The sequence below is a fragment of the Pinus tabuliformis genome, chromosome 4_1, assembly GCF_031772625.1.
Source record: "Pinus tabuliformis cultivar Carrire ecotype Pingquan chromosome 4_1, CPIR1, whole genome shotgun sequence".
In the NCBI taxonomy this organism is placed as follows: Eukaryota; Viridiplantae; Streptophyta; class Pinopsida; order Pinales; family Pinaceae; genus Pinus; species Pinus tabuliformis.
The window spans coordinates 60,186,714-60,258,802 of NC_142303.1; positions in this window are offsets into that span (position 1 = coordinate 60,186,714).

Here is a 72,089-nt window from a genome sequence, read left to right on the forward strand (position 1 = left end):
CCAAAGTAAAAGTGAAAAACATTTAAAAGAGATTTGAGGTTAAAAGATGAAATCAGAGCAGAAATGGTACATTCTTAAGAAATTTCCTGTTTAAGTCATAGTTTTGCAGAAACTATTGTGGCCAATCCAAGAAGTATCTTGCAAAACTGGAGGAGGTTTTTGTTCCTAACGGGACAATATACAAAAACCTATCTCATGTTTTACACAGGTATTACAAAAAGTGAGATAAGTGCATGTCTTCACAACCTATTTTTCAGTTTGTGCAAAGTCCTATTTTTTGACATCATTTTGCAGAGAATATTGTGAACATCTGGAACTAAATTTTAGGAAACTGAGAGAGGTTTATCTCAAAAAAATTCTTATCTACAATAATGTTTTTTACTTTTTACATATCCAGCTCGGTTTGAGATATAGAAGTGTATCATTGAATGCTAAGTTTGCAGAATTTCTGGGGCAAAATGCACAAAGGAAGGAGGCAGTTAGTGACTTGGAAGCCTCATCATCACTTAAGAGTTGCTATCAAATTCAAATTTCTCTTCTTTGTCACCACAAATCCATAAAAATAGTGCCAAATAGATTCATTAGTTTTGAGTGTCCTTTATTTAAGTTCTATTAATGTAAAACAACTTGAGATATTTGTAAACCCAATCTTGAAATGTCTTCAAGATATTTCAATTTAGAATTAGTATAAATACTTTTTCATTTGAAGTATTTTGGGTGGATTAAAATACATTTCTGTAGACATTTTATATCGAGCCAAGGAGCTATTGTATTCAAGACTAGACTGGTTTTGCTGGATTATGAAATAAAGCTAAGGACATTTCATTGGATTCTTGTGCACAGTTAGAACAAATAAGTATTATCTCTTCATGTTTAAATATTGTTTTCTCTTCATGTTATAAATATTGACATGTGTCTCTTATAAAATCTGAAAAGTAAATAAGGAATGATATCTCAGAATTAGCTTAAATGCTCTCTGTATTAACTATTTTCTTTCTATATGTTTTCTACTAAACTATCTTGATCTGGGAATTCTTAATTGCTCCCTTACTTCCATAGTTTTCCCTCCTTTGGTCCATAGTAAAGGATTCTTCATTGCTCTTTGCTACTGATCATCCTTATTTTCTTCATCTTAATCCCAGTTAAGGATTCTTCATTGCCCTTTTCCCTAGTTAGGACTACCTCATCCATTTGAACCTGCAAATTTGATTTTTGTTGTGCTAGCCTGCCCTGTGAACTCTTACTTTAGTGATTGATCTGATCTATTTAAGCCACTCTTTAATTGAATCCATAGCCCAATGGCCTGAATACTTGCTCTGACCATCTGTTCTCTTAATTCCACCACCCAATCAAAACAAAATATCATGAGCACTAATAACTAGCCTAAAATCCCATAAAAACAAAGTTAAATTATAAAGAGAGAGCCCTCTCTAGACTTAGGTTGGCTAGAACCTGAGTCTAAAAGATTAGGTTTGTGGTTACCTCAGAAATTTCTTTCTTTAACCTTGAGAAAATTCTGAGTGATAACATAGTGGCGACTCTGCTGGGGAGAACTAACATTTTCTTCAGAATTGTTTTACAGGTTTAGATCTGATCTATAATGGTGGAAAGTGACCAGAAACACAAAGGTTAAAATCATCCACCTGGTGACTCCAAATCAATTTCACAATCAAGAATCCACTGGAGAAATGAACCTGAAAGAACTGTGTGAAAAGATCATGCTTTTAACTTGGATTGTTATCCAAGACATTATGTTCTTTCTCATTGATAAAGTTTTTTAATGTATATTGTATTTTAGAGAATATTTTAGATCAATTTTTTATTATTTTCCTTTAAAAGTTGTAGATATAAAGTCTCCTTACATATTTGAACAACTTTCTTCTGAATCTAATGATGATCATATTCCAATCAAAGAATCTGAAACAATCAAGACTAATCATACAATCCTTGTACATGTTCCTATACCTTGTAAAGTTCCTGATAGATATAAGCCCCTCATGTTACCTACTACACCCCATGCTTTTCCTAACGATTATCACAAGTATCTCCCTAGGTTTGATGGAGAGAATGGTATCACTACCCAAAAACATATTCAAGCTTTTGAGAATTATCTTAACTTATTTGAAGTAGATGAAGAGGATGTCAGTATTAGGCTTTTTGCTCTTTCTTTGCAAGACAAAGTCAAGAGTTGGTTCAAAACCCTGCCTGAGGCAAGCATCTCAAATCTCCAGCAGTTTCTCAAATTCTTCCTTGATAAATGGATAATCAAAGTTAATCTGTTTGTGATCATAGAACAATATAATCAGTTAAAAAGACATCCAGATGAAACAATACAACAATTTTCAGACATATTTAATCAAATCTATTATTCAATGCCATCAAATATAAGACCTCCCCCTGGTTCAGCTCTTTTGCATTACCCAAGAGCATTTGATCCAGAGCTAGAATTTTAGCTAAGAGAAAGAAACCCCTCAACACTGGAATAGATGTAGAACATGGTAGTAGATGTAGAAGTTAATCTGCAAATTAGAAGAGAAAAGTTGAAAGCAGAAGCAGAGGTAAAACTCAGCATTTTGGTAAAGAAGATAGAGGAGAGGACACAAAAGAGCACCATGAAAGATGAACCTCTTTTTCAAAAACACCATGACACACTTGTTTCACAAAAAGAAGAGGTTGATAGCCATGAAAAAATTCCTGTTAATCCCAACTACCATAAATCTGAAGATAGAGTTATGGAACCATATGTGGAGAAGCAATCTGCTGATCTAATATGTACATTTGGTGACATTACTTCTTATGATGATGTGCCTAATCTTGATCACTATAATAATGATTATGTTCCTCAAATCCAAATTAACCTTGCAAAGGAATCATAAGCTAATTTGAGGAATAAGGAAGTTCAGCTTCAGCAGCTTGAAAATAGTGATTAATTTGTTCATTTCAGCTGTGAGAATGAGGAGGAAAGTGCAAAATATTTTGAAATCAGTGAAGGAACTTTGCGATTGTGTTTTGCTTCATTTCAGTTTATTAGAGACTTTCATGCAATTAGAAATCAAATGTCAACAAGTTTGGATATTAACCATCTAGAGGGAAAAAAAATCCTTGTTCTAGACTTTTCATATCTAGATTTGCAGCCCCAAAATGCTATTGAATGTCAAACTGCAAAAGAAGACTTGGAACTTGGAACATATGGTCAAACTATCCAAGATGATTCCTTACCATTTTGTTCTGAGCCAGTTCAGTTTTTGAAAGGAAATTTGCATAATCTATATGTAAAAAAGGATGAGAAGTTTTTAGAAAATCATGCAGCTTCATTGGAACCAATAAAAAATAGATGGCAACAGTCTTTTCAAGTCTTCCATGATGCAATAGCTGATGTGTTGGATGGCATTTGTAGTCAAATTCCTTCTCCACTAGCCAACTATGACTTTGAAAAAGGTATTGATATAGACTTGGCTAGGCAACTAGTTTTCTTGCCATTTTCAGAAGAAACATCATCACAAAGCTCATTTGAAAACATGCAGGGTGATAAAGATGAAGGTATTATTTCAGTTTCATGGCATGTAGGCCATAAAAAACAGATGTACAATTGTTTGAATTAGTTCAAGGATAGTGTATATATTTTACAAGATCCTTTTGTACAGTTTCTAGATTCAACAAAGGAAATCAGGAATTTCCTTATCTTCTCAAAGGTTAACAAAGTTATATTTGATTTCAAGATCTCAATTTTAACCACCAATAAGCACAAGCAAAAAAAGTCACCAGTGTATATGATGCTTGAGTGGTTGCATTGGTTGTTTCATTTTACCTAACCAGCAATCAGAAAGCTGATTAGAGTAAGTAGGTAGGATTTCAGTTTGAATAAATTCAGTTTTCAACAACAAGTTTATGTTACATCAGATTTCAGTTTGCAGAAAAGGGTGTAGTTTTAGTTCAAAAGTTTTAGTCACAAAGATTATACAACAGGGAATATACATGTGTTGGATTGGCCCAATGGATCAGGCTACTAGTCGAACGTGTTCTTGACATTTCACAAGGAAATTCCATCCCTAAGTGGAGCCACTTTTAGGTTCCTATACCAATAGGAGTCATAATTTTTGAATGGCTGAGGTCAAATCTGTAATATGTACATACCTTTGCTTTCTACAAATGTTTTCCATATTCAAAAAATAAAAAATTTTAAGAAATGTAAAGAGGGTATGTCCTAAAAGAAAAATCAAAGGACAAAAACAATAAAAAGGTAAAAAAAAAGATGAAAAAATGAACCCCAATGAAAAAACAAAAAGACCATGAAAGTGTGCAAGTCCAAATGCCACTACTATTTACTTTTCTGCATAATAATGATTGTGTGCAACTTGTTATTCATGCCACAATCCATGGTAAAAAAACAATTTAATCTTGGTTATTCCATGTTTTCAATTTCATGCTTAGAGATAGAGAATAAAATCTAACCAAACTGTTTAATCTTGGCATATAAGTAGATAGGTAGAGTAAATAAAAGGAGCTCAACTGTTTTATCTGAGCCCTTTGATGTAATAAGGATAGACTTAGATAGATTTCTATTGTAAAAGAAAAGAATTTTTTTTTGATAAGGGTTTTCTAGCTTAAGTGCACCCTAATAAAGAGTAGAAAAAATGGTAGGATGAGTAGATGGGTAAGTAGTTAGATGGTTGCAGAATTATGGTGATTGATTGGATAAAGTCATATCATTTACTTTCATCAACAAGTTTCTAAAGTATGGATGATAATTGAACATTTACACAAAGTCAAGTGATCAATTTCCCCATTCATTTTACCTTTAATTTTATTAATTTCCCATAAATAAAGTCAAAAGTACCTAAAACCTTAAGTTAAAGGGTCCCAGAGCATTTCTCTGACTTCTGGAGGGACCGGACCCTCGGCCCAATAACTTATAGGGTCTAAGTAGTAAAACGCCCTCACCAACACTCACCCCCTCCATAATTCACTCATTTCCTCTAAAAAATCCCTTTTCCTAAGTTAAAATCACCATTTGCCTAGAGAAAGTAATCACCCCCAAGAAAATCCCTTTTTTCACAAAAACACACAAATGCACATTTGGCCTAATTATAATGTTTGATGTGAAAACTAAATAAAATTCAACCCACATTATACTTAGCGCACTTCGTTTTCCGCTTTCATTTCATATTGACTTCTAACTTTATTTATTAAAATCCCAAAAAAATACCCCTTTCCTGTATGTTTTATTAAAAACCCATATGTTAATATCCCGCCCAAAGTTTGAAACATAAATTTATTAATAAACTAATTAATGGGATTAATTAAGTCGATCAACGACTAATTAATAACCATGACCCACCGCTGAAACAAAGAAATTAATTAATCAATCAATGGTTAATTAATAATCAACCCCGCCAATGAAATCGCTCCGGACGTCATTAAACATTCCTAATCCACAATTAATTAATCCCTCCGCTCATAGATACCTCGTCGGGCCCCTCCATAAACTCCTTGATCAAATCACACCCCTGACCACCATGTGATCTGACCCCTTCAGATCCAACGGCTGACGCTCATATCAGGCGGCCTTCGAAGGCCGACCTTTACCCGTCCGATGTGAGCAGTTTCACTGTTCACCCCGCCGGTATGTGGCACCCGATGAATGGCATCGAGCGACCTCCCCCCAATACCGCAAAACGCCCAAAAGTTGTGCGAAACAAACCAATTACCACCCACCCGCTATGCGACAAACTGTCTATTGTTCAGTTCACGCCATACTTTAAAATTTTGCCCGTTAAAGTTCAAACCCTAAGAACTCAGGTTTTCTCGCCCTTCGCCCATTCTACTGTGTAAACTTATGAAACCCTTCTGCTCCACCTGAATCCTATGATAACCAATTCAAGCATGGTTTTCCTCTCGAAATCATTTTGAACTCCCTCCATAGACCTATAAATCTCAATAAAGCCATTAATGACCCTCCCTGTCAACCCAACGTTTTCCTAACAGTTTGTTTTGTTTTATAGGCGATCAAAAGACCACAACCTTGAATAAACAGTCTTAATACTAGTCATAAGACCTATTTACTCTGAGATTGTTATCATGTCTATTCAAATAGAGATGGAAAATAAAACATTCAGTTAAAAGACGAGCAGAAGGAACATGGAATTAAAATATTTACTGTTGAAATAGACAATAAAAACCTAAAATATACAGTGAAGGTAAAAGGACACAGTAAAGAATAGTCAAAGTGTATCAGGGTTAAAGAGTATCAAATTGAATACCAAGTCAAGTAAATCAGCTAGCATGAAGATAAACAGCAGGGAACACAGTTACAAAGCATAGCATACAAATTCATGTCAAAGTGAAAGACAGAGCGGATAAAAGTAAAACAATAAAAGTAAACAATAAAAGTAAACGTGGAGGCAGTAGGGGTTAAACAAATATGAAAACACTTCCACCAGTAACAATGAATTTTATCCAAAGTAAAAGTGAAAAACATGTAAAAGAAATTTGAGGTTAAAAGATGAAATCAGAGCAGAAATGGTACATTCTTTAGAAATTTCCTGTTTAAGTCATAGTTTTGCAGAAAATATTGTGGCCAATCCAAGAATTATTTTGTGAAACTATATGAGGTTTTTGTTCCTAACGGGACAATATACAAAAACCTATCTCATGTTTTACACAGGTATTACAAAAAGTGAGATAAGTGCATGTCTTCACAACCTATTTTTCAGTTTGTGCAAAGTCCTATTTTTTGACATCATTTTGTAGAGAATATTGTGAACATCTGGAACTAAATTTTAGGAAACTGAGAGAGGTTTATCTCAAAGAAATTCTTATCTACAATAATGTTTTTTACTTTTTACATATCCAGCTCGGTTTGAGATATAGAAGTGTATCATTGAATGCTAAGTTTGCAGAATTTCTGGGGCAAAATGCACAAAGGAAGGAGGCAGTTAGTGACTTGGAAGCCTCATCATCACTTAAGAGTTGCTATCAAATTCGAATTTCTCTTCTTTGTCACCACAAATCCATAAAAATAGTGCCAAATAGATTCATTAGTTTTGAGTGTCCTTTATTTAAGTTCTATTAATGTAAAACAACTTGAGATATTTGTAAACCCAATCTTGAAATGTCTTTAAGATATTTCAATTTAGAATTAGTATAAATACTTTTTCATTTGAAGTATTTTGGGTGGATTAAAATACATTTCTGTAGACATTTTATATCGAGCCAAGGAGCTATTGTATTCAAGACTAGACTGGTTTTGCTGGATTATGAAATAAAGCTAAGGACATTTCATTGGATTCTTGTGCACAATTAGAACAAATAAGTATTATCTCTTCATGTTTAAATATTGTTTTCTCTTCATGTTATAAATATTGACACGTGTCTCTTATAAAATCTGAAAAGTAAATAAGGAATGATATCTCAGAATTAGCTTAAATGCTCTCTGTATTAACTATTTTCTTTCTATATGTTTTCTTCTAAACTATCTTGATCTGGGAATTCTTAATTGCTCCCTTACTTCCATAGTTTTCCCTCCTTTGGTCCATAGTAAAGGATTCTTCATTGCTCTTTGCTACTGATCATCCTTATTTTCTTCATCTTAATCCCAGTTAAGGATTCTTCATTGCCCTTTTCCCTAGTTAGGACTACCTCATCCATTTGAACATGCAAATTTGATTTTTGTTGTGCTAGCCTGCCCTATGAACTCTTACTTTAGTGATTGATCTGATCTATTTAAGCCACTCTTTAATTGAATCCATAGCCCAATGGCCTGAATACTTGCTCTGACCATCTGTTCTCTTAATTCCACCACCCAATCAAAACAAAATATCATGAGCACTAATAACTAGCCTAAAATCCCATAAAAACAAAGTTAAATTATAAAGAGAGAGCCCTCTCTAGACTTAGGTTGGCTAGAACCTGAGTCTAAAAGATTAGGTTTGTGGTTACCTCAGAAATTTCTTTCTTTAACCTTGAGAAAATTCCGAGTGATAACATAGTGGCGACTCTGCTGGGGAGAACTAACATTTTCTTCAGAATTGTTTTACAGGTTTAGATCTGATCTATGATGGTGGAAAGTGACCAGAAACACAAAGGTTAAAATCATCCACCTGGTGACTCCAAATCAATTTCACAATCAAGAATCCACTGGAGAAATGAACCTGAAAGAACTGTGTGAAAAGATCAGGCTTTTAACTTGGATTGTTATCCAAGACATTATGTTCTTTCTCATTGATAAAGTTTTTTAATGTATATTGTATTTTAGAGAATATTTTAGATCAATTTTTTATTATTTTCCTTTAAAAGTTTTAGATATAAAGTCTCCTTACATATTTGAAAAACTTTCTTCTGAATCTAATGATGATCGTATTCCAATCAAAGAATCTGAAACAATCAAGACTAATCATACAATCCTTGTACATGTTCCTATACCTTGTAAAGTTCCGGATAGATATAAGCCCCTCATGTTACCTACTACACCCCATGCTTTTCCTAACGATTATCACAAGTATCTCCCTAGGTTTGATGGAGAGAATGGTATCACTACCCAAAAACATATTCAAGCTTTTGAGAATTATCTTAACTTATTTGAAGTAGATGAAGAGGATGTCAGTATTAGGCTTTTTGCTCTTTCTTTGCAACACAAAGTCAAGAGTTGGTTCAAAATCCTGCCTGAGGCAAGCATCTCAAATCTCCAGCAGTTTCTCAAATTCTTCCTTGATAAATGGATAATCAAATTTAATCTGTTTGTGATCATAGAACAATATAATCAGTTAAAAAGACATCCAGATGAAACAGTACAACAATTTTCATACATATTTAATCAAATCTATTATTCAACGCCATCAAATATAAGACGTCCCCCTGGTTCAGCTCTTTTGCATAACCCAAGAGCATTTGATCCAGAGCTAGAATTTTAGTTAAGAGAAAGAAACCCCTCAACACTGGAATAGATGTAGAACATGGTAGTAGATGTAGAAGTTAATCTGCAAATTAGAAGAGAAAAGTTGAAAGCAGAAGCAGAGGTAAAACTCAACATTTTGGTAAAGAAGATAGAGGAGAGGACACAAAAGAGCACCATGAAAGATGAACCTCTTTTTCAAAAACACCATGACACACTTGTTTCACAAAAAGAAGAGGTTGATAGCCATGAAAAAATTCCTGTTAATCCCAACTACCATAAATCTAAAGATAGAGTTATGGAACCATATGTGGAGAAGCAATCTGCTGATCTAATATGTACATTTGGTGACATTACTTCTTATGATGATGTGCCTAATCTTGATCACTATAATAATGATTATGTTCCTCAAATCCAAATTAACCTTGCAAAGGAATCATAAGCTAATTTGAGGAATAAGGAAGTTCAGCTTCAGCAGCTTGAAAATAGTGATTAATTTGTTCATTTCAGCTGTGAGAATGAGGAGGAAAGTGCAAAAAATTTTGAAATCAGTGAAGGAAATTTGCGATTGTGTTTTGCTTCATTTCAGTTTATTAGAGACTTTCATGCAATTAGAAATCAAATGTCAACAAGTTTGGATATTAACCATCTAGAGGGAAAAAAAATCCTTGTTCTAGACTTTTCATATCTAGATTTGCAGCCCCAAAATGCTATTGAATGTCAAACTGCAAAAGAAGACTTGGAACTTGGAACATATGGTCAAACTATCCAAGATGATTCCTTACCATTTTGTTCTGAGCCAGTTCAGTTTTTGAAAGGAAATTTGCATAATCTATATGTAAAAAAGGATGAGAAGTTTTTAGAAAATCATGCAGCTTCATTGGAACCAATAAAAAATAGATGGCAACAGTCTTTTCAAGTCTTCCATGATGCAATAGCTGATGTGTTGGATGGCATTTGTAGTCAAATTCCTTCTCCACTAGCTAACTATGACTTTGAAAAAGGTATTGATATAGACTTGGCTAGGCAACTAGTTTTCTTGCCATTTTCAGAAGAAACATCATCACAAAGCTCATTTGAAAACATGCAGGGTGATAAAGATGAAGGTATTATTTCAGTTTCATGGCATGTAGGCCATACAAAACAGATGTACAATTGTTTGAATTAGTTCAAGAATAGTGTATATATTTTACAAGATCCTTTTGTACAGTTTCTAGATTCAACAAAGGAAATTAGGAATTTCCTTATCTTCTCAAAGGTTAACAAAGTTATATTTGATTTCAAGATCTCAATTTTAACCACCAACAAGCACAAGCAAAAAAAGTCACCAATGTATATGATGCTTGAGTGGTTGCATTGGTTGTTTCATTTTACCTAACCAGCAATCAGAAAGCTGATTAGAGTAAGTAGGTAGGATTTCAGTTTGAATAAATTCAGTTTTCAACAACAAGTTTATGTTAGATCAGATTTCAGTTTGCAGAAAAGGGTGTAGTTTTAGTTCAAAAGTTTTAGTCACAAAGATTATACAACAGGGAATATACATGTGTTGGATTGGCCCAATGGATCAGGCTACTAGTCGAACGTGTTCTTGACATTTCACAAGGAAATGCCATCCCTAAGTGGAGCCACTTTTAGGTTCCTATACCAATAGGAGTCATAATTTCTGAATGGCTGAGGTCAAATCTGTAATATGTACATACCTTTGCTTTCTACAAATGTTTTCCATATTCAAAAAATAAAAAATTTTAAGAAATGTAAAGAGGGTATGTCCTAAAAGAAAAATCAAAGGACAAAAACAATAAAAAGGTAAAAAAAAAGATGAAAAAATGAACCCCAATGAAAAAACAAAAAGACCATGAAAGTGTGCAAGTCCAAATGCCACTACTATTTACTTTTCTGCATAATAATGATTGTGTGCAACTTGTTATTCATGCCACAATCCATGGTAAAAAAACAATTTAATCTTGGTTATTCCATGTTTTCAATTTCATGCTTAGAGATAGAGAATAAAATCTAACCAAACTGTTTAATCTTGGCATATAAGTAGATAGGTAGAGTAAATAAAAGGAGCTCAACTGTTTTATCTGAGCCCTTTGATGTAATAAGGATAGACTTAGATAGATTTCTATTGTAAAAGAAAAGAAATTTTTTTTGATAAGGGTTTTCTAGCTTAAGTGCACCCTAATAAAGAGTAGAAAAAATGGTAGGATGAGTAGATGGGTAAGTAGTTGGATGGTTGCAGAATTATGGTGATTGATTGGATAAAGTCATATCATTTACTTTCATCAACAAGTTGCTAAAGTATGGATGATAATTGAACATTTACACAAAGTCAAGTGATTAATTTCCCCATTCATTTTACCTTTAATTTTACTAATTTCCCATAAGTAAAGTCAAAAGTACCTAAAACCTTAAGTTAAAGGGTCCCAGAGCATTTCTCTGACTTCTGGAGGGACCGGACCCTCGGCCCAATAACTTATAGGGTCTAAGTACTAAAACCCCCTCACCAACATTCACCCCCTCCATAATTCACTCATTTCCTCTAAAAAATCCCTTTTCCTAAGGTAAAATCACCATTTGCCTAGAGAAAGTAATCACCCCCAAGAAAATCCCTTTTTTCACAAAAACCCACAAATGCACATTTGGCCTAAGTTATAATGTTTGATGTGAAAAGTAAATAAAATTCAACCCACATTATACTTAGCGCACTTCGTTTTCCGCTTTCATTTCATATTGACTTCTAACTTTATTTATTAAAATCCCAAAAAAATACCCCTTTCCCGTATGTTTTATTAAAAACCCATATGTTAATATCCCGCCCAAAGTTTGAAACATAAACTTATTAATAAACTAATTAATGGGATTAATTAAGTCGATCAACGACTAATTAATAACCATGACCCACCGCTGAAACAAAGAAATTAATTAATCAATCAGTGGTTAATTAATAATCAACCCCGCCAATGAAATCGCTCCTGACGTCATTAAACCTCCCTAATCCACAATTAATTAATCCCTCCGCTCATAAATACCCCGTCGGGCCCCTCCATAAACTCCCTGATCAAATCACACCCCTGACCACCATGCGATCTGACCCCTTCAGATCCAACGGCTGACGCTCATATCAGGCGGCCTCCGAAGGCCGACCTTTACCCGTCCGATGTGAGCAGTTTCACTGTTCACCCCGCCGGTATGTGGCACCCGATGAATGGCATCGAGCGACCTCCCCCCAATACCGCAAAACGCCCAAAAGTTGTGCGAAACAAACCACTTACCACCCACCCGCTATGCGACAAACTGTCTATTGTTCAGTTCACGCCATACTTTAAAATTTTGCCCGTTAAAGTTCAAACCCTAAGAACTCAGGTTTTCTCGCCCTTCGCCCATTCTACTGTGTAAACTTATGAAACCCTTCTGCTCCACCTGAATCCTATGATAACCAATTCAAGCATGGTTTTCCTCTCGAAATCATTTTGAACTCCCTCCATAGACCTATAAATCTCAATAAAGCCATTAATGACCCTCCCTGTCAACCCAACGTTTTCCTAACAGTTTGTTTTGTTTTATAGGCGATCAAAAGACCACAGCCTTGAATAAACAGTCTTAATACTAGTCATAAGACCTATTTACTCTGAGATTGTTATCATGTCTATTCAAATAGAGATGGAAAATAAAACATTCAGTTAAAAGACGAGCAGAAGGAACATGGAATTAAAATATTTACTGTTGAAATAGACAATAAAAACCTAAAATATACAGTGAAGGTAAAAGGACACAGTAAAGAATAGTCAAAGTGTATCAGGGTTAAAGAGTATCAAATTGAATACCAAGTCAAGTAAATCATCTAGCATGAAGATAAACAGCAGGGAACACAGTTACAAAGCATAGCATACAAATTCATGTCAAAGTGAAAGACAGAGCGGATAAAAGTAAAACAATAAAAGTAAACGTGGAGGCAGTAGGGGTTAAACAAATATGAAAACACTTCCACCAGTAACAATGAATTTTATCCAAAGTAAAAGTGAAAAACATGTAAAAGAAATTTGAGGTTAAAAGATGAAATCAAAGCAGAAATGGTACATTCTTTAGAAATTTCCTGTTTAAGTCATAGTTTTGCAGAAAATATTGTGGCCAATCCAAGAATTATTTTGTGAAACTATATGAGGTTTTTGTTCCTAACGGGACAATATACAAAAACCTATCTCATGTTTTACACAGGTATTACAAAAAGTGAGATAAGTGCATGTCTTCACAACCTATTTTTCAATTTGTGCAAAGTCCTATTTTTTGACATCATTTTGTAGAGAATATTGTGAACATCTGGAACTAAATTTTAGGAAACTGAGAGAGGTTTATCTCAAAAAAATTCTTATCTACAATAATATTTTTTACTTTTTACATATCCAGCTCGGTTTGAGATATAGAAGTGTATCATTGAATGCTAAGTTTGCAGAATTTCTGGGGCAAAATGCACAAAGGAAGGAGGCAGTTAGTGACTTGGAAGCCTCATCATCACTTAAGAGTTGCTATCAAATTCGAATTTCTCTTCTTTGTCACCACAAATCCATAAAAATAGTGCCAAATAGATTCATTAGTTTTGAGTGTCCTTTATTTAAGTTCTATTAATGTAAAACAACTTGAGATATTTGTAAACCCAATCTTGAAATGTCTTCAAGATATTTCAATTTAGAATTAGTATAAATACTTTTTCATTTGAAGTATTTTGGGTGGATTAAAATACATTTCTGTAGACATTTTATATCGAGCCAAGGAGCTATTGTATTCAAGACTAGACTGGTTTTGCTGGATTATGAAATAAAGCTAAGGACATTTCATTGGATTCTTGTGCACAGTTAGAACAAATAAGTATTATCTCTTCATGTTTAAATATTGTTTTCTCTTCATGTTATAAATATTGACATGTGTCTCTTATAAAATCTGAAAAGTAAATAAGGAATGATATCTCAGAATTAGCTTAAATGCTCTCTGTATTAACTATTTTCTTTCTATATGTTTTCTACTAAACTATCTTGATCTGGGAATTCTTAATTGCTCCCTTACTTCCATAGTTTTCCCTCCTTTGGTCCATAGTAAAGGATTCTTCATTGCTCTTTGCTACTGATCATCCTTATTTTCTTCATCTTAATCCCAGTTAAGGATTCTTCATTGCCCTTTTCCCTAGTTAGGACTACCTCATCCATTTGAACCTGCAAATTTGATTTTTGTTGTGCTAGCCTGCCTTGTGAACTCTTACTTTAGTGATTGATCTGATCTATTTAAGCCACTCTTTAATTGAATCCATAGCCCAATGGCCTGAATACTTGCTCTGACCATCTGTTCTCTTAATTCCACCACCCAATCAAAACAAAATATCATGAGCACTAATAACTAGCCTAAAATCCCATAAAAACAAAGTTAAATTATAAAGAGAGAGCCCTCTCTAGACTTAGGTTGGCTAGAACCTGAGTCTAAAAGATTAGGTTTGTGGTTACCTCAGAAATTTCTTTCTTTAACCTTGAGAAAATTCTGAGTGATAACATAGTGGCGACTCTGCTGGGGAGAACTAACATTTTCTTCAGAATTGTTTTACAGGTTTAGATCTGATCTATGATGGTGGAAAGTGACCAGAAACACAAAGGTTAAAATCATCCACCTGGTGACTCCAAATCAATTTCACAATCAAGAATCCACTGGAGAAATGAACCTGAAAGAACTGTGTGAAAAGATAAGGCTTTTAACTTGGATTGTTATCCAAGACATTATGTTCTTTCTCATTGATAAAGTTTTTTAATGTATATTGTATTTTAGAGAATATTTTAGATCAATTTTTTATTATTTTCCTTTAAGAGTTTTAGATATAAAGTCTCCTTACATATTTGAAAAACTTTCTTCTGAATCTAATGATGATCGTATTCCAATCAAAGAATCTGAAACAATCAAGACTAATCATACAATCCTTGTACATGTTCCTATACCTTGTAAAGTTCCGGATAGATATAAGCCCCTCATGTTACCTACTACACCCCATGCTTTTCCTAACGATTATCACAAGTATCTCCCTAGGTTTGATGGAGAGAATGGTATCACTACCCAAAAACATATTCAAGCTTTTGAGAATTATCTTAACTTATTTGAAGTAGATGAAGAGGATGTCAGTATTAGGCTTTTTGCTCTTTCTTTGCAAGACAAAGTCAAGAGTTGGTTCAAAACCCTGCCTGAGGCAAGCATCTCAAATCTCCAACAGTTTCTCAAATTCTTCCTTGATAAATGGATAATCAAATTTAATCTGTTTGTGATCATAGAACAATATAATCAGTTAAAAAGACATCCAGATGAAACAATACAACAATTTTCATACAGATTTAATCAAATCTATTATTCAACGCCATCAAATATAAGACGCCCCCCTGGTTCAGCTCTTTTGCATAACCCAAGAGCATTTGATCCAGAGCTAGAATTTTAGTTAAGAGAAAGAAACCCCTCAACACTGGAATAGATGTAGAACATGGTAGTAGATGTAGAAGTTAATCTGCAAAATACAAGAGAAAAGTTGAAAGCAGAAGCAGAAGTAAAACTCAACATTTTGGTAAAGAAGATAGAGGAGAGGACACAAAAGAGCACCATGAAAGATGAACCTCTTTTTCAAAAACACCATGACACACTTGTTTCACAAAAAGAAGAGGTTGATAGCCATGAAAAAATTCCTGTTAATCCCAACTACCATAAATCTGAAGATAGAGTTATGGAACCATATGTGGAGAAGCAATCTGCTGATCTAATATGTACATTTGGTGACATTACTTCTTATGATGATGTGCCTAATCTTGATCACTATAATAATGATTATGTTCCTCAAATCCAAATTAACCTTGCAAAGGAATCATAAGCTAATTTGAGGAATAAGGAAGTTCAGCTTCAGCAGCTTGAAAATAGTGATTAATTTGTTCATTTCAGCTGTGAGAATGAGGAGGAAAGTGCAAAAAATTTTGAAATCAGTGAAGGAACTTTGCGATTGTGTTTTGCTTCATTTCAGTTTATTAGAGACTTTCATGCAATTAGAAATCAAATGTCAACAAGTTTGGATATTAACCATCTAGAGGGAAAAAAAATCCTTGTTCTAGACTTTTCATATCTAGATTTGCAGCCCCAAAATGCTATTGAATGTCAAACTGCAAAAGAAGACTTGGAACTTGGAACATATGGTCAAACTATCCAAGATGATTCCTTACCATTTTGTTCTGAGCCAGTTCAGTTTTTGAAAGGAAATTTGCATAATCTATATGTAAAAAAGGATGAGAAGTTTTTAGAAAATCATGCAGCTTCATTGGAACCAATAAAAAATAGATGGCAACAGTCTTTTCAAGTCTTCCATGATGCAATAGCTGATGTGTTGGATGGCATTTGTAGTCAAATTCCTTCTCCACTAGCCAACTATGACTTTGAAAAAGGTATTGATATAGACTTGGCTAGGCAACTAGTTTTCTTGCCATTTTCAGACGAAAACACATCACAAAGCTCATTTGAAAACATGCAGGGTGATAAAGATGAAGGTATTATTTCAGTTTCATGGCATGTAGGCCATACAAAACAGATGTACAATTGTTTGAATTAGTTCAAGGATAGTGTATATATTTTACAAGATCCTTTTGTACAGTTTCTAGATTCAACAAAGGAAATCAGGAATTTCCTTATCTTCTCAAAGGTTAACAAAGTTATATTTGATTTCAAGATCTCAATTTTAACCACCAATAAGCACAAGCAAAAAAAGTCACCAATGTATATGATGCTTGAGTGGTTGCATTGGTTGTTTCATTTTACCTAACCAGCAATCAGAAAGCTGATTAGAGTAAGTAGGTAGGATTTCAGTTTGAATAAATTCAGTTTTCAACAACAAGTTTATGTTAGATCAGATTTCAGTTTGCAGAAAAGGGTGTAGTTTTAGTTCAAAAGTTTTAGTCACAAAGATTATACAACAGGGAATATACATGTGTTGGATTGGCCCAATGGATCAGGCTACTAGTCGAACGTGTTCTTGACATTTCACAAGGAAATGCCATCCCTAAGTGGAGCCACTTTTAGGTTCCTATACCAATAGGAGTCATAATTTTTGAATGGCTGAGGTCAAATCTGTAATATGTACATACTTTTGCTTTCTACAAATGTTTTCCATATTCAAAAAATAAAAATTTTTAAGAAATGTAAAGAGGGTATGTCCTAAAAGAAAAATCAAAGGACAAAAACAATAAAAAGGTAAAAAAAAAGATGAAAAAATGAACCCCAATGAAAAAACAAAAAGACCATGAAAGTGTGCAAGTCCAAATGCCACTACTATTTACTTTTCTGCATAATAATGATTGTGTGCAACTTGTTATTCATGCCACAATCCATGGTAAAAAAACAATTTAATCTTGGTTATTCCATGTTTTCAATTTCATGCTTAGAGATAGAGAATAAAATCTAACCAAACTGTTTAATCTTGGCAGATAAGTAGATAGGTAGAGTAAATAAAAGGAGCTCAACTGTTTAATCTGAGCCCTTGGATGTAATAAGGATAGACTTAGATAGATTTCTATTGTAAAAGAAAAGAAATTTTTTTTGATAAGGGTTTTCTAGCTTAAGTGCACCCTAATAAAGAGTAGAAAAAATGGTAGGATGAGTAGATGGGTAAGTAGTTAGATGGTTGCAGAATTATGGTGATTGATTGGATAAAGTCATATCATTTACTTTCATCAACAAGTTTCTAAAGTATGGATGATAATTGAACATTTACACAAAGTCAAGTGATCAATTTCCCCATTCATTTTACCTTTAATTTTATTAATTTCCCATAAATAAAGTCAAAAGTACCTAAAACCTTAAGTTAAAGGGTCCCAGAGCATTTCTCTGACTTTTGGAGGGACCGGACCCTCGGCCCAATAACTTATAGGGTCTAAGTAGTAAAACGCCCTCACCAACACTCACCCCCTCCATAATTCACTCATTTCCTCTAAAAAATCCCTTTTCCTAAGTTAAAATCACCATTTGCCTAGAGAAAGTAATCACCCCCAAGAAAATCCCTTTTTTCACAAAAACACACAAATGCACATTTGGCCTAATTATAATGTTTGATGTGAAAACTAAATAAAATTCAACCCACATTATACTTAGCGCACTTCGTTTTCCGCTTTCATTTCATATTGACTTCTAACTTTATTTATTAAAATCCCAAAAAAATACCCCTTTCCTGTATGTTTTATTAAAAACCCATATGTTAATATCCCGCCCAAAGTTTGAAACATAAATTTATTAATAAACTAATTAATGGGATTAATTAAGTCGATCAACGACTAATTAATAACCATGACCCACCGCTGAGACAAAGAAATTAATTAATCAATCAATGGTTAATTAATAATCAACCCCGCCAATGAAATCGCTCCGGACGTCATTAAACATTCCTAATCCACAATTAATTAATCCCTCCGCTCATAGATACCTCGTCGGGCCCCTCCATAAACTCCTTGATCAAATCACACCCCTGACCACCATGCGATCTGACCCATTCAGATCCAACGGCTGACGCTCATATCAGGCGGCCTTCGAAGGCCGACCTTTACCCGTCTGATGTGAGCAGTTTCACTGTTCACCCCGCCGGTATGTGGCACCCGATGAATGGCATCGAGCGACCTCCCCCCAATACCGCAAAACGCCCAAAAGTTGTGCGAAACAAACCACTTACCACCCACCCGCTATGCGACAAACTGTCTATTGTTCAGTTCACGCCATACTTTAAAATTTTGCCCGTTAAAGTTCAAACCCTAAGAACTCAGGTTTTCTCGCCCTTCGCCCATTCTACTGTGTAAACTTATGAAACCCTTCTGCTCCACCTGAATCCTATGATAACCAATTCAAGCATGGTTTTCCTCTCGAAATCATTTTGAACTCCCTCCATAGACCTATAAATCTCAATAAAGCCATTAATGACCCTCCCTGTCAACCCAACGTTTTCCTAACAGTTTGTTTTATTTTATAGGCGATCAAAAGACCACAGCCTTGAATAAACAGTCTTAATACTAGTCATAAGACCTATTTACTCTGAGATTGTTATCATGTCTATTCAAATAGAGATGGAAAATAAAACATTCAGTTAAAAGACGAGCAGAAGGAACATGGAATTAAAATATTTACTGTTGAAATAGACAATAAAAACCTAAAATATACAGTGAAGGTAAAAGGACACAGTAAAGAATAGTCAAAGTGTATCAGGGTTAAATAGTATCAAATTGAATACCAAGTCAAGTAAATCAGCTAGCATGAAGATAAACAGCAGGGAACACAGTTACAAAGCATAGCATACAAATTCATGTCAAAGTGAAAGACAGAGCGGATAAAAGTAAAACAATAAAAGTAAACGTGGAGGCAGTAGGGGTTAAACAAATATGAAAACACTTCCACCAGTAACAATGAATTTTATCCAAAGTAAAAGTGAAAAACATGTAAAAGAAATTTGAGGTTAAAAGATGAAATCAGAGCAGAAATGGTACATTCTTTAGAAATTTCCTGTTTAAGTCATAGTTTTGCAGAAAATATTGTGGCCAATCCAAGAATTATTTTGTGAAACTATATGAGGTTTTTGTTCCTAACAGGCCAACAAACAAAAATCTATCTTACTTTGTACACAGGTATTACAAAATGTGAGATAAGTGCATGTCTTGACAGTCTATTTTTCAGTTTGTGCAAAGTCCTGTTTTTTGACATCTTTTTGGAGAGAATATTGTGAACAGCTGGAGCTCAATTTTGGAAACCTGAGAGAATTTTATCTCAAACACATTCTTATCTATAATAACCTTTTTCACTTTTTACATATCTAGCTCGGATTGAGATATACAAGCGTATCATTGGACCCTAAGTTTGCATAATTTCTGGGGCAGAATGCACAAAGGAAGGAGGCAGTTAGTGACTTGGAAGCCTCATCATCACTTAAGAGTTGCTATCAAATTCGAATTTATCTTCTTTGTCACCATAAATCCATAAAAATAGTGCCAAATAGATTCATTAGTTTTGAGTGTCCTTTATTTAAGTTCTATTAATGTAAAACAATTTGAGATATTTGTAAAACCAATCTTGATATTTCTTCAAGATATTTTAGTTTAGAATTAGTATAAATACTTCTTCATTTGAAGTATTTTGGGTGGATTAAAATACATTTCTGTAGACATTTTATATTGAGCCAAGGAGCTATTGTATTCAAGACTAGACTGGTTTTGCTGGATTATGAAATAAAGCTAAGGACATTTCATTGGATTCTTGTGCACAGTTGGAACAAATAAGTATTATCTCTTCATGTTTAAATATTGTTTTCTCTTCATGTTATAAATATTCACATGTGTCTCTTATAAAATCTGAAAAGTAAATAAGGAATGATATCTCAGAATTAGCTTAAATGCTCTCTGTATTAACTATTTTCTTTCTATATGTTTTCTACTAAACTATCTTGATCTGGGAATTCTTAATTGCTCCCTTACTTCCATAGTTTTCCCTCCTTTGGTCCATAGTAAAGGATTCTTCATTGCTCTTTGCTACTGATCATCCTTATTTTCTTCATCTTAATCCCAGTTAAGGATTCTTCATTGCCCTTTTCCCTAGTTAGGACTACCTCATCCATTTGAACCTGCAAATTTGATTTTTGTTGTGCTAGCCTGCCCTGTGAACTCTTACTTTAGTGATTGATCTGATCTATTTAAGCCACTCTTTAATTGAATCCATAGCCCAATGGCCTGAATACTTTCTCTGACCATCTGTTCTCTTAATTCCACCACCCAGTCAAAACAAAATATCATGAGCACTAATAACTAGCCTAAAATCCCATAAAAACAAAGTTAAATTATAAAGAGAGAGCCCTCTCTAGACTTAGGTTGGCTAGAACCTGAGTCTAAAAGATTAGGTTTGTGGTTACCTCAGAAATTTCTTTCTTTAACCTTGAGAAAATTCTGAGTGATAACATAGTGGCGACTCTGCTGGGGAGAACTAACATTTTCTTCAGAATTGTTTTACAGGTTTAGATCTGATCTATGATGGTGGAAAGTGACCAGAAACACAAAGGTTAAAATCATCCACCTGGTGACTCCAAATCAATTTCACAATCAAGAATCCACTGGAGAAATGAACCTGAAAGAACTGTGTGAAAAGATCAGGCTTTTAACTTGGATTGTTATCCAAGACATTATGTTCTTTCTCATTGATAAAGTTTTTTAATGTATATTGTATTTTAGAGAATATTTTAGATCAATTTTTTATTATTTTCCTTTAAAAGTTTTAGATATAAAGTCTCCTTACATATTTGAAAAACTTTCTTCTGAATCTAGTGATGATCGTATTCCAATCAAAGAATCTGAAACAATCAAGACTAATCATACAATCCTTGTACATGTTCCTATACCTTGTAAAGTTCCGGATAGATATAAGCCCCTCATGTTACCTACTACACCCCATGCTTTTCCTAACAATTATCACAAGTATCTCCCTAGGTTTGATGGAGAGAATGGTATCACTACCCAAAAACATATTCAAGCTTTTGAGAATTATCTTAACTTATTTGAAGTAGATGAAGAGGATGTCAGTATTAGGCTTTTTGCTCTTTCTTTGCAACACAAAGTCAAGAGTTGGTTCAAAACCCTGCCTGAGGCAAGCATCTCAAATCTCCAGCAGTTTCTCAAATTCTTCCTTGATAAATGGATAATCAAATTTAATCTCTTTGTGATCATAGAACAATATAATCAGTTAAAAAGACATCCAGATGAAACAGTACAACAATTTTCATACATATTTAATCAAATCTATTATTCAACGCCATCAAATATAAGACGCCCCCCTGGTTCAGCTCTTTTGCATAACCCAAGAGCATTTGATCCAGAGCTAGAATTTTAGTTAAGAGAAAGAAACCCCTCAACACTGGAATAGATGTAGAACATGGTAGTAGATGTAGAAGTTAATCTGCAAATTAGAAGAGAAAAGTTGAAAGCAGAAGCAGAGGTAAAACTCAACATTTTGGTAAAGAAGATAGAGGAGAGGACACAAAAGAGCACCATGAAAGATGAACCTCTTTTTCAAAAACACCATGACACACTTGTTTCACAAAAAGAAGAGGTTGATAGCCATGAAAAAATTCCTGTTAATCCCAACTACCATAAATCTGAAGATAGAGTTATGGAACCATATGTGGAGAAGCAATCTGCTGATCTAATATGTACATTTGGTGACATTACTTCTTATGATGATGTGCCTAATCTTGATCACTATAATAATGATTATGTTCCTCAAATCCAAATTAACCTTGCAAAGGAATCATAAGCTAATTTGAGGAATAAGGAAGTTCAGCTTCAGCAGCTTGAAAATAGTGATTAATTTGTTCATTTCAGCTGTGAGAATGAGGAGGAAAGTGCAAAAAATTTTGAAATCAGTGAAGGAACTTTGCGATTGTGTTTTGCTTCATTTCAGTTTATTAGAGACTTTCATGCAATTAGAAATCAAATGTCAACAAGTTTGGATATTAACCATCTAGAGGGAAAAAAAATCCTTGTTCTAGACTTTTCATATCTAGATTTGCAGCCCTAAAATGCTATTGAATGTCAAACTGCAAAAGAAGACTTGGAACTTGGAACATATGGTCAAACTATCCAAGATGATTCCTTACCATTTTGTTCTGAGCCAGTTCAGTTTTTGAAAGGAAATTTGCATAATCTATATGTAAAAAAGGATGAGAAGTTTTTAGAAAATCATGCAGTTTCATTGGAACCAATAAAAAATAGATGGCAACAGTCTTTTCAAGTCTTCCATGATGCAATAGCTGATGTGTTGGATGGCATTTGTAGTCAAATTCCTTCTCCACTAGCCAACTATGACTTTGAAAAAGGTATTGATATAGACTTGGCTAGGCAACTAGTTTTCTTGCCATTTTCAGAAGAAACATCATCACAAAGCTCATTTGAAAACATGCAGGGTGATAAAGATGAAGGTATTATTTCAGTTTCATGTTATGTAGGCCATAAAAAACAGATGTACAATTGTTTGAATTAGTTCAAGGATAGTGTATATATTTTACAAGATCCTTTTGTACAGTTTCTAGATTCAACAAAGGAAATCAGGAATTTCCTTATCTTCTCAAAGGTTAACAAAGTTATATTTGATTTCAAGATCTCAATTTTAACCACCAATAAGCACAAGCAAAAAAAGTCACCAGTGTATATGATGCTTGAGTGGTTGCATTGGTTGTTTCATTTTACCTAACCAGCAATCAGAAAGCTGATTAGAGTAAGTAGGTAGGATTTCAGTTTGAATAAATTCAGTTTTCAACAACAAGTTTATGTTACATCAGATTTCAGTTTGCAGAAAAGGGTGTAGTTTTAGTTCAAAAGTTTTAGTCACAAAGATTATACAACAGGGAATATACATGTGTTGGATTGGCCCAATGGATCAGGCTACTAGTCGAACGTGTTCTTGACATTTCACAAGGAAATGCCATCCCTAAGTGGAGCCACTTTTAGGTTCCTATACCAATAGGAGTCATAATTTTTGAATGGCTGAGGTCAAATCTGTAATATGTACATACCTTTGCTTTCTACAAATGTTTTCCATATTCAAAAAATAATTTTTTTTAAGAAATGTAAAGAGGGTATGTCCTAAAAGAAAAATCAAAGGACAAAAACAATAAAAAGGTAAAAAAAAAGATGAAAAAATGAACCCCAATGAAAAAACAAAAAGACCATGAAAGTGTGCAAGTCCAAATGCCACTACTATTTACTTTTCTGCATAATAATGATTGTGTGCAACTTGTTATTCATGCCACAATCCATGGTAAAAAAACAATTTAATCTTGGTTATTCCATGTTTTCAATTTCATGCTTAGAGATAGAGAATAAAATCTAACCAAACTGTTTAATCTTGGCATATAAGTAGATAGGTAGAGTAAATAAAAGGAGCTCAACTGTTTTATCTGAGCCCTTTGATGTAATAAGGATAGACTTAGATAGATTTCTATTGTAAAAGAAAAGAAATTTTTTTTGATAAGGGTTTTCTAGCTTAAGTGCACCCTAATAAAGAGTAGAAAAAATGGTAGGATGAGTAGATGGGTAAGTAGTTAGATGGTTGCAGAATTATGGTGATTGATTGGATAAAGTCATATCATTTACTTTCATCAACAAGTTTCTAAAGTATGGATGATAATTGAACATTTACACAAAGTCAAGTGATCAATTTCCCCATTCATTTTACCTTTAATTTTATTAATTTCCCATAAATAAAGTCAAAAGTACCTAAAACCTTAAGTTAAAGGGTCCCAGAGCATTTCTCTGACTTCTGGAGGGACCGGACCCTCGGCCCAATAACTTATAGGGTCTAAGTAGTAAAACGTCCTCACCAACACTCACCCCCTCCATAATTCACTCATTTCCTCTAAAAAATCCCTTTTCCTAAGTTAAAATCACCATTTGCCTAGAGAAAGTAATCACCCCCAAGAAAACCCCTTTTTTCACAAAAACACACAAATGCACATTTGGCCTAATTATAATGTTTGATGTGAAAACTAAATAAAATTCAACCCACATTATACTTAGCGCACTTCGTTTTCCGCTTTCATTTCATATTGACTTCTAACTTTATTTATTAAAATCCCAAAAAAATACCCCTTTCCTGTATGTTTTATTAAAAACCCATATGTTAATATCCTGCCCAAAGTTTGAAACATAAATTTATTAATAAACTAATTAATGGGATTAATTAAGTCGATCAACGACTAAATAATAACCATGACCCACCGCTGAGACAAAGAAATTAATTAATCAATTAATGGTTAATTAATAATCAACCCCGCCAATGAAATCGCTCCGGACGTCATTAAACATTCCTAATCCACAATTAACTAATCCCTCCACTCATAGATACCTCGTCGGGCCCCTCCATAAACTCCCTGATCAAATCACACCCCTGACCACCATGCGATCTGACCCCTTCAGATCCAACGGCTGACGCTCATATTAGGCGGCCTTCGAAGGCCGACCTTTACCCGTCCGATATGAGCAGTTTCACTGTTCACCCCGCCGGTATGTGGCACCCGATGAATGGCATCGAGCGACCTCCCCCCAATACCGCAAAATGCCCAAAAGTTGTGTGAAACAAACCACTTACCACCCACCCGCTATGCGACAAACTGTCTATTGTTCAGTTCACGCCATACTTTAAAATTTTGCCCGTTAAAGTTCAAACCCTAAGAACTCAGGTTTTCTCGCCCTTCGCCCATTCTACTGTGTAAACTTATGAAACCCTTCTGCTCCACCTGAATCCTATGATAACCAATTCAAGCATGGTTTTCCTCTCGAAATCATTTTGAACTCCCTCCATAGACCTATAAATCTCAATAATGACCCTCCCTGTCAACCCAACGTTTTCCTAACAGTTTGTTTTGTTTTATAGGCGATCAAAAGACCACAGCCTTGAATAAACAGTCTTAATACTAGTCATAAGACCTATTTACTCTGAGATTGTTATCATGTCTATTCAAATAGAGATGGAAAATAAAACATTCAGTTAAAAGACGAGCAGAAGGAACATGGAATTAAAATATTTACTGTTGAAATAGACAATAAAAACCTAAAATATACAGTGAAGGTAAAAGGACACAGTAAAGAATAGTCAAAGTGTATCAGGGTTAAAGAGTATCAAATTGAAGACCAAGTCAAGTAAATCAGCTAGCATGAAGATAAACAGCAGGGAACACAGTTACAAAGCATAACATACAAATTCATGTCAAAGTGAAAGACAGAGCGGATAAAAGTAAAACAATAAAAGTAAACAATAAAAGTAAACGTGGAGGCAGTAGGGGTTAAACAAATATGAAAACACTTCCACCAGTAACAATGAATTTTATCCAAAGTAAAAGTGAAAAACATGTAAAAGAAATTTGAGGTTAAAAGATGAAATCAGAGCAGAAATGGTACATTCTTTAGAAATTTCCTGTTTAAGTCATAGTTTTGCAGAAAATATTGTGGCCAATCCAAGAATTATTTTGTGAAACTATATGAGGTTTTTGTTCCTAACAGGCCAACAAACAAAAATCTATCTCACTTTGTACACAGGTATTACAAAATGTGAGATAAGTGCATGTCTTGACAGTCTATTTTTCAGTTTGTGCAAAGTCCTGTTTTTTGACATCTTTTTGGAGAGAATATTGTGAACAGCTGGAGCTCAATTTTGGAAACCTGAGAGAATTTTATCTCAAACACATTCTTATCTATAATAACCTTTTTCACTTTTTACATATCTAGCTCGGATTGAGATATACAAGTGTATCATTGGACCCTAAGTTTGCATAATTTCTGGGGCAAAATGCACAAAGGAAGGAGGCAGTTAGTGACTTGGAAGCCTCATCATCACTTAAGAGTTGCTATCAAATTCAAATTTATCTTCTTTGTCACCACAAATCCATAAAAATAGTGCCAAATAGATTCATTAGTTTTGAGTGTCCTTTATTTAAGTTCTATTAATGTAAAACAATTTGAGATATTTGTAAAACCAATCTTGATATTTCTTCAAGATATTTTAGTTTAGAATTAGTATAAATACTTCTTCATTTGAAGTATTTTGGGTGGATTAAAATACATTTCTGTAGACATTTTATATCGAGCTAAGGAGCTATTGTATTCAAGACTAGACTAGTTTTGCTGGATTATGAAATAAAGCTAAGGACATTTCATTGGATTCTTGTGCACAGTTAGAACAAATAAGTATTATCTCTTCATGTTTAAATATTGTTTTCTCTTCATGTTATAAATATTCACATGTGTCTCTTATAAAGTTTGAAAAGTAAACAAGGAATGATATCTTAGAATTAGCTTAAATTCTCTCTGTTTTAACTGTTTTCTTTCTATATGTTTTCTACTAATCTATCTTGGTCTAGGAATTCTTAATTGCTCCCTTACTTCCATAGTTTTCCTCCCTTTGGTCCATAGTAAAGGATTATTCATTGCCCTTTGCTACTGATCATCCTTATTTTCTTCATCTTAATCCCAGTTAAGGATTCTTCATTGCCCTTTTCCCTGGTTAGGATTACCTCATCCATTTGAACTTGCAAATTTAATTTTTGTTGTGCTAGCCTGCCCTGTGAACTCTTACTTTAGTGATTGATATGATCCAGTTAATCCACTCTTTGATTGACTCCATAGCCTAATGGCTTGAATACTTGCTCTGACCATTTGTTCTCTTAATTCCAACACCCAATCAAAACAAAACATCATGAGCACTAATAACTAGCCTAAAATCCCATAAAAAACAAAGTTAAATTATAAAGAGAGAGCCCTCTCTGGACTTAGGTTGAGTAGAACCTGAGTCTAAAAGATTAGGTTTGTGGTTACCTTGGAAATTTCTTTCTTTAACCTTGAGAAAATTTTGAGGGATAACATAGTGGCAACTCCACTGGGGAGAACTAACATTTTCTTTAGAATTGTTTTACAGGTATAGATCTGATCTATGATGGTGGACAGTGACCAGACGCATAAAGGTTAAAATCATCCACTTGGCGACTCCAAATCAATTTCACAATCAAGACTCCACTGGAGAAATGAACCTGAAAGAACTGTGTGAAAAGATCAGGCTTTTAACTTGGATTGTTATCCAAGACATTATGTTCTTTCTCATTGATAAAGTTTTTCAATGTATATTGTATTTTAGAGAAGATTTTAGATCAATTTTTTATTATTTTCCTTTAAAAGTTGTAGATATAAAGTCTCCTTACATATTTGAACAACTTTCTTCTAAATCTAATGATGATCATATTCCAATCAAAGAATCTGAAACAATCAAGACTAATCATACAATCCTTGTACATGTTCCTATACCTTGTAAAGTTCCTGATAGATATAAGCCCCTCATGTTACCTGCTACACTCCATGCTTTCCCTAATGATTATCACAAGTATCTCCCTAGGTTTGATGGAGAGAATGGTATCACTGCCCAAAAACATATTCAAGATTTTGATAATTATCTTATTTGAAGTAGATGAAGAGGATGTCAGGATTAGGCTTTTTGCTCTTTCTTTGCAACACAAATTCAAGATTTGGTTCAAAACCTTGCCTGAGGCAAGCATCTTAAATCTCTAGCAGTTTCTCAAATTATTCCTTGATAAATGGATAATCAAAGTTAATTTGTTTGTGATCATAGAACAATATAATCAATTAAAAAGACATCCAGATGAAACAGTACAACAATTTTCAAACAAATTTAATCAAATCTATTATTCAATGCCATCAAATATAAGACCTACCCCTGGTTCAGCTCTTTTGCATTACCCAAGAGCATTTGATCCAGAGCTAGAATTTCAGTTAAGAGAAAGAAACCCCTCAACACTGGAACAGATGCAGAACATGGTAGTAGATGTAGAAGTCAATCTGCAAATTAGAAGAGAAAAGTTGAAAGCAGAAGCTGTCAGACCAGGAGTAACTCCAGATTAGGCAAAATCTGATTCGTATATTTCATTAGGTAGCTATTGTTTATATACATGAATGTGACTGATCAATTCATCTTCTTGATGACTGTTCACATTCCGGGTTCACCCAACCACAGAGGATTAGGTGTCAACATTCCCCCCCTTAATCTGAAGGGATGTTGGTGAGTCCAAGCATCGTTCTGAATCTTTCAAGCTTTTCTCTTCCAAGCGCTTTGGTGAAGATGTTTGCAATTTGCTCATTTGTGGAACAATGACGAAGATGGATTGTTTTGGCCTCAACATGATGTCGAATCAGATGATATTTAGTATTGATGTGCTTTGTACGATCATGGAACTTTGGGTTCTTGGCCAACTTTATTGCAGAGGTGTTTTCAATCATGAGTGGAGTTGATTGTACTTGTTTTACCTGCAAATCTTCAAGAATTTTCCTGAGCCACACAATTTCTTTCGTTGCTTCAGCTGCTGCCATGTATTCTGCTTCTGTTGTGGAATCTGCTGGAACTGATTGTTTGCGTGATCTCCAAGAGACAGCTCCTGATCCAAGACTCATAGCATATCCTGAAGTAGATACTCTAGTTTCTTTGTCTCCATCGAAGTTTGAATCAGAGTATCCAATCAAGCTGAAGTCGTCCACCTGTGTATACTTGATTCCAAGGTCTTGAGTTCCCTTCAAGTACCTTAGAACTCTTTTTGCAGCAGACCAATGTCCCTCACAAGGCTTTTGCATAAACCTGGAGAGGATTCCAACAGTAAATGAAATGTCTGGTCTGGTAGTAGTGACGTAGATGAGACTTCCTATAAGCTGTCTATACTTTGTTGCATCCTCAAATTCCTTTCCTTCAATAGATGTGAGCTTTAAGTTTTGTTCCATTGGAGTAGAAAAGGGATTGCACTCTGTCATGCCAAATCTGTTTAACAAATCTCCAATGTATTTATTTTGAGAAAGAAATATGGATTTTGGATGTTGGGTTACTTCAATGCCAAGATAGTAATGAACATAGCCCAAATCAGTCATTTCAAAACTTTTTCCTAATTCTTTCTTTATGGATGCAATATAGCTTTCATTGTTCCCTGTCATTAAAAGATCATCTACATATACCACAAGATATACAATTGTTTTGCCAACTTTATTGACAAATAAAGTTGCATCATCAAGAACAAAATGATTGAAGTTGAGTTTCAGAAGATGCTCAGTTAATTTTTCATACCAGGATCGCGGTGCTTGTTTGAGGCCATACAAGGACTTCACAAGTTTGCATACTTTTTGTTCATGTCCTTTCACAGCAAATCCTTCAGGCTGGGACATAAAAACATTCTCTTTTAGATCTCCATTTAAGAATGCAGTCTTTACATCCATTTGATGGACTTTCCAACCGTTCTGAGCTGCTAGTGCAAAGAGTGTCCGAATGGTGGCCCATTTTACTGTGGGGGCAAAGGTTTCCTCATAATCGACCCCTTCCTTTTGTGCAAAACCTTTTGCCACAAGCCTAGCTTTGTGCTTGTCAAGTGAGCCATCAGCTTTGTACTTGTTCTTGTAGACCCACTTGCAGCTAATTGGTTTGGTTCCAAATGGAGGGTCAACCAGCTTCCAAGTGCCATTCTTTATGAGGGCATCATACTCCTTTTTCATCGCTTCTTTCCATTCATCATGAGAAGCAGCTTCTTTGAAGGAAGTTGGTTCAAAATCTGTAGACAAGTTCAATTCACAATCATAAGTAACATCCATATCAACAGGTGAATTAGAGTCATCTACATCACCTCCATTTTGTCGGTTTGAATTTCTGGTTCCTGTTTTTCCAATTTCATCAGGATGAACACTTTCAAGTGTCTTTGTCAGCCACTTTGGGAGACCTTTCTGAGATGGTCCAGGCTGCTCTATTGATTGAGTTGGGACTGAATCAAGATTGAGTCTCCCAATTCTATCAATTACATAACTTAAAGCATCATCCGTTGCTGGAGTTTCATGCAGGGGAGATTGTTCTTCAGAAGAAGATTCCACATGTTGATCAAGTATAGGAATCCCCCCTTCAAGATGTGGAATCTGATTATCAAACTCTTGAAATGATTTCGTTTTTGTGAATCTATCCAAGCGATCAAGTTGCCGCTCAACAACATTGTCAGATTTGGATGATTCAAGAAAAATAACATCTCTAGATACAACAAACTTTTTATTTACTTCATAATAGAGACGGTATGCTTTGGAGGTGTTTGAATACCCCAGGAAGATACACTTACGACTTCTATCGCCAAGTTTGTTTCTATGTACCTTTGGTATTAAAGCATAACAGGTGGAACCAAAGATCCTGAGATGTTTTACCGAAGGAACATGTCCATACCACAATTCATAAGGAGTCTTGTTTCTTATAGCATTAGATGGACATCTATTCTTTATATATGCAGCACATAGAACAGCATCAACCCAAATCATTATCTTTACATTTTTGAAGAAAAGCATGGATCGTACCATATTCAAAATTGTTCTATTCATTCTTTCTACTACACCATTCTGTTGGGGATTATAAGGTACAGTTGTTTGATGTTTGATCCCATGTTGGCGAAGATAGTTGTCAAATTCATTTGATGTATATTCTTTTCCATTATTAGTGCGAATAGACCCAATATGAGATTGTGCATCATTTTCAATCCATTTATGAAAATTCTTGAATGTTTGAAAAGCATCAGATTTGTTCTTCAATAAATAAACCCAACACATTCTGGTGTAATCATCAATAAATGTCATGATATATTTATTTCCATTTGCAGAAGGAACAGGCATTGGACCACATACATCTGAATGAATGAGTTCAAGTTTCCTATGTGCTCTTGAATGTGAATCATGAAAAGACTGTTTGCTATGCTTTCCTAGAATGCAAGCATCACATTGCTTATGTTTCCTAGGAATTGTAGGCAAACCAGCAATACCATTTTTCTTCAATAAGCGGAGACTGTCATAGTTTAAATGTCCAAACCTAGCATGCCATAATAAACTTGATGGAAGTGTACCTTATTCATGATGAGAAATATATGAGAAATGTTGTGCATGAGCAGAGGTTCCTTGCAGTTTGAGAAGCCTTTCTTCTTCTATTCCCCTCATGACAAGTGAGTGGTCAGAAGCTTTTCTTACCTCAGTCTTGCCATCAAGCATATGAATGGAGTGACCTTGCTGGCGGATTTGGACCAAGGACAACAAGTTTCTCTTAAGCTGTGGGAGATATAGAACATGATCCAAAAGAAAGTCTGGAAGACCAGGCAGTTTAAGCCTGATTGTGCCAAGCCCTGATGGCTTGATTTTTGACTGATCTGCAAAGTATACTGCTCCATCAACATTGTCAGTGAAATCTTCAAAAAAATCTTTCCTATGAGTCATATGACAGGTTGCTCCTGAATCAAGCAACCAATCATTTTTCGAAGAAGCAAGTGAAGCATTAAACAAATCTTCATTTACTCCAATATAGTGCCTCAATATAGTGAGCGGATTCAGGTGCTTTACCTTTGTCTGTATCATCAGTTTTACCTTTCTGCTAGTTTCTTTTCTGCTCAATTTTGTCCCATGGTAGCTTGCATGTAGAAGCATCATGTGATCCATTTCGTTTGCAGCGAATGCAATGAAGATCTGCTTTTACTCCTTGAGAATGTCTGCCCCCCCTGCCTCTGAAGTATCTTCCTCTTCCTCTTCGTCCACCTCTTCCTCTTGTAGAATCTTGAGCAGGATGCTTTTCTTTATGAGCAAGGCAAACAATCTCTTCAGAAGATTTAGGGACTGTCTTCTTTCCAAAGGCTTTCTCTCTTTCAACAAACTTTTTCACAAGAGAGTCAAAGGTTATATCTTTAAGATTTCCATTTGCTTGTAAAGACTCAAGATAATTGGAGTAAGTAGGATAGAGTGCCTTGAGAAAAGCAATAAGAGGGATATCCAACTCAACTTTAGTGGATTTGATATCATGCATTATGGATTTAACTTCAGATGCAAGAGCAAGAGGATCATTATTTTTCAGTTCAAGAGTGAAGAGTTTAATCATGAGCTGAACAACTTCAAGTGCAGAATGTGAGTCATAGATTTCTTTGAGCTTTTGTAAAGCCTCAAAGGCAGTTGAATATGATGAAATATGGCGACTTACTTCTTCATTTACAGATGCTGCAATTAATGCATATGCTTTGTTGTTCTTGTTATCCCAAATGACGAGCTCTTTGTCTGATGTAGGCTGTACTGGGTCATTGTCTCCTTCTCTGACACACACTCCCTTCCACAACTCATTGAAGATGAGGGTGTGTTTTATCATCCGGGACCATTCAGGATAGTTCTCCTTGCCAATGAGAACTATCCCTACCATAGAGATGATTGAATGCATTCTGTAAAAAAAAAATACTTCTGCTGATAAAAAAAAACTTCCTTACGTTACAGCCTTATGCACTATATTTTCTCTGATATTTGATAGAAGTATCAGCATTACATATAACTGTAGACCTTCGTTACAAATAAACTATTCATATCAATATACAAATTGTGTATTGGGCAAACAGAGTATTCCTCTATCTCAGTGTACGAAAATTTTTAATGAAGCCTGCAGCTTATCATATTGAAGTATCCCCATTGCACTAGTTCACACATCAATCACTAGACAGTGGATAACAGAAAGTTACAGACTACCAACATCGCAGACTAACGGTTTATACCAACAGAAGTAAAAGTCGGTCGGAAGACAACCAAGTCAAGCCACGCAACACATTAGGGCTATCTTCATTATCGGTTCCAAATCCATGCCCCAAAAGCTTAGATTGACGGTCGTAAGTGATGACAAACAGAATCCAAACTGCTCTCAAATAATAAATTACAGTGCTCTCAAATAATAAGTGATGACAATCAGAATCTAAACTACTCTCAAATAATAAATTACAATGCTCTCAAATAATAAGCGATGAGTTAAGGATAACAAACTCAGGCCACATTCACTCCAGTGAGTAACAAATCGAGTGTTGAGCGGATGCAATGTCGGGCATCTTAGGTTCGTTCTTCAGGCCTGTTCCGCCAGCTCCAAAAACCACTCCGATTCAAATTTCAAACCCGTTTCCATTTGGAGCCCTACGCTATGGCTAATGCAGACCTGCTTCTGCCCTTCTGCACCATCGTTGCAATGGATTCTTCAAATTTCTGGTACCCAACGCGATACATTTGGGTGACCTTAATTTATTGGATTCGACTAGCTCAGAATGGTTATCGAATTGTGAAATTTTGAGATTTACAGTATTGGGCAGGTCACTGACTTCAGAAAAATGAACAATTCATGAATCGTGAATATCTCCTCATTAAGTAACCCTACAATTGCAGGTACAGAGTGTGTAAGAACTGCGAGAGAGTGATACCAGACAAGGGAAGTGAGTCTTCTTCTGTATTCGGTGGTTATGAATGTCAACATTGTAGGTCACGCTCCTTTAATCAACCACTCGTCCCTGCTGCTTCTAAACGAGTGTACCGCATACTTGTATGTTACACTGCACTCCAAAAACATTTGTTTTGTACAGGTACCATGTCAGGCGATTTGTGGAGCAAGGAAGTATTAACCAGAGAGGGTTTCAACGCAGCGGGATTCAACGTAATGGCAGCAAGGTATACGGTGTGGAGAGGCAGCGAAAACAACCAAAATTGTGTGGAGAGGCAGCGAAACCGATGCTGGGATCTGAGCCTTTGTCAGGGGTGGAGAGGCAGCGAAACCGATGCTGGGATCTGAGCCTTTGTCAGGGGTGGAGAGGCAGCGAAACCGATGCGCAGAGAATCAATGAGACGTAGGACAATCAATGAGACTCAGGACAATCAATGAGACTCAGGACAATCAATGAGACACAGGACAGAGGCAGCGCTCAGGTATTCATGCGCAGAGAATCAATGAGAGGAGTTATGACTATTCTTAGGACTGGCTCTGATACCATGTCAGACCAGGAGTAACTCCAGATTAGGCAAAAATCTGATTCGTATATTTCATTAGGTAGCTATTGTTTATATACATGAATGTGACTGATCAGTTCATCTTCTTGATGACTTTTCACATTCCGGGTTCACCCAACCGCTGAGGATTAGGTGTCAACAGAAGCAGAGGTAAAACTCGACATTTTGGTAAAGAAGATAAAGGAGAGGAACCAAAAGATCACCATGAAAGATGAACTTAATGTTCAAAATTACCATGACACATTTGTTTCACAAAAAAAAAGGAGATTGATAGCCACGGACAAATTCCTGTTAATCCCAACTACCATAAATCTGAAGATAGAGTTATGGAACCATATGTGGAGAAGCAATATGCTGATCTAATATGTACATTTGGTGTCATTACTTCTTAAGATGATGTGCCTAATATTGATCACTATAATAATGATAATGTTCCTCAAATCCAAATTAACCTTGTAGAGGAATCAGAAGCTAATTTGAGGAATAAGGAAGTTCAGGTTCAGCAGCTTGAAAATAGTGATTAGTTTGTTCATTTCAGCTGTGAGAATGAGGAGGAAAGTGCAGAAAATTTTGAAATCAGTGAAGGAACTTTGCCATTGTGTTTTGCTTCATTTCAGTTTATTAGAGATAATTTTCATGCAATTAGAAATCAAATGTCAACAAGTTTTGATATTAACCATCTAGAGGGCAATAAAATCCTTGTTCAAGACTTCTCATATCTAGATTTGCAGCCCCAAAATGCTATTGAATGTAAGGTCACAGAAGAAGACTTGGAAGTTGGAACATATGGTCAAACTATCCAATATGATTCCTTACCATTCTGTTTTGAGTCAGTTCAGTTTTTGAAAGGAAATTTGCATAATCTATATGTAAAAAAGGATGAGCAGTTTTTAGAAAATCATGCAGTTTCATTGGAACCAATAGAAAATAGATGACAACAGTCTCTTCAAGTCTTTCATGATCCAATAGCTGATGTGTTGGATGGAATTTGTAGTCAAATTCCTTCTCCATTAGCTAACTATGACTTTGAAAAAGGTATTGATACAGACTTGGCTAGGCAACTAGTTTTCTTGCCATTTTCAGAAGAAACATCATCACAAAGCTCATTTGAAAACATGCAGGGTGATAAAGATGAAGGTATTATTTCAGTTTCATGGCATGCAGGCCATACACAACAGATGTACAGTTGTTTGAAACAGTTCAAGAATAGTGTATATATTTTACAAGATCCTTTTGTACAATTTCTAGATTCAACAAAGGAAATTAGAAATTTCCTTATCTTCTCAAAGGTTAACAAAGTTATATTTGATTTTAGGATCTCAGTTTTAACCACCAAAAAGCACAATCAACAAAAGTCACCAATGTATATGATGCTTGAGTGGTTGCATTGGTTGTTTCATTTTACCTAACCAGTAGTCAGAAAGTTGATTAGAGTAAGTAGGTAGGATTTCAGTTTGAATAAATTCAGTTTTCAGCAGCAAGTTTATGTTAGATCAGATTTCAGTTTGCAGAAAAGGGTGTAGTTTCAGTTCAAAAGTTTTAGTCACAAAGATTATACAACAGGGAATATACATGTGTTGGATTGGCCCAATGGATTAGGCTACTAGTCGAAGGTGTTCTTGACATTTCACAAGGAAATGCCATCCCCAAGTGGAGCCATTGTTAGGTTCTTATACCAATGGGAGTCATAATTTTTGAATGGCTGAGATAAAATCTGTAATATGTACATAACTTTGCTTTCTGCAAATGTTTTCCATATTCAAAAAAATAAAAAAAATTTAAAAATGTAAAGAGGGTATGTCCTAAAAGAAAAATCAAAGGACAAAAACAATAAAAAGGTAAAAAAAAGATGGAAAAATGAACCCCAATGAAAAAACAAAAAGACCATGAACGTGTGCAAGGCAAAATGCCACTACTATTTACTTTTCTGCATAATAATGGTTGTGTGCAACTTTTTATTCATGCCACAATCCATGGTAACCAAACAATTTAATCTTGGTTATTCAATGTTTTCAATTTCATTCTTAGAGATAGAGAATAAAATCTAACCAAACTGTTTAATCTTGGTAGATAAGTAGATAGGTAGAGTAAATAAAAGGAGCTCAACTATTTAATCTGAGCCCTTGGAAGTAATAAGGATAGACTTAGATAGATTTCTATTGTAAAAGAAGAAAAAAAAAATTGATAAGGGTTTGCCAGCTTAAGTGCACCCTAATAAAGAGTAGAAAAAATGGTAGGATGAGTAGATGGGTAAGTAGTTGGATGGTTGCAGAATTATGGTGATTGATTGGATAAAGTCATATGATCTACTTTCATCAACAAGTTGCTAAAGTATGGATGGTAATTGAATATTTACACAAAGTCAAGTGATTAATTTCCCCATTCATTTTACCTTTAATTTTACTAATTTCCCATAAGTAAAGTCAAAAGTACCTAAAACCTTAAGTTAAAGGGGTTGATAGAATTTCTCTGACTTCTGGAGGGACCGGACCCTTGCCCCAATAACTTATAGGGTCTAAATACTAAAACCCCTTCAACAACATCCACCCCCTCCATCATTCACTCATTTCCTCTAAAAATTCCCTTTTCCTAAGGTAAAATCACCATTTTCCTAGAGAAAGTAATCACCCCCAAGAAAACCCCTTTTTTCACAAAAACCCACAAATGTGCATTTGGCCTAAGTTATAATTTTTGATGTGAAAAGTAAATAAAATTCAACCCACATTATACTTAGCGCACTTCGTTTTCCGCTTTCATTTCATATTGACTTCTAACCTTATTTATTAAAATCCTAAAAAAATACCCCTTTCCCATATGTTTTATTAAAACCCATATGTTAATATCCCGCCCCAAAGTTTGAAACATAAACTTATTAATAAATTGATTAATGGGATTAATTAAGTCGATCAGCGACTAATTAATAACCATGACCCACCGCCAGAACAAAGAAATTAATTAATTAATCAATGGTTAATCAATAATCAACCCTGCCAATGAAATCGCTTTGGACGTCATTAAACCTCCCTAATCCACAATTAATTAATCCCTCCGCTCATAAATACCCTACCGGGCCCCTCCATAAACTCCCCAATCAAATCAAACCCCCGACCACCGTGCGGTCTGACCCCTTCAGATCCAACGGTTGATGCTCATATTGGGTGGCCTCCAAAGGCAAACCTTTACCCGCCTGATATGAGTGGTTTCACTATTCACCCTACCACTACATGGCACCCGATTAATGGCATTAAGCGGCCTCCCCCCAATACCGTCAAGCGCCCAAAAGCTGTGTGAAACAAACCACTTACCGTCCACCCACTACGCGACAAACCGTCTACTGTTTAGTTCACGCCATATTTTAAAAGTTTTCCCATTAAAGTTCAAACCCTAAGAACCCAGGTTTTCTCACCCTTCACCCATTCTACTATGTAAACTTACGAAACCCTTCTGCTCCACCTGAATCCTCTGATAACCAATTCAAGCATCGTTTGCCTCCCAAAATCATTTTGAAATCCCTCCATAGACCTTTAAATCTCGATAAAGCCATTGATGACCCTCCCTGTCAACCCAACGTTTTCCTAACAATTTGTTTTGTTTTAAAGGAGATCAAAATACCACATCCTTGGATAAACAATCTTAATACTAGTCATAATACCTATTTACTCCGAGATTGTTATCAGGTCTATTCAAATAGAGATGGAAAATAAAACATTCAGTTAAAATACAAGCAGAGGGAACATGAAATTAAAATATGTACTGTTTAAATAGATAGTAAAAACCTAAAATATACAGTGAAGGTAAAAGGATATAGTAAAGAACAGTCAAAGTGTATCAGGGTTAAAGAGTATCAGATTGAAGACCAAGTCAAGTAAATTAGCTAGCATGAAGATAGACAACGGGGAAGACAGTTACAAAGCATAGCATACAGATTCATGTCAAAGTGAAAGATAGAGTGGTAAAAGTAAAACAGTAAAAGTAAATGTGGAGGCAGTAGGGGTTAAACAGAGATGAGATTAAAAGATGAAATCAGCGCAGAAATGGTACATTCTTCAGAAATTTCCTGTTTAATTCATAACTTTACAGAAACTATTGTGGCCAATCTAAGAATTATTTTGTGAAACTGGAGGAGGTTTTTGTTCCTAACAGACCAATCTACAAACACCTATCTCACTTTTTACACAGGTATTACAAAACGTGAGATAAGTGCATGTCTTCAAAGCCTAATCTTCAGTTTGTGCAAAGTCCTGTTTTTTGACATCTTTTTGCAGAGAATATTGTGAATAGTTGGAGCTGAATTGTGGGAAACTGAGAGAGTTTTATCTCAAAAGAATTCTTATCTACAAATAACCTTTTTCAATTTTTACATATCTAGCTTGAATTGAGATATACAAGCATATCATTGGACCCTAAGTTTGCAGAATTTCTGGGGCAGAATGCACAAAGGAAGGAGGCAATTAGTGACTTGGAAGCCTCAACATCACTTAAGAATTGCTATTAAATTTGAATTTCTCTTCTTTTTCACCACAAATCCATAAAAATAGTGCCAAATAAATACATTAGTTTTGAGTGTCCTTTATTTAAGTTCTATTAATTTAAAACAGTTTGAGATATTTGTAAAACCAATCTTGATATTTCTTCAAGATATTTCAGTTTATAATTAGTACAAATACTTCTTCATTTGAAGTATTTTGGGTGGATTAAAATATATTTCTGTAGATATTTTATATCGAGCTAAGGAGCTATTGTATTCAATACTAGACTGGTTTTGTTGGATTATGAAATAAAGCTAAGGACATTTCACTGGATTCTTGTGCACAGTTGGAACAAATAAGTATTATCTCTTCATGTTTAAATATTGTTTTCTCTTCATGTTATAAATATTCACATGTGTCTCTTATAAAATTTGAAAAGTAAACAAGGAATGATATCTCAAAATTAGCTTAAATGCTCTCTGTTTTAATTGTTTGCTTTCTATATGTTTTCTACTAAACTATCTTGGTCTGGGAATTCTTAATTGTTCCCTTACTTCTGTACTTTTCCTCCCTTTGGTCCATAGTAAAGTATTCTTCATTGCCCTTTACTTCTGATCATCCTTCTTTTCTTCATCTTATTCCCAATTAAGGATTCTTCATTTTCCTTTGCCCTGGTTAGGACTACCTCATCCATTTGAACCTGCAAATTTGCTTTTTGTTGTGCTAGCCTGCCCTGTGAACTCTTACTTTAGTGATTGATCCGATCCAGTTAAGTCACTCTTTGATTGACTCCATAGCCCAATGGACTGAATACTTGCTCTGACCATCTGTTCTCTTAATTCCACCACCAAATCAAAACAAAACATCATGAGCACTAATAACTAGCCTAAAATCCCATAAAAAACAAAGTTAAATTATAAAGAGAGAGCCCTCTCTAGACTTAGATTGGCTAGAACCTGAGTCTAAAAGATTAGGTTTGTGGTTACCTCGGAAATTTCTTTCTTTAACCTTGAGAAAATTTTGAGTGATAACACCTTCTAAATTCGTTGAGTATATCCAGAGGCAAGAAGTCTTCCAGAATTCTTTTGAAGCATACACTTGGGGTGAAATTTATTGCAATATCACCAAAGCACTGGTAGGACATTGCATTAGCATGAGGGTGAACAAATCAATGCAAAAGCTATCAAGACTGCTAGACAGCAAGTCAAATTTCAATAAGTATGGGCTTGCAATTGATGATCCAATTATCTAGAGAAGTAAGAGTAATAAAAACAACAAAAATGCCCAGAGGCAACCTACAAAAAATTCAAAGGTTCGTGCTTACAGAAAAAACCAGAACAAGAAAGGATCTTACAAATATGTCCCTAAAAATCATTATTATGAGCCAAAATATATCCATCTTAAAACACAAAGACATGATGGAATATTATGTTGGTTATGTGGCCAAAAGGGACATACAGTAAATAAGTGTCATAAAGGTAAAGAATCTAAAATGAACAGATGAAAGAAATCACAAGAAGTTGCCTCATGAAGATCCCAGAGAGTGACAGGAAGACATCCTGGAATCACCTTCAAAGAATAAGTGCATTTAATGAAAAATGATTGTTGCAACACTTCAGAAACAACAAGCACTACTTCCTATAATTATGATTCCAGCATTGAGCATGTAAATATACATCAATGTGAATGTACAAAATCTGAAGATTGAAATTGCAATAATTCAGAGTCAGAATCAATCCTCAGTTCAGAAGAAGAGACCGAACTCAGGTCAAATTAGGAAAAAGAAAAAATCTGTATGGCATTGATCTGAAATCACTCATGAATGATCTCAATTAATTAATGAAGGTATTACAGACTTATGTGCTGGGGGGTGTCTATGTTATTTTATGCAACAGATCGATAAGATTGCATAACACACGGACACTGAAACAGTAAGAGAACACAGTAGCAAACACATAAAACACAACAAGCTTAATAAGGAGTTCACCCAATCCTCCTGGGCTACGTCTCTTGGTCCAACCTTCAATGGTGGCCTTTCTATTGTGTCTTAAAAAGAAGAGTTTTACAACAATAAGCTCAAATTGAGTCTCACTTAATAGATAATGATCAGTAGGATTGTACTTGGATTCCCCAAGTCTCTAGAGTACACAGACTCCCCTTACTAAATCTCGACCTCAACTGGTCTCAGTGGTATGAGTCCAGTTTGGCACTCAATACTTGATAGGTATACACAGAATAGTTTCTTGAACCTCTCAAGCCTTCTCTAGAGTTCACAGACTCTCAGACTCTTTCTGTCTCTGTCTGCTCGATGCTTCCTTTGCTTTGCAGGTCAGCTCGACTTCTCTGTTCTCTGCAATTTTTGCTTCTCTCTCTTTTTTCTCTCTTTTCCTGCTTCCCCTTGCTTTCTCTGTCTGTTCATGGCTTAAAGCCAATCTGCTCCCTGACTATTCGTTTCTGCTTCCCGGCTCTCTAGATCTCCTACCTCTGTCCGCTGGAATTCCCCTGATTTGCGTCATCATCACTGTAACGCTTCACAGAGAGGTGGCCACCTGTTTCCTCATGAACTTGTTATCACTCAGGTTGTTCCCTTTGACTCCTAAGGGAATACTGCCGAGGTAACCACAGACCAATCTTTGGACTGCAAGTCCTAGCCTACCTGCAGTCAGAGAGGGCTCTCTCTTTATGATTTAGCTTTGTTTAGGGGTGATTTTAGGCTAGATATGAGTGCATGAGTTTGTTTTAAATTTGGTGGGATGGTTGATGCTTCTGATAGAGTTGGCATGCAAAGGATGAGAAATTCAGACCATTGGGCATGGAGTCAATGAATGTGAACTGAAGGGTGTGTTTTATTTGGCAGAAGAGGGGAATACAGAGCAGGATAGCTACACATGGCACAATGTTAAATGCTGGAACAAGGATGAAATGGAGGTTAGGGGATGAGAGGCAATTAAGGATCTCTCATCCAGCCAAAGAGGGAAAGTGGATGAAGGCTAAATAGGAGCAATGAAGAATTCCTAGACAACATTCAGAAATGAGAGAAATAGCTTAAACATGATCAATTAAGTATGCATATTCATCACTAATTCAGAAGAAAACATAAAAGAATCACAGAAATTGAGCACAGAGTACAGTTAAGTAACATCTGAGCTATTCTTTCTTTCTGCAACTTAGATCATGATACATAGATGATATAGACACATAGAAACTGAAAACAGAGATAAGAAAGACTTATTGAACCATGAGGAAGCACGAGAATTCCATATTAAGCTCTTCAGCCATTAAAACCACAACCAGCCAGTTCAGAAGCAAATATTCCAGCAATCTTTGATTATAGAAACTCTCAGGCTTACAACGCAAGTCTAGAATGAGAAAAACAACCAACCAACCCTTTTTTCATAACAGAGGGTGGTTTAAATAGAGAAAATATCCAAAAATATCTACAAAACAGATCTCAGGGAAGATCTGTGGCAATAACTATGATCTAGCTACCTTCTACTGAACATAAATGCAATAAAATATCTATCTAACAGCTGCGCTGGGCCAGCTGGCATCTCAAAATATCCATCTAAGGCTGCGCATGAGGCAGCAGCATTCAAAACATGAGACTATGGGCATCCTTTAGGCTCTGTGCTGTCCATTTTACAATGACTGCTCTTTATTCCTGAACTGCTGCTTTTATTCGGCTCTGCTTTCCTTAACTGTGATCAGATTTGGCCTTTAATGGCTTTAACTCCTGCTCTGATACTCTTTGACTTTGCTGGATCCTCTTAAATGCTCCTTTGTTGTGGCTTTACTGCTCCACTGATACACTTTAATGTTTTGCTTGAACCGATACACTTTAACTGGACTGATACACTTTAACGCTGAATTGATGGACTTTTCTCCACTGATACTCCTTATTCGGCTAATCACCCTTGCTTTATCACTAAAAAGGAAAAATATAACTGCTGCTGCGCTTTTGTTGCTTTTCCACATGGAGGCGATGAAAATCGATGAAGAAAATGACCTGGTACCTTTGCTGCTGAAGTGCGAGCGGGCGCCGAATCAAAAATATGAAGAAAAAGCCTTTTTAACCTCATAGGTGGGCAAAAACCACTTTACACAGGGAATGGCTGCTTTTCCAGGTGGGAGCGACCAATATTGAAGAAAATAGGGAAGATTGAACGCGGGCCGTTGGATCGCGCGAAGGCAGATCCAACGGCTGCGACGAAGTCGCAATATCGCATCGGTGGGGGAGCGAGGGGTCATACATATATATATGATCAGCGATAAACGAAGGCTGCGACGTGATCTGGACCGTTAGATTGGCGGGGCGATCGGACGGCTGGGGTTATGTCGAGGATATCGCTATCGGCGGGGCGGAGGGCTATATGCGTATGTGGATTGCGATGGCGCGATCGCCGATATCGCATCGGCGATCGGAGGAGGAATGGGCGCTGCGATATTGTTTATAAGCGATGCGATATATGGGGGCAAGCGACTTCATATGGACCGTCGGATGAGCGATTAGATTGGACGGTTGCGATCTAATCGCTACATCGCGTCGGGGAGGCTATAAAAGGGCCAATTCATGGTTGCTGCGACCTTCGACAGCGATTTCGCGTCGGAGGGGAGGAACATGGGATCGGAAGCATATTTTATGATTCGGCCAAGGCATAATGTGATCGGAAGATGGCTTCTCCGATTGGAGGAAGGATATTATGCATCGGAGATGGGGAATATCAAATCGGAGGGGGTTTTTATATATGGGAAAAGGGTTTTATGGGGAAAATGAGGGATTTCTAATACTTCGGAAGGGGTCCGAAAGTATGAATGAGGGTTTTGAGCCTTGAAAAGGTTAAAACATGGGTGATGGAGGGTTGAATGCATAGGAAGAAGGATTTTATGCTTTGGAAGGGGTCCAAAGCATTGGGAGGATGGTTAAGGAGCAAAACTAGGGAGGCCAAGATTAAGATGTTTGGCCTTCCCATGCTTGAAAACTGATCAAAATGGATTACTCATCAGGACTGGAACAAAGCAGTGGCATTTAGATTAGCTCACTTTCACGGATACTTCTCTGGCCATCTGTATCAAATATGGAGCATTGCAGCAAGCAAAGTATGACATATTTGGCATGTAAAAATGTCGATCATGAAAGATGATTAAACTGCTGCAGCAGGAGGCTAACAGAACTGAGTGTCAGTTCTCTTTGAACGATCATTATTTCCGTTGCTGCAAGATTTCCTGTGAAACTGATTCCTCTGCCAACTCATTGGTCATGCCGGATCTCAAATCTTATATGACTCAGCCGATTTCTCCGTTGAATCCAATCATCCATTGGATCATTTCTCCGTCCATATCGCGTAGGTAAGTAGCATGACCTTTACTCGCACGATGTGAGCGGTTTTCTCTCTCATCCGTTGGACGCGTGTCACCCAGTCTATGGCATCGGGTGGGACTTGGCCGAACCCACTTACTGCTATAAGCCCTTCCGATATCCTGTCGGTTTTAGGGCAGGGCCTGCCTTCTGACGGAATCGGCGATTTCCGTATGTTTTTATGCTTTTCCTCGTGATCGAGCGCTTGGGGGCTTTCCTTCACTGAGGGGGACGCCCTGTGCTAATCGCGTATCAGAAACTACCTCTATTTTGGGATTTGACCACCCATTTGTCAATTTGTGCCAGTGCATGGTCACCATGGGCCAATAGTCTGCGCACTTTGACCGAGGGTCCTCGTTGTTCCGTGCTGACCACAAATTGCCATTGTTCAGAGGTAACTTTTGATAAGCTTTCGACATCCATAATACTTTGAAACTTCGGTATGATTTTTACAGAGTTCAAGAAACTGTAAGAGTGTCTGAGGATCCAATTTGGATCATGGCCTTCCCACTAAAAAAGCTTTTGGACTACCAAAAGTTGGTTTTCAAGCATCGACTAAGTGAGAGTATAGTTGTCTCACTTGTCCAATCTCCATCCATTTTGCACTGCTTGGCTTTGAACCCTTGTGTCCAATCCTGAGGTACTCAACATCTCCCCTATGCATCGTCCTCACCTTCCTGTCCAGAACTGTGTCTTCCTGCAATTCATTGAGATATTCAGGTAACAGATCATCAATAGAAGGAAATTGACTCTACTCTTCAGGATCTTCAATTAATGAAGGTTCAAATAGTCTCAAGTTGTCTGCATTAATGACTGAGTAGATGTGCATGTAAGCTGGTAAATCAAGGCGAAAAGCATTCTCACCAATTTTTTCAAGTATCTTGAAAGGTCCATACCTTATTGGCTTTAACTTTTTACCTTCACCTTGCATTCTGTCTTTGCTGATATATAGCCAGACTTGATCACCAACTTGGAAACTATGCTCCATCTGATGCTTGTCATGCCTTGCCTTGTATTTGGCTTGGCTCTTTTCCAGTTGTTCTTGTACCGCCTGGTGAATCTCTTGGATTTGTTCATTGAACTTGGTTGCCTTGTCCACATCACTGTGTCGATCAACTGCTATGTCTTTACCAAAGATAAAATCCAAGGAAACCTTGGTGTGAAACCAAAACAGGTCTGAAAAGGAGATCTCTGTGTAGAAGAATGTCCTGCTCGGTTGTAAGCATGCTGCACATAACACAAATGTTCATCCCAAAGTTTGGGATGCTTGCTGCAATAGCCTCTAAGCAACTGGATCACTGTCCTGTTGACCACTTCTGTTTGGCCATCTGTTTGTGGATGAAAGGTTATGCTTTTCTTTAGTTTGGTGTCCATCAGTTCCCACAGACTCGACCAAAACTTCCCAATAAATCGGGTGTCTCGATCAGATAAAATGGAAGTAGGTAATCCAAAATGAACCCATACATGCTGAAAGAACAACTTTGTGGTTTGTTCAGCTGTAATCTATTTATTACAAGGTATCAAAATACACATTTTTCTGAACCTATCCACAACAACATATAAATAGTCATGACCATTCCTATATTTAGGCAGTCCTCCAACAAAGTACATGGAAATACTTTCCCAAGGATGAGAAGGAACTGGTAGTGGAGTGTACAAGCCTAGTTTTCTATTGCTGGGCTTGCTTTTAGCACACATGGTACACCCTCTTACATATCTAGAAACTGTCTCATTCATTTTTGTCCAATAACAAAATCTTTGCAGTTGTGCAACCATTTTACTTACACCAAAGTGACCTGATATTAGAGAAGTGTGTGCTTCTCGAATTATCTTTACTCTTTCAGTTTGTGGAATGCATAACTTTCCCAAATGATACAAGATTTGGTCCTTAATGTGATAATCCAATTCTTCTACTCATTTTCCTTGACTTAAAGTTGCATATACATCTTTAAAATCTATATCTTGAGCATATTGTTCAATGTAGCTCTCATGCAATACTGATTTATGCTTAAGTATAGTAGATGCATTTATAATTGGTCTAGATAACATATATGAAACTTTATTGTGTATGCCCTTTTTATATTTGATGACTAAATGAAACTGTTGTAGAAAATCCATCCATATATAGTGTCTTGATTGCTGCAACTTAGTTTGGGAGTGTAGATATTGAAGTGGTTGATGATCAGTATGTATAATTGTCTCTTTTCCCATTAAGTAATGTTTCCACTTTTTCACACTCTGTACTAATGCATACAATTCTTTATCATATGTGGGATAGTTAACTACTGCAGAATTAAATGTCTCAGAATATTAACATATGGGTTTACCGTGCTGTATCAACACTGCTCCCATGGCATAGTCATTGGCATCCGTTTGGATCTCAAATGGTCTTTGAAGATCAGGCAGTGCTAGTACTGGTGTTGTACTAATCTTTTCTTTCAAGGTGTCAAAGGCTTTCTTCTTTTTGCCTCCCCACAGAAACACCTTGTTCAATCCTGTTAAAACATGTAAGGGAGCTGCAATTAAGGAAAAGTTAGAAATGAACTTTATCTAATATTGTGCTACTCCTAAGAAGCTTCTAACTTCTGTAGAAGATTTGGGTTTAGGCCAGTTTATAATGACTGCCACCTTAGAGGGATCTATCTTCAATTCACCACCCCCTACTATATGTCCCAAATAATTCAAATATGTTTGCCCAAATTCGCATTTTGAGAGTTTAACATAAATTTTTTCTCTTTTCAAAACATCTAGTGTCTGCTTAACATGCTTTGAATGTTCTTCCCACGTTTTGCTAAATATAAGAATGTCATCTAGATATGAAATAACAAAATCATCAAGAAAAGGTCTAAGTACATCATTCATTATTCTCATGAAAGTATCAGGAGCATTAGTTAAGCCAAATGGCATAACCAACCACTCATACAATCCCTACTTTGTTTTGAAAGCAGTCTTCCATGCATCTTGTTCTGCAACTCTGACCTGATGATATCCACTATGCAAGTCTAACTTGGAAAAATAAACAGCTTCCTTTAACTGATCTAATATATCATCTATGCGAGGAAGGGGATAACAATTTTTGATTGTTGTCTTATTCAGTGCTCCGTAATCAATGCACATTCTCCACGAGCCATCTTTCCTTTTCACCAAAACAATGGGAGACCCACATGGTGATGTGCTAGGTCTGATGAACCCCTTCTCGAGAAACTCTTGCACCTTCTTCTTGATTTCTGCGTTCTCTAAAGCATACAACCTGTACATTTCGATGTTAGGCAATGGAGCATCTTGCTTCAAATTAATATCATGCACTATTTCCTTTTTGGGTGGCAAACCTTTAGGTTCTTAAAACAAGATATCATATTTTGAAACAAGTTTTTCTAATTCATCTTGTTGTTTAGTATCACAGCCCTCGGATACATTGGTTTTATCAGGTTTGTTTTCCTTTACAACCATCAGTAAAATTTGTTTGCATGAATTTACAATTCGTTGCATCTGCCCTGAGTTTATGAGAGTATAATTATTCTTGAGCTTATGAGATCTTACAATATATTCGATTCCATCCTTAACAAGGAGATACTTGTTCTCAGCTCTATAGAAAATAACTTTTCTATCATACAAGTAGGGACTTCCCAAAACAATTCCACATATATCCAAAGGAACTATATCTTACTCAACCTCATCTACAAATGCTGACCCGAAAGAAAACTTAAGTTGACATTGTTTAGTCACTTGTAGTTGTGCTTTATCACTTAACCAAACTAATGGGTATGGTTTCTTATGAGGTGTAGTTAGTAATCCCAACTTCTTTACAATTGCTTCAGAAATTAAATTTACTTGTGAGCCATTATCAAACAAAGTATCAATCTTTTGATGCTTGGAAATAACTCGAATATGGAAAAGCTCAAGTCTTTTTCTCTCATTTTCTTCATTATTAGTAGATTGTAAAGAATTACTAGTAGATGCTTCAGAATTTTTACCTTTTATAACTGTGGCCACAATGGTTGTTTCATCTCCTGAGTCTGACCCCAAATATTTCTGAATAGCTGCAGCAGTCTTCTTCTTCTTGCCCTCGAACTTCTTAGGTCTCAGCTCTGGATGCAAAATCCAATAGTGTTCATCATCATGCCCATCCTTCTTACAGTGAGTGCATGAAGACTTACTTTTCTGTGCAGTGTTGGCCTTCCTCTCTTTCCATTTCTTTTTTCTTTTCTCCTTTGTCTTGCTTGCAATGGGCTTGGATGATCCTCCAACTTATGGGTTCCCATTCTTTCCTCTAGCTTCTAGATGCATAGCTTGAACAGATACCTCGTCTATACTAGTGGGATTAAACATGAGGATAGTGTGCCTCATGTAGTTGTGTAGACCACTTATGTACTTCAACAAAGTTTCAAGTGAGTCTAATGAAATTCCTAGAATCAAAGCTCTCTTCGTAAATCCTTGGGTGTAACCTTGTACACTTTGCCTTTTCAATTGGCGAAGAGTTTGCTAGCTCATCATGGCTTGCTGCATGTAAGCTAGTGGATAGAACTACTTTTTGATTAACTTGTGTCCTACCTTCCCACCATACCAAGGCAGTGCCTCTGAGGCGTAGGCTGGCCAACTGAATCTTACTCTTGTCTGAGTCGATACTCTGCACTTTGCAATAAACATCAATTTGTCTGATCCAATTATCTAGCTTCTCTGCATTCAACTCTCCATCATATATTGGTAAATCAAATTTAACATCTAATTTAATCAAAGATGTCTTCTTTTTATGTTCAGGGCTATTAGGAGGTGTGAGAAAGTTTTCTTCTTTCCCTTTGCCTTTTGAGTGGTCATGGAGGAGAGATTCTTCTTCTCCTTTTTCTTTGGAGTGTGATGAATCTTCATCTTTACCTTTCTTAAACTCCCTATACATTTCCTCTACCATGGACCTCATGGCCAGGAAACTATCTATGAATTGGGGGTCTGGTCCCAAGGGACTTTCTTCTGACATTTTCTTCTTAGGATAGACTCTTCCAATTGCCGGTTTAGTTTTGACCAACTCTCCTTCTCCTAATTTAAGCTTTGATCTAGTTAGCATTCAACAACAAAATCCAACACAAGCTTGTCCAACCTTAAACAACCTAGGAGCTCTGGTACCACTTGATCTAAAATCACTCGTGAATGATCTCAGTTAATTAATGAAGGTATTACAGACTTATGTGTAGGGGGGTGTCTATGTTATTTTATGCAACGGATCGATAAGATTGTGAAATACACAGACACTGAAACAGTAAGAGAACACAGTAGCAAACACATAAAACACAACAAGCTTAATAAATAGTTCACCCAATCCTCCTGGGCTACGTCTCCTGGTCCAGCCTTCAGTGGCGGCCTTTCTATTGTGTCTTAAAAAGCAGAGTTTTACAACAGTAAGCTCAAATTGAGTCTCACTTAACAGATAATGATCAGTAGGATTGTACTTGGATTCCCCAAGTCTCTAGAGTACACAGACTCCCCTTACTGAATCTCGACCTCAACTGGTCTCAGTAGTATGAGTCCAATTTGGCACTCAATACCTGACAGGTATACACAGAATGGTTGCTTGAACCTCTCAAGCCTTCTCTGGAGTTCACAGACTCTTGGACTCTCTTTGTGTCTGTCTGCTCGATGCTACCTTTGCTCTGTAGGTTAGCTCGGCTTCTCTGTTCTCTGCAATTTTTTCTTCTCTCTCTCTCTTTGCTCTCTTTTCCTGCTTCCCCTTGCTTTCTCTATCTGTTCGTGGATTAAATCCAATCTACTCCCTGACTGTTCGTTTATGCTTCCCGGCTCTCTAGATCTCCTACCTCTGTCCACTGGAATTCCCTTGCTCTATGTCATCATCACTGTAACACTTCATAGAGAGGTGGCCACCCGTTTCCTCACGAACTGAGTGTCAGTTCTCTTTAAACGGTCGTTATTTTTGTTGCTCCAAGATTACCTATGAAACTGATTCCTCTGCCAACTCATCGGTCATGCCGGATCTCAAATCTTATATGACTCAGCCTATTTCCCCATCGAATCCGGTCATCCATCGGATCATTTCTCTGCCATTGATCTGAAGCCTCCAGATCCTATGGTCTCCATCCATATCGCGCGGGTAAGTAGCACGACCTTTACTCACGCAATATGAGCGGTTTTCTCTCTCATCCACTGGATGCATGTCACCCAGTGTATGGCATCGGGCCGGACTTGGCTGAACCTGCTTACCACTTCAAGCCCTTCCGATATCCTACTAGTTTTAGCGTGGGGCCCGCCTTTTGACGAAATCGGTGAGTTCCTTTAGGTTTTATGCTTTTCCTTGTGACCGAGTGCTTGGGGGCTTTCCTTCACTGAGGGGGACGCCCTGTGATACGTGATTAGCACTTAGCGCTAATCACGTATCAGAAACTTCCTCTGTTTTTGGATTTGACCTCCCGTTTGTCAATTTCTGCCAGTGCGCAGTCACCATGGGCCAACTGTCTGCGCGCTTTGACCGAGGGTCCTCGTTATTCCATGCTGACCACAAATTTCCATTGTTCAGAGTTAATTTTTGATCATCTTTCGACATCCATAATACTTTGAAACTTCGGTATGAGTTTTAAAGTGTTCAGGAAACTATAAGAGTGTTTGAGGATCCAATTCGGATCAAGCACACACCATTGAAGATAATGAGTCAATGGTTTTTTCCAGCATCAAAATGTTGGCAGAAGGAGAAATGAAAGAAAAGTTGTTAATATCTTTTCTACAAACAATGCACAAAGAACAGGGCAGTAGTAGTTCAAAGAATAATCAGCCTAAAGCCCTATTTGTAGATGCTTCCTATGAAAAGAACACCATATCTTTTCAAAGAAACAAGGAGCATACCAAGCCAAGGTCCTTAACCTTGGGAGAATTTAGCACGGAAATATACCATCTCAAAAAGGAAGTTGTTTGCCTGAAAACACAGATCTTTCATATAGAAAACAAGAAGGCGCTTATTAAGAATGATAATGTAGAGATATATGAAGATAAATCCTATTCTAGAATGCGATTTGGAGAAATGAAAATAATGACAATCCAATATCAGTAGCGTCATGTATTGTTGACCATTGCTATCCAAGGAGAAAAGTTCACTTTGAGAACGTTGATTGATTCAGGCGTGGATATCAATGTTATTAGCAAAAAGATTGTCCCAGCTAAATACTTAAAGATGGCTACTCGACAAGTAACTGGAATTGGAACTTAGACTTTCAGGTATGAAGTTCCTATTGCCACCATCTGTTTCAAAAAATACTATATGAAGTTAAAATTTGCAATATGAGAAATTCCCATAGACTACATGAAGGAGAATCATATAGCCATATAATCATATGCACAACAAATTAACTCACAAACATTAAATTGGCGGAAGAGGCAGAGAGCCATCATGTGGTCTCTCATACTCGTGTAATTCTCTCTTATTCAAATAATTTAATAATACATTTAAATAAATGAGAAAGTGGTCTTAAGATAGTGTGTCTATCTTAGACTCACTTGGTTGAGACATTTTCTCAACTTACACACTAATTTAGGAGAGCTAGTTGGAGAGAATCTCTCATCCAAAACTAGACTCCTTAGTTTGAGGATTTCTCATGATTTTATTAATTTAATTTAATATTTGGATTTATTAACTGATTATTAAGAGAGTGAGGCTAACATTCCCCCCCTCAATGTTAAATCCAAAACGAACAAGGAACCATCTTCCAAGTTCTCAAGTTGATCCTCAAAAATCATTTGCCTAAAAAACCGCCAAAGTTAGATGCTGAAAAAACTCAAATCTTAAGAGAACATGAATCAGCTACATGTCTGATTCATCTCTAAATGTTGCTTGAAAACTCCATCATGTGCCAAGCCACAAAAGGATCCAACTGTCCTTTTCTTGAAAACAGCATCTGGTGTCCACTGACACAATTTGATGAACGCCCACTAGCGTATCTGCTGATGATGATCGCCCACTGGCTGATGACTTTGAAAAAAAACTCATTGTTGTTTTTGCTGTGTTTGAAAAACTGCTCACTGCAACTTTTGTTTTTGATGCCCACTCTCTGATTTGAATATGCCCACTGGCTACTTCATTGATGTTGTCGAGACTTTCAATCTAACAACCACTTGTCAATTTCATTGACATTTCCCCCCTTTGTCAACTGAAAGGAGAGACAATCATCTGCATTTGATATTTGAACTCCCCCCCCCTTCAGGTGTAGGAGAGTTTCACTGTTTTACTCCCCTGTTCAACTGCACGAGAGTACCATCGTCATTTGACTGTTCGCTGCAATATGTGTGAGTGAATCCGATTGTAAAACTTGTACATTCTTCTGGCTATGGATGACCATTCCCAGGGATCAATCCATGAATAATTTATCTTCAATCTGGCTGACTGTCATTGGTTGCAACATTTCTCTGATGTATGATTGGACTTGCCACAATGGCTACAATGATGGAGATCCAAACACTGATCTTCCATATGACCGGTGACAATGAGAACATTTCGGTTTGTCTGCAACTTGAGTTTTCATGTATTTCTGTTTGTCTGCACTTTCAGTTTGTGTGCATTGATGTCTGTCTGCAACCTTCTCATGGCTTATTGATGTTATTTGATCAAGAAAACCTGCACTGATGAACTTGATCGGCTTAGAATAATCAAGGATATGCAAGTTGTTTTCATCTTTGTCATATCCTAATCCTTGTTGATGTCGATTACTTTGAATTTCTTCCCATGGCTTGATGATGGGTTTGGAAGAAAGCTAAACTAGAACAACTTCAACACTTGAAGCTGGTTGGATGAATGAAGTCGAATGATCAGTTGTCTCTGGATTGGTCAAAGACTTGGAAGCAACACGCTTCTCTTGCAACTCATTTCTCTGCAGTTGTGATTCTAGTTGAAGGAACTCAATTGTTTCATGTGCATGTTGAAGATGCACTTGAATGTCAGCCATAGTGGTTTTGCTAATGTGCACCATGTCGTCGGCTGATGATAAAATTAAATTGTGAAGAATTTGGGACAGCTGAATGTGTGTCGCCATGTTGTCTTGCTTACTTTGAAGGCAAGCTCACTTGCTGTGGAAGTCGTGCTTGAAAATTGCGCACTTGAGTTGATCACTGAAATGACAGACTCACTTGTACTGTTTGCTGATTGCTGATGCTTTAAACACTTGCTTGAATTGTTGACTTGACGCTTGCTTGATGACGATCAATTTGCTTGAATAAAACGTTATTGTTACATAGTAATTTGTCACTCTCTTCACTCCCAGTCCATCTACTGTGTCATGTGTCCAAGTCAAACATGCTCATATTGAACAAATGCTCTCTTGTGCTGCCAACAGACCCATTTTTCCTAACTTATCTGCCTCATCGCGTCGGTGGACTAAATATACGCGCTGAAAGGTGCTCGTGAATAGTCCAGATGCGCTGCCAGCACGGAAGTACATTTGATTCCCACGATGGTCCGATTTCATGATCCAGCGCGAGGTCACTTGTTATCTTTAGCGATGATCTAACTAGCTACATTGCTCACTAGTAATGTCAGCGCTATAGCTCAGTTATTCCCCGCGATGATCCAGATTGGGCGAATTTGTTCCAACAATCGGCCTTCCAGATGACTCCAGACCTGGTTGTTGGCATAGTTTACATTGCCCTCCTTTCTCTGGCATGGCAGTTCCATCAATTGTGCTACCTTTCTTTGGGATAAGCTCACTCTTCCACCTTTCATGGAGACTCCTTCTCCTATTTAAACTCTCACCATTGCTATGCATTTCTAGTTTCTGATAGTTGGTTAGTTGAGTAGTGTTGTTAGTGTTTGTGAGTTTTCTTGATAGCTGGTGTGAGTGTGACAAGTGTGGGATTGTTGATAGCTTGTGGAAGGTTGTGAAGGGCCCTTAATATTGTGTAAAACTTATGAGTGAGTGAGACTTGTATATTGGGAGATACATCTTCAAAGAGTGAATGCTTGAGGAACATGTTGGCTGGATCCCTCTGAGAAGGCTTGTGATGTCAAGACTTTGGTTGTAAGCTTACTCTTATTTCATTATTAATACAATCAATAATGTTTTCTTATGTCTTGTATGTAATCTACTTGATAGCTCATGACTTCTTGACTTTGTGAGTAAATAGTTCATTGTTGTTTTCCGATTACGTGCTTTGTTGTATTTCCTTTGCTTTGTTTTAGGTTGATCACTCATTGAGGAGAAGAAAGTGGAAGCTGGAGCAGTGCAACAGAACTCCATCGACCACCAGTTGAGGTAGGTCTCCAACTATGATTGTTTAAGGAAAACTATTGTTGATCTGTCCTTGTTTGTGACTAGACCCACTCTAGGGCTAGAGGGTTTGCCTCTATCTGCAGAGGAAACACTTTCCTGCATCACAGTTATGAATGCTTTAATGAACTTTACACAGGCTCTCTTGTTGTGCGTTGAACTGTCGCACTTGATTTGGGTACTTGACATGCTCACTTGATCTTAGTGCACTTGTTGTAGACACATGATTGTTTTGATGCTTACTTGAAGATTAGAAGTCACTCTCGTTTGATGATGATTGCTTGCTTGATTATTTTATGAACACGCTCGCTTGCTTGATTTACTTGAAATACTTTATGGATTTGTAGAACTCGCTCGCTTGATGTTTTGCTTGATTGTTTCACGCTTGCTTGCTTTCACACTTTCTTGCTTTGATTGTTTGAATGATGATTGTTTTAAACACTGGCTTGATTTGATGCTCACTTGAACTTGCTTGATTGATTACTGACACTTGTGATTTCTTGAATGTACTCACTGAATTTGATGATTTGTAAAAAAGAAAATGGTGTCAAACACTGTCGAAAATGCACCCAAGATACAAATGACAAGTTCAATTGTGATGACTCAGTTGAAGACTTACTTGAATTAATGTATTCATCTTAACAAGTCAAATTAGGGTGTCGGTTACAATCGAGAATGCACCCGTAAAATTCAGTTAAAAAATGTTTATCAGCAAGTGATACAAAAAATGTTAATGATGTTGATTGTGATTGTACTTTGAAATGCTTGAGTGTGTGGCGTCCTTAACTTGATGGCATGAATTAGCTGTTGTGAAATGTTGTTGCAAAAGATTGCTTCTATCAAGTCGATGATGTGACGCTTTGTGCTTATGAACTTAATTGATTATGGGAGCTTTGATTTCAGGAGCTTGATCAATGACTTGTATATGTAAAATTTTCTTATGTGCATGTAGTTGTTTTGTTGAAGCATAAGAAAAAGAGAATTTTACAAACTCGACACAAGTCATGCAAGCACATTCACGACACAGTGTGTACCTATGATCCCCTTATTAAATTTCGGGCGGATCTAGGACACGATCACCGCAAAAAGATATGTTTTTATTAATCTTCAAGATACATCATCATGACAATGGCTTTAGTGAGGCTTCTCAATCACATACTAAGAACTCTCTGGAGTCAATTTGTCTTCAAAAACTAACTCAAACTTTCTTTGGATCACAATAACGACTTTCACTTGACTTGTATCACTCCAAATTTACAAAAAAATGTACTTATGACTCCACAAAATCACTTCAAAGAAATTCACACTTATACCTCCACTAAAAAAAACACCTTTTCACAATTTTTTTTTTTACCTTATCACTCCAAAAATATCTATGACCACTTATGTCTCAAAAAAAATCACTTATAGAAAAGCCAGTTTGAAGGTGCCAAACTAGTCACCTCTGAATCTCATTTTGCACGCATTTTTGTTTCTCCTCACAAACACACAAGTCGCTGCTCTATGCTTGCAATATATGATAAATCTACCAATTGAAGAAACCTAACATTACCAATATCAAAATCTCGACACGTGTGACAATATGAACTTGGCCTGTTGTAAATAATATCCATGGCTCCAGTTTTTCCTCCATTGAATAGCATTATGAAACATGCCTCCATTTTTACTTAAATGGATTAACATTTTGAGGTAGTCGAGAATGTCCAAATACTCACAACAGGAGATTAATCCTTTCCAATATGAGAAGACCGTAAAAGGCTTGGCTGTCATGACTCATGAAAGCTTTGCCAAATTCATCTGAACATTGAGCTGAGGAAGGTAGAGATAACTTAGCTAAGCATATCACCGAGATTTTGAATCCCCTCCTTTGCTTCTGAATGATGAAAGTGAGAAAAAAGGAGCGTGGTGCTTTCAGTAAATTAGCTGCTGATAAATGTTCTTCCCCTGTTGCTAGGCTTTGTTCATGGGAGCGTTCTCCAAAAGAATTCACACCTTCCAAATTATAGCTTCTCTCAGAAGAGAGCTTTCCTCATTCACATTCAACAGGGGGAGCGCAATTAGCACACTTTGGTTCCAAAAGTTCAGCTTTTCATTCAAAGTCAAAACGGCAGTGGGGATCTTCGTGGTCCGATGGTTCAACTGCAACAGGTTCTTCATTCCGCTACAACATGAACAGAGGCACTTCTGTCAAGGCTGATCATGATGCCAATCATGTTGAAGTATCTGAGCGGAAAGTTGATTCACCATCTCCTTGATTTATAATTTTGTTCTATAATTTTCCCATAGCCTGTTAAAAATAAACATCACCTGCAACCAGGAAATGAGCCTTTGCCGTAGGCTATAAGATTATTATATACCACAATATAGTAATCTGGAATTGCCGAAAGCAAAGAAAAATAGAGTTTCGCGAGATCGAGGCCGACCAAGGTTTCAGTCAACTAAGCGTCTTAATTCTGGAACACGAAATCTGAATCAAATTTCATACAGTACGTGGAGGAGGAAGCCATGAAAGCCAGGAAGCAACGCGTAGGGTAGGTGTCGTTTTTTCCATTCGAAATGCCTCAAAAAGATAGAGTCGCCTACTTCTACGACGAAATGGGAGAGAAACCCAGGCTACAGATACTTTATGCTTCCCAAACATATATAAAAAAATACCAGAAACATGTCCAGGCTCGGATCTAGTAAAGGAGCTGGAGGATCTCAAGTCAAAGGCTTGGGAAGTCCAAAGCTATGACAATATTGCAAAGTGAGATTGAGTCAATTCAGAAAAAAGGAGCAGGAGTTTTGGAGGCAGAGACAACCAAGGCTTATGCATGGGTTAAAGAACTGGAGAAACAGTTGGAAAAGCTTGAGGAGGTTTTAAGAGAATAGAAGCAAAGACAACAGAGTTTATAATTACAGGCGAGCAAACCTAACAATCAAGCAAAAGAATTTTCTGACAAAAAATATAAAGCTGCAAGAGGTTGTTATCGAAAAAAAGCCCGTATGCAAAAAGTTGAACATGCACTCCAGTTTGCGGAGGCAACCATGTTAAAATATCAATCTGAAGCTAAGATGAAGGCAAAGTAGCTAATGGAGGTCCATGGTGCCTCACTGGCTTTGATACCACATGAAGGAGAATCATATAGCCATATAATCATATGCACAACAAATTAACTCACAAACATTAAACTGACAAAAAAGGCAGAGAGCCATCATGTGGTCTCTCATGCTCATGTAATTCTCTCTTATTGAAATAATTTAATAATACATCTGAATACATGAGCAAGTGGTCTTAAGATAGTGGGTCTATCTTAGACTCACTTGGTTGAGACATTTTCTCAACTTACACACTAATTTAGGAGAGCTAGTTGGAGAGAATCTCTCATCCAAAACTAGACTCCTTAGTTTGAGGAGTTCTCATGATTTTATTAATTTAATTTAATATTTGGATTTATTAATTGATTATTAAGAGAGTGAGGCTAACACTACATATTGGGTTTTTGGTCTACAAATTCCAACGAAATGATGAATATTATGAATAAATGATACCCTATTAAAAATAAACAACTCCCTTTGCAACATCTATATTGTAGTTGTAAGAACTGGGATTGTCAAATCAAATCATTATCATTTTAATTCCAACATGTGCCATTCCAATTCCACCTGCATACAATACGCTCAAGATCTTGATAATTTTATTTAATACTAATACCTCTTTAGCCTCAGATAATACTATGATAACCTTTGCCAGATCATGGTAGAGGCCTTTTTTGTCTATTCCAAAACAATAAAATAATTAATGAATATATTTGTCAACAATGAGCCATGAATGATTACACCCTACATCAAGAATTCATACCAGAGTATGTATACCAGAGTACGTATACGAAACTTTGTTAGCCAAATATATATATATATATATATATATATTGTTAAATCTTACTTTCTATATTTTAATTTATGCATTTAGATTCTTCATGGTAAACAAAGAAATTTGTGTACTTGCATGATCCAATCACCCTTGAGTGATCTCAATTAAATAATTATTGAACAAAGGTATTACATACTCATGTGCTAGTGTGTATCTATGTTATTTTAGACAACGAATCGATTAGATTGCAAAATACATAGACACTGGAAAATGGAAAACAACAAGAGAAACACAGTAAGCAAATACAAGAACACAACAAATTAATAAGGAGTTCACCCTATTCTCCAGGGCTACATCTCCGATCCAGCTCTCAGTGGTGACCTTCTTTTATTGTGTCTTTAAAGCAGAGATTTACAATGAGGAGATCAATTTGAGTCTCCTGAAATAGAATAATGTTTGGTAGGGTGGTTCTTGGATCCCCCAAGCCACTAGAGTGCACAGACTTTGTCCTTACCAAATTTTGACCTCTCTGGTCTTTAATGGAAGGAGCCCAATGTGGTGCTCAATTGCCGACATATCCTCTCAGGGATGGCTTGAACCTCTCAAGATTTATGTTTGCTCGATGCTGCCTTAGGTCAGCTTGACTCTCTGTTTCTGCTTCTTGCTTTACTGTCTTTTCGTCACTATCGCTTTCTCTTTCTTCGTTCTCCTCTCCATGTCCTATGTTCTGTGTTTGTTCATGGCTTAAAGCCAATCTATCCCTGACTGCTCGCTTTCTCTTTCCACCCCCATTGGATTGCTTGGAGTTCCATGTCTCTGCGTCATCATCAATGGCTCACGGGGAGTGGCCACTTGTCCTCTTACGAGCTGCACCAACTCTTCCTTGTCAGTTCAATTTTTGTTCGGTTACACTATGGAATGAGTCATCTGCCATCTTAGCAGTCAAATTGGACTTCAGAATTCTTTATGTCGTTGCTTAATCCTCTGTCAAATCCGGTTCCTCCATCAGGCGGGATCTCCGCCGTCAGATCTAGAGCTCCCAGATCCTATGACATTCACTCATTTCACGCGGTTGACTTGCTCAACCATTAGCGTAAGATGAGCAGTGGTTTTCTCTCTCATCCGCCTGCCACGTGTCGGGCATTGAATGGAATCGCTCATTTTTCTCCAAATCCGCTTACTGCCCAAGGGTGCCCCCGATATATACGGCTGATTTTGGAGTGCGTGTCCCGCCTTTCGCCTTAGCGCTTTCCCCACGGTTTCCCGATTTCCATGCATCCAAGCACTTCGGGGCCTTTCCTTCTCAAGGGGTTTTGCCTAGCGATGCATGATTAGCGCTAAGTGCTAATCATGCATCAGAAATGGCCTCCTTTTCCTAATCCGAGCTTCCCAAGTGCCAGTCTTGCCTCCTGCGTGGTCTCCATGGGCCTCGGTCAATGCGCTTTGACTGAGGTCCTCGTTGTTCCTCATTGGCTACAACTGCCACTAACCAGAGGTCTTCCTGATCGCTCTGTGTTCATAATTCGAAGTCTGTCTTGTTTTAATACTGTCATGGCACTTTGATAATCTTTCATGGATCCAATTCAGATCACGACCTTCCCACTGAAAAAGCTTTTGGACCACCAAAAGTTGGTTTTCAAGCATCGACTAAGTGAGGGTACAACTGTCTCACTTGTCCAATCTCAATCCACTTTGCACTGCTCGGCTTCAAACCCTTGAGCCCAATTTTGAGGTACTCAACATCTTCTATGCACGTCGTCCTCGCCTTCCTATCCAAAACTGTGTCTTCCTGCAATTCATTAAGATGTTCAGGTAGCAAGTCATCAATAGAAGGCAATTGACTCTGCTCTTTGGGATCCTTAATTAGTGAGGGTTCACACAATCTCAAGAAATCTGCATTTACGACTGAGTAGATGTGCATGTAAGCTGGTAGATGAAGGCGAAAAGCATTCTTACCAATTTTCTCAATTATCTAGAAAGGTCCATACTTGATAGGCTTTAGCTTCTTACCTTCACCTTGCATCCTATCCTTGCTGATATATAGCCAAACTTGGTCACCAACTTGGAAACTATGCTCCATCCTATGCTTTTCATGCCTTGCCTTGTATTTGGCTTGGCTCTTTTCTAGTTGTTCCTATACTGCCTGGTGGATCCCTTGGATTTGTTCAATGAACCTAGTTGCCCTATCCATATCACTGTGTCCCTCAACTGTGGTGTCTTTACCAAAGACAAAATCCAAAGGAGACCTTGGTGTGAAACCAAAACAGGTCTCAAAAGGAGATCTCTGTGTAGAAGAATGTTGTGCTCTGTTGTAAGCATGCTGCACATAACACAAATGTTCATCCCAAAGCTTAGGATGTTTGATGCAATACCCTCTAAGTAACTGGATCACTGTCCTGTTAACTACTTCTGTCTGGCCATCAGTTTGTGGATGAAAAGTTGTGCTCTTCTTCAGTTTGGTGTCCATCAGTTCCCACAGACTTGACCAAAACTTCCCCACAAATCGGGTGTCTCGATCAGATACAATGAAAGTGGGTCATCCAAAATGAACCCATACATGTTCAAAGAATAATTTTGTAGTTTGTTTAGTTGTAATATGTTTATTACAAGGTATCAAAATTCACATTTTTCTGAACCTATCCACAACAACATATAGATAATCATGACCTTTCCTAGATTTAGACAGTCCTCCAACAAAATCCATGGAAACACTTTTCTAAGGGTGAGAAGGAACTGATAATGGAGTGTACAAGCCTAGTTTTCTGTTGTTGGGCTTGCTTTTAGCACACATAGTACACCCTCTTACATATCTAGAAACTGTCTCATTCATTTTTGGCCAATACAAAAATCTTTGTAGTTGTGCAACTGTTTTACTTACCCCAAAGTGACTTGATATCAGAGAAGTGTGTGCTTCTCTAATTATCTTTACTCTCTTAGTTTGTGGAATGCATAACTTCCCACAATGGTATAAGAGTCAATCCTTTACACGATAGTCCAATTCTTCTACTCGTTTTCCTTGACTTAAAGTTGCATATACATCTTTAAAGTCTATATCTTGAGCATATTGTTCAATGTAACTCTCATGTAACACATAATTACGCTTAAGCATAGTAGATGCATTTATAATGGGTCTAGATAGTATGTCTGCAACTCTATTATGTATGCCCTTTTTATATCTGATGACTAAATGAAATTGTTGTAGAAAACCCATCCATCTATAGTGTCTTGATTGCTGCAACTTAGTTTGGGAGTGTAGATATTGAAGTGGTTGATGATAAATATGTATTACTATCTCTTTTCCCATTAAGTAATGTTTCCACTTTTTCACACTCTGTACTAATGCATACAATTCTTTATCATATGTAGGATAGTTAACTACTGCAGGATTAAAAGTCTCAATGATAACATATGGGTTTACTGTGCTATGTCAACACTGCTCCCATGGCATAGTCACTGGCATCTGTTTGGATTTCAAATGGTCTTTGAAGATCAGGCAGTGCTAGTACAAGTGCTGTACTAATCTTTTCTTTCAAGGTGTCGAAGGCTTTCTGCTGTTTGCCTCCCCACTGAAACACCTTGTTCAACCCTGTTAAAGCAAGTAAGGGAGCTACAATTGAGGAAAAGTTAGAAATGAACTTTCTCCAGTATTGTGCTACTCCTAAGAAGCTTCTAACTTCTGTAGCAGATTTGGGTTTTGGCCAGTTTACAATGACTGCCACCTTATAGGGATCTATCTTCAATTCACCACCCCCCTACTATATGACCCAAATAATTCAGAGATGTTTTTCCAAATTCACATTTTGAGAGTTTAACATGAAGTTTTTCTCTTTTCAAAACATCTAGTGTCTGATTAACATGCTTTAAGTGTTCTTCCCATGTTTTGCTAAAAATCAAAATGTCATCCAGATACACAATAACAAAATCATCAAGAAAATGTCGGAGTACATCATTCATTAATCTCATGAAAGTAACAGGAGCATTAGTTAAGCCAAAAGGCATAACCAGACACTCATACAATCCGTGCTTTGTTTTGAAAGCAGACTTCCATGCATCTTGTTCTACAAATCTGACCTAATGGTATCCACTATGTAAGTCTAGCTTGGAAAAATAAACAACTTCTTTCAATTGATCTAGAAGATCATCTATGCGAGGAAGGGGATAATGATTTTTAATTGTTATCTTATTCAGTGCTCGGTAATCAATTCACATTCTCCACGGCCATCTTTCTTTCTCACCAAAATGATTGGTGACACACATGGTGATGTGCTAGGTCCGATGAACCCTTTCTCGAGCAACTCCTGCACCTGCTTCTTGATTTTAGCATTCTCTAAAGCAGACAACCTGTACATTCCAATGTTAGGCAAAGGAGCATCTTGCTGCAAAATAATATCATGCACTATTTCCTTTTTGTGTGGCAGACCTTTAGGTTCTTGAAACAATATATCATACTCTGAAACAACCTTTTCTAAATCAGCGTGCTTTTTAGCATTACAACCCTCAAATACATTGGTTTTATCATGTTTCTTTTCCTTTACAACCATCAGTAAGAATTGTTTGCATGAATTTATCATTATTTTCATCTGCCCTAAGTTTATGCGAGTATAATTATTCTTGAGCTTATGAGCTATTACAAAGTATTTGATTCTTGTTCTCAACTCTATAGAACATAGTTTTTCTATCATACATGTAAGGACTTCCTAAAAAGATTCCACATATATCCAAAGGAATTATGTCTAACTCAACCCCATCTACAAATGTTGACCCAAAAGAAAACTTGAGTTTGCATTGTCTAGTCACTTATAGTTGTGCTTTATCATTTAACCATCATAATGGGTATGGTTTCTTGTGAGGTGTAGTCACTAATCCTATCTTCTTTACAATTGCTTCAGAAATTAAATTTACTTGTGAGCCACTATCAAACAAAGTATCAATCTTTTGATGTTTGGAAATAACTCGATTATGGAAAAGATCATGTATTTTTCTCTCATTTTCTTCATCAATAGTAGATTGTGCAGAATTACTAGTAGATGCTTCAGAATTCTTACCTTTTATACATGTGGCTGCAATAGTTGTTTCATCTCCTGAGTCTGACCCTAGATCTTTTTGAATAGCTGCAACAATCTTCTTCTTCTTGCCCTCGAACTTCTTAGGTCTCAGCTCTGAATGCAGAATCCAACAATGCTCATCATCATGCCCATCCTTTTTACAGTGAGTGCATGAAGCCTTGCTTTTCTGTGCAATGTTAGCCTTCCTTGCTTTCCGTTTCTGCTTTCTTTTCTCCTTATTCTTGCTTGCAGTGGGTTGGGATGATCCCCCAACTTCTGGATTTCCATTCTTTCCTATAGCTTCTAAATGAGTAGCTTGTACAGATACCTCATCTATACTAGTGGGATTAAACATGAGGATGGTATGCCTCATGTAGCTGTGTAGACCACCAATGTACTTCAACAGAGTCTCTGGTGAGTATAATGAGATTCCTAGAATCAATGCTCTCTTTTTAAATTCTTGAGTGTACCCTTACACACTTTTCCCTTTTAATTGTCGAAGAGTTTCCCAACTCATCATGGCTTGCTGCATGTAGGCCAATGGATAGAAATGCTTTTTGATTTTAGAAACAAATTCACTCCAGACAAAGATGGTCTTACCATGCCTTTTCATGTTAGCTTCGGTCCTACCTTCCCACCAAACCAAGGCAGTGCCTCCAAGGTGTAGGCTTGCCAACTGAATCTTGCTCTTTTCTGAATCAATATTCTGCGCTCTGGAATAAACACCAATTTATCTAATCCATTTGTCCAACTTTTCTGTGTTCAACTCTCCATCATATATAGGTAGATCAAATTTAACATCTAGTTTGATCAAAGATTAATTCTTTTTGTGTTCAGGGCTGTTAGGAGGTGTGAGAAAGCTTTCCTCTTTCCTTTCTCCTTTTGAGTGGTCATGGAAGTGAGACTCATCTTCTCCTTTGTCTTGCTTGAAGCCTGATCAATATTCCTCCTTATGTTTTCTAAAGTCCCTATACATTTCCTCTACCATGGAATTTATGGCTAGGAAACTGTCTAGGAATTTAGGGTCTGGTCCTACAGAGCCTTCTTCTGACATTGTCTTCTAAGGGTAGACTCTCCCAATTTTAGGATTAGTTTCAACCAACTCTCTTTCTCCTAACTTGAGCTTTGATCTAGTTAGCATTCAACAGCTAAACCAACACAAGCTTGTCTAACCTTAACAACCTAAAGCTCTGATACCACTTGATCTGATAATCACCCTTGAGTGATCTCAGTTAAATAATTATTGAACAAAGGTATTACAAACTCATGTGCTGGTGTGTGTCTATGTTATTTTAGGCAACAGATCGATCAGATTGCAAAATACACAGACACTGGTAAATGGAAAACAACAAAAGAAACACAGTAAGAAAATATAAGAAAACAACAAATTAATAAGAGTTCACCCTATTCTCCAGGGCTACATCTCTGGTCCAGTTCTCAGTGGTGGCCTTCTTTTATTGTGTCTTTATAGCAGAGATTTACAATGAGGAGCTCAATTTGAGTCTCTTGAAATAGAATAATGTTTGGTAGGGTGGTTCTTGGATCCCCCAAGCCACTAGAGTGCACAGACTCTGTCCTTACCAAATCTTGACCTCTCTGGTCTTTAATGGAAGGAGCCCAATGTGGTGCTCAATTCCCGACAGATCCTCTCAGGGATGGCTTGAACCTCTCAAGATTTTTGTCTGCTCGATGCTGCCTTAGGTCAGATCGGCTCTCTGTTTCTGCTTCTTGCTTTGCTGTCTTTTCTTCACTCTCACTTTCTCTATCTTCGTTCTCCTCTCTGTGTCTGTTCATAGCTTAAAGCTAATCTATCCTTGAATGCTCGCTTCCTCTTTCTGCCCCCGTCAGATTGCCTGCTGCTGCTCGCTTGGAGTTCCCTGTCTCTGCGTCATCATCAACGGCTCACAGGGAGTGGCCACTTGTCCTCTTACAAGCTGCGCCAGCTCTACGTCGTCGATTCAGTTTTTTTTCAGTTACATTATGGAATGAGTCATCTGCCATCACAGCGGTCAAATTGGACTTCATAATTCTTTATGCCATGGCTTAATCCCCTATCAAATCTAGTTCCTCCATCGGGTGCGATCTCCATCGTCAGATTTGGAGCCCCCAGATCCCACGACATTCGCTCATTTCGCGTGGTTGGCTTGCTCCACTGTTAGCGCGCGATGAGCAGTGGTTTTCTCTTTCATCCGCCTACCACGTGTCGGGCACTGAATGGAATCGCTTGTTTTTCTCCAAATCCTCTTACCACCCAAGGGTTCCCCAAATATATACCACTGGTTTTGGAGCATAGGTCTCGCCTTTCGCCTTAGCGCTTTCCCCATGGTTTTCCCGGCTTCCATGTGACCAAGCACTTCGGGGCCTTTCCTTCTCGAGGGGTTTTTCTCAGCGATGCACGATTAGCGCTAAGCGCTAATTGCACATCAGAAATGGCCTCCTTTTCCCGATCCAGGCTTCCCAAGTGCCAGTCTTGCCTCCTGTGCGGTCTCCATGGGCCTCGGTCAGCGTGCTTTGACCGAGGTCCTTGTTGTTCCTCGCTAGCTGCAACTGCCACTGTCCAGAGGTCTTCCTGATCGCTCTATGTTCATAATTCGAAGTCTGTCCTATTTTGGTATAGTCATGGCACTTTGATAATATTTCATGGATCCAATTCGGATCATTGCATTATGGCTTATCGACCATTATAATATTTTTTCTATCCCATCATGTTAAAATTACAATTAATTGTATTAATGTTTATAAAAAGAATCATCAAAAACAAGAATTCTTATTATATTTGTCTATCTATAGATAATGCAATCATGAACTATCTTGCTATAGGACTTGCAAAAATACATGAACATCACCATACAAAAAGTTGTGAAAAGACAAAAGGCTTACATTGTGGGTACAATTTCTCAATGCCACCCATGAGAAGCACAATTTTTTTTTATCCAATTGGCTTGATAAATGACACATTAAACAAATAAGTGAAATGGTTATATAGCATATTGGAAAAGAAATAATATGACAATAATAGAAATTTTGACCAATTTTTGGATGAATTACATTTATCTGAAACTAATTACATTATAGCAATACAAAGTTAATTATTAGCTAAATTATACTAAGCGGAAGGGAACACTAGTTATGCAGCCTTGTTTAAATATGTGGATAGATTGGATTTTTCCTATTTTTCTTGAGGATAAACCACAATAGTTGGTTCAAAATATTGACCTAAAAGAGTGATTATGTGATTAATCCGAAAAACATTCTCAAAAACAAAATGAATCACATAAACCTAGAATCAAAGGACAAATATTTATAGTTTAGTTAAAATAATTGATAGTATTTAATGATTCTTTATCTCATTAAATCTCTCTTTAAAATAGTAAGTTCAAATTGATTTAGCTAATTTACCACGGATAGATTTTGGAAAACATGAGGGTGTGCTTTGATCTATTTATGTGTGCATAATTCATGTTGTAGCTCATCTTTCACTATGTTCAAAATGTCAAAAAAAAATCATATATCTCAAAAGTACAGAAATACAAAAAGATCCCATAAAGTAAAAATCAAAGTTATTTTGATGGTGACTTTTGTAAAATGAACGGGATTAATGTTGGATCAAGATGGTGCATGATAAAATTGATTTTACATGGTTCAATGAGACCCAACAAAAAAAAGTAAAAGTTAAATGTCATATGATTTTCGCCTGCGATGTCGTTGGTGGCATCAGGCCTCCCCCCATAGGAGAAACTCGACATCAATATTAGCATGGAATTTATGGGGTTGGGTGCCTTTGTAGTGGATTTGGTGGGTAAACCACTTTCGTTAGGTCGATTTTATGGATCCTCTGCAACATTAATCGTCGATGGGCCCACTTGCCACCATGGTGTGGGACATTGGATAAACCAACACTCCTCGTGTGTTTCGTGACATGCACTAACCGCCTCTCGTCGATCCTTATCTTTGGCGATGCAATCGTTGACTAACACCTACGGGTTTTAGTCTAATGGCAATCGTGATTCCCAACAAGTGGTATCAAAGCATAGGTCACGAGTTTAATACAAACCCCGCTTGCGTTAGGGGAGATTGTTGAAAATTGGATAAACCAACACTCCCCGTGTGTTTCGTGACATGGACTAACCACCTCTCATGGATCCTTATCTTTGGTGATGCGATCGTTGACTAACACCTGTAGGTTTTGGTCTAATGGCAATTGTGATTCCCAACAAGTGGCATGAGAGCATAGGTCACGAGTTCGATACACACTTGACTCACGTTGGAGGGAGATTGTTGGATACTAGATAAACCAACACTCCCCGTGTGTTTCATGACATGGACTAACCGCCTCTTGTGGATCCTTATCTCTGGCGATGCGATTGTTTACTAACACCTACGGGTTTTGGTATAATGGAAATCGTGATTCCTAACAATTAGTATCAGAGTGTAGGTAACGAGTTCGTGATTCCAAACACATGGGTCCCCCTGTGAGAGGTAAGTGGATTCCATTGGCATTCTATGACAAGTGAGAGAGGTAATTTAATCAAGCGAGCGGGATTAGTTTATTAAACCCTCTGCCACGACATTCCTCCATGTCATTTGACACCTCATTCTACACTTCCACGTCATCCTTCCCACATTACCAGTACGATATCATGTTGTACATATGTCCCTTCCACATTTAATTCCATTTTTCCCTCTTTTTTCTTGTTAATCCATAAATCCTCATTTTTAACGTCATAGTCATTTTTCTGTTGTTTGTTCTGGAGCATGCCCAAGTACACCTGTGTCCGCCAGCTCACCAATTTGGAGCCCAATGTCATCAAAAGGCTTCCAGGTATTTATCCATTGCGTATACCCCCTCAATTATTTCAAAATGTCGAAGAAAAATTCCATGGTGGGTTCTGCAACCCACATTCCTCTTATGGACACGAAAAGAGACATTTTTTTCCCTGTCTGCACCCTAAACCTCATGAGAAGCCAACATACATCCGAATTACCAACTTCAGGATGGCTCATGTTAGGTTTATCAAGTGCCCATGTTCGAATTTATCAATATGGAAAAAGTGCAGAGCATTGATGTCACCAGGTGAAGCAAATGAACCTAGATCTTCTACAAGTGAGCCTGCTAAAAAATCACAAGTTATCCAGTGAAAATTAGCCACCATTTTTTTTTTTTTCTGAAATATTCAAAGAATATTGTATTTTGTAATGTCAAGTCTTTTAATTTTAGAGTTTAAGTCCTCAGGAGGACCGAATAAAGCTTTAAGTAGTTTCTAAAAGTAGTTTAGAAGTTTGTGGTTTTTAAAAGTTTTTATAATTGTCACTTTTGTAATGTTATCATAAAAAGACTTTGGAGAACCATTTTTGGGGTTCCAAATATTGATTTTCAGGGGAAATTTTTTTTGTGTAATGTGCTTATCTTTCTTGGAGATTGAATAAATCTTGCAAGGTGATTCCAAGCAGTCTTTTGAACATGATATGTGTTTCTGCTTATTGTAAGTCATTTATTGTTCTTTTTTATTTTGGAAAAGTGTACTAAAGCTGCTAGTTGTTTTCATAATACAGATTTACTAAAATCACAATACCTGTAATTTTAAATGAAATAACCTTAAATTGAGTTCCACTTTCCTATACATTCATTTTATGGATCTCTCACGTATTCTGCTAAGGTAAAAAATAAAAGATTCTGCAGTTGCAACCTTCTGTTCTAAACCTTTTATCATTTCTTTCTATCACCCTGCTACAACTTTAAATCATATCCATAGTCAGTGAGGCCATCTTGAAAGATATTTTTATCTAAAGAAGATTTCCTTAAAATTACCTATGGAACTCATCTCTGAACAATTATAATGGGACAACAAATCACATTTACTATCTTTTTGTATAAATGTCCCAGGAACTGACCTCTTCTTAGCTAGAGGTTGTATCTAGGGTAACAACAAGTCACAAGAACATTTAATATAATCTCTTTGGGCACAACCATACAACCGACCACTACATCTAGGTGGCCCTATGGTTTCAAAGGAATCCTCATGTGAATTGAACCTTTCCCAATGGAAAAAAGCTCATCACTCATTATTGCATCCAAATTCTTTGGGATAAAAATTTGATGAACATGGGGATGAGCTTGATCCAATTATATGTGCATGAGTCATGATATCATTTAATATAATACTTCCTAGTGCAACCACACATTCAAACATTGTTTCAATGTGGCCTTGTGACCATAAGAAAAGCGCTCATGGGAATTAAGCATTTGTAGTTGTTGGGTGTGGAGCCTAATTATCTTCCTGATTGTTCAAAGGTTTTTTTAATTTCATCCAAGTTAGATTGTTGTTCCTGACAGGACATCAACGTCGCCCGTTTAATCATTGTCGCTCCCCCCTAGCAGTGGTTGTGGGGTTTCCTTGTACAATATTGTAATTTCATAGTCAATCTGGGTCATTCATCAGGCAGATGATTAGATGGTAGAAGTTATGTTAATTTATGGTTTTTTTACCCTAGAAGGCAACCCTCAGTTTATATGAGGGAATTGTATTGCGGTTATGTATTATTATTCTGAGCGAGAGAGAGAGAGGATCTTGTGTGAGAGAAAAGAGGAAATTACAATGGATCTATTGTAGGTTGTATCTCTTCATTTTGTTGGATAATATAAAAGGAAGGACTGGTTGTTTCTTCGTGGACGTAGCCGAAATTGGGTGAACCACATATATCTGTGTCTCTCTTGTTTTATGCATTTTTGTATGTGTTTCATTGATCTGTTAATTAATTTCTAACAACTGGTATAAGAGCCAAAGGGTTACTTGGATGATAAACTCATAGGAGAGAAGGGTTCCTAGTTCGAGTGGGAGCAATGATGGAAGATGATAGGTTTAAGGTCAAGAAATTTAACAGCCAAAACTACCAGTTGTGGAAGATGCAGATGGAATATTATGTCTATCAGAAATATTTGTACCTACCATTGAGTGGAAAATCAAAGAAATTGACGAGTATGACGGATGTAGAATGGAAGATTCTTGACAGAAAGTAACTATGAACAATACGGTTGTGTATGGAAACACCAATGGCATTCAACATTTCAAAGGAAACAACAACATAAATTTTAATGACGACATTGTACAAACTATATGAAAAACCCTTAGACTCAAATAAGTTATTTCTTATGAAGCAACTATTTAATATGAAGATGTTAGAAGGTGGATCTGTTTTCGATCATTTAAATGAAATTAACACGGTTACAAGTCAGTTAAGTTCTGTAGGGGTAAATTTTGATGATGAAGTTATGGCTCTATTATTTTTGTGCTCATTTCCAAACAGTTGGAATGGCCTAGTTATGGTTATTAGTGACTTTGTCTCTGGATCTAGTACTTTAAATTTTGATGATGTTGTTGGTGCCATCCTTAGCAAGGAAATGCGACGGAAAAGCTCCAGTGAGACATCAGGTAATGCTTTGACTGAAGATACTAGGGGAAGAAAAATGGAAAGAGGAAGGAGCGTAGGAAATCATAGTAAGTCAAGAAAAGGTAGATCCAAATCCAGATCAAGGATAGTGTGATGGAAATGTGATAAGAAAGGGCACCTGAAGAAAGTCTGCAAATCTCGGAAGGGAAAACAAGGAGATGGACAACAAGAGAAAAATCATGAAGCGAATGTGATAGGTGACGTGCTTCAAGATGCTTTGATTCTTTCATTAGAGAATATTATTGATTCCTGGGTGGTATATTTAGGGCCTTCATTCCATGCCACACCAGATAAGAAGCATTTTCATGACTATATTCAAGAAGATTTTGGACAGGTTCGTCTCAGTGATGATAAACCATGTAAAATAATTGGAATGGGTAAGGTTTTTATAAAGCAAAAAAATGGAAACAAATGGCTATTGAAGGAGGTAAGGCATGTTCCAGATCTGAAGAAAACTCTAATTTCAACAGGGCAGTCAAGTGGTGAAGGTTGTGTAACTACATTCACAGGCAAAACTTGGAAGGTCAATAAAGGAGCCTTGGTAATAGCAAAAGGAGAAAAGGTTGGTACGTTGTATTTATGCAATGGTATTTCTAAATTTTTTAATGATTTAACCTCCACATGAACATATATGACACCTTGCATTGTAGGCTCAGGCACATGAGTGAGAAGGGGATGAAGATTCTTCACTCAAGAAATTTGTTACGAAGTTTAAAGCATGTTGATTTGTATTTCTATGAAAAATGTGTTTATGGAAAACCAAAGAGAGTCAAATCTATAATCATTGGGAAGGAAAAGAAGAGCAAAAAAATAGAGTGTTTGTATACAAATGTATGGGGACATACTAAGGTATCATCTCTTGGTGGCTCTCGCTATTAAGTTACTTTTATCGATGATGCAACTAGGAAAACTTGGATTTATTGTATTTGAAATAAATTTGGCGTATTTGATACTTTCAAGAAATGGAAATATTTGGTTGAGAATGAGAAAATGAAATCCGCAGAGAGAAGTCAGTTCTAGGAACACCACAGGAAAATGGTGTGTCAAAAAGGATGAACAAGACAATCATGAAGCATGCAAGGTGCATGAGATTGCATACAGGTTTTCCCTTACAATTTTGGGCAGATGTGGTAGATATTTAATTTATCTAATAAACATAGGGCCTTCAAGTTACTTGGAGGGTAGTATTCCAAAGGAGGCATGGACAGGTAAAAAGGTAAAATACTCATTTTTAAAGACTTTTAGTTGTGAAGCTTTTGTCCACATCAATAAACAAAATAGAACAAAGCTTTATGAAAAATCAAATAAATGTACCTTTATTGGATATGGTGTAAATTATTTTGGTTATCGCTTATATGATTA